At 28.8% G+C, this 72,089-nt stretch overlaps 2 protein-coding genes and 1 long non-coding RNA gene across 4 annotated transcripts; 2 read left to right on the plus strand and 1 right to left on the minus strand.

Moving 5' to 3' along the window:
- Positions 1–6,337: 6,337 nt before the first annotated feature.
- On the plus strand, positions 6,338–6,942 carry LOC136088428 (uncharacterized). Its single transcript, XR_010642168.1, has 2 exons — positions 6,338–6,463; positions 6,724–6,942. It is a non-coding gene; the product is annotated as an uncharacterized LOC136088428 (long non-coding RNA).
- Positions 6,943–16,004: 9,062 nt separating this feature from the next.
- On the plus strand, positions 16,005–34,683 carry LOC124806415 (ADP-ribosyl cyclase/cyclic ADP-ribose hydrolase). 2 transcript variants are annotated; one of them, XM_065814109.1, is made up of 8 exons: positions 16,005–16,498; positions 26,895–26,983; positions 27,093–27,213; positions 27,430–27,512; positions 33,718–33,813; positions 33,955–34,044; positions 34,189–34,272; positions 34,568–34,683. In XM_065814109.1, exons 1-8 carry the CDS (start codon positions 16,181–16,183, stop codon positions 34,629–34,631), a joined length of 945 nt encoding a protein of 314 aa, XP_065670181.1. In that variant the 5' UTR covers positions 16,005–16,180; the 3' UTR covers positions 34,632–34,683. The 2 variants fall into 2 exon arrangements, with proteins under 2 accessions (XP_065670181.1, XP_065670182.1); XM_065814110.1 differs by lacking the exon at positions 16,005–16,498 and adding an exon at positions 19,808–19,961.
- Positions 34,684–62,987: 28,304 nt separating this feature from the next.
- LOC101234712 (uncharacterized) lies at positions 62,988–69,241 on the minus strand. The gene is made up of 2 exons (XM_065814111.1): positions 68,510–69,241; positions 62,988–63,763 (listed from the first exon to the last, which is right to left on the minus strand). Exons 1-2 carry the CDS (start codon positions 69,188–69,190, stop codon positions 63,125–63,127), a joined length of 1,320 nt encoding a protein of 439 aa, XP_065670183.1. The 5' UTR covers positions 69,191–69,241; the 3' UTR covers positions 62,988–63,124.
- Between the last annotated feature and the right edge of the window lie 2,848 nt (positions 69,242–72,089).

A 72,089-nucleotide genomic window follows, 5' to 3' on the forward strand; every position in this document is an offset into this window, starting at 1 on the left:
AAGGTAAGAATATTTAATAAGGTGCTGTTATTAAATAAACGTAGTTATTTTATAATGAGCATGATTAATAGATAGTATTTTGTCTATATTATTATAAAATGAAAACACGGATTATTAGGGTTTAGTTTAGTGTTCAAAATTTTAAAGGTGAAATTTTCATCATGCATGTCAAAAGTTTTGTCTCCCCCCACCCTAAAATTAAATTTCAATTACAAGCGAAGTATTCTGGAAAACTTATGTTTTGTATTATTATTTTAGATGGGAAGAATAGCTGGTGTCACAAATACAGCTCCTGCTATAAGAAAAAGAATGGCGGAACTGCAGATAGCCGGCATGACGAAGACACAAATTGCCAAAGTGTTGGGGTGTCATCCACGAACGGTTCAGCGGTACTGGACAAAATCACCATCGTCAAAGTTTAACGACAAGTTTCGTTCTGGTCGTCCGAAGGCTTTGTCACCAGCGTCAAAAAAAATCATCACCGAAACTATAAAAAATAAGTGGGGTTCATCTCCAGGTGCTTGCGCAAGAAAGCTGAACATGTCGCATCGATATCGGGAAAAAAATAAAATCGTATCAGAGTCAACTGTACGAAGATTCGTTCGCGAACAACCGTGGGGTAAAATTGCTTATAAACAGCCAATAAAACCCCTACTAACTGCAAAAAATAAAGACGATCGCTTAAAGCTGTGCCAGTGGTTAGACAAAAATGGGTATCTGGACGATAACCATTTGGGGCGTATCAAGAGGAGTCACATTCTTTGGACGGATGAGTCGCTCATTGAACTTTTCCCGACTCCGAACCGACAAAATGTCTGCATTCGCACTGACGACAAAACTAAAATTATCCCGGCGCAGAAGCCAAAAAATGGACTTAAAATTATGGTTGCTGGTGGAATGTCAGGGTATGGTTTGACAAAATTAATAATTTTCCCAGAAAAAGTTACGATCGATGCTGATTATTACATAAATAATATTCTTCCAGTTTATAAAGAAGCTTGTGTAGGAAAACAAGCCGGTAATGATGCTAACTGTCGCCAACTTTTGTTTAGCCCTCAACATGTGTTATTTCAGCAAGATCGTGCTCCAGCACATTCTGCGAAGAAGACCAAGGAATTTTGTCGTAAAAATTTTGCCGCCTTTATCCCAAAAGGTCGGTGGCCAGGTAACAGCCCTGACATTACCTGTATCGAACACTTGTGTGCAAAACTTCAAGACAGTGTGCTGCTTGAACCACGGCCAAAAAATAGCGAAGAACTGGTACGCCGTGTTCAAAAAACTTGGAAATCGATGGATTGTGATTATCTGAAGGCTCTGGCGGATTCTCTGCCGAGTCGTGTTGCGGCTGTTCGAGCTGCAAATGGAGGACATACTAAGTACTAAGCATGAATTATATTTTTATTTTATTGGTTTATGTATTGCTGTGTTTAATAAATATGTATTTCTTGCAAATCATTACTTGTTTTTGTATTAAAGTTGAAATTGTTAGACCAGTGGGGGAGACAAAACTTTTGAGTAACCCTGTATATTTATATATATTTATATATATTTATATATATATATATATTTAAGAACAAATCTAACGTAAAAAAAACAGATTTTAAAAAGGATAAGGGAGATAAATTGTTTCTATAAAAAATACATTCTACAACTCTATTGGTTCTATATAAATCAAGCAAACTGCACCAGTCTTCTAAATCAATTTTGGCTGCAACTAATATGAGGTAAATACGCGGTAGTGGTGTAGTGGTAGAGCGCTTGCTTCATAAGCGAGAGGTTACGATTCCAATAACCACCAAGTCTCTGGTAGTACAGCGCTCAACTTGTTTCTAGGCGCAGCGGCCTTGTTTGTAAAGGTTCCTATTTCGGAGTTAAAGAGTTAGAAGAGGGATAAAACCACAAATAAGTATGCAATAAGCCTCCTCATCTGTAGTGACCTTCTCTACCTATAAAAATAAAATTAAAAAAAAGGTGGTAACGTTATAATTACCATTCCATTATTTTGGCAGAATCCATTAAACTCATGTTGTTTGTATGGGTTTTGTGCTTATCTAAATTTTATTTCTGTAGCACTTGTGTGTTTTGCAAAATGTTTTATAAACTCTATGAAAAGATCAGTATCTTATGCGTATTATTTAAGGAGAAGATTGTGTATATTAGATAAGAAGATAAATTGTTTTTATAATAAGTATGTTCAACAACTCTATTACATTAATCAAACATACTACCACCAGTCAAATTAATCACATATGACTGCAACTTATGTGCAGTATGAGACGGTAACGTTATTATTATTGTTCCCTTTTTTTAGCAAAATCTAATAAAATAATGTTCTTCATATTAGCTTCGCGTCCATATAACAATGATAATGGTAAGCTGCGGAAAGAAAATATTAAATAAGAACTAAACTAAATAAAAGTACTAAATTTAGCACAAAGTAAAAATGTTTAGAAAGGAGTAGCAATCTCTCTCAAGCTCCATGTCAGTAGACGATGAGCTGTCGCAGCATTTTGGTGGGTAATTATAATACTAGTACCTACCAAAGTGTTTGCCAATACGATTTTTACGAAAAAGAATTCCATTCGGGAGCAGCATACTTGAGATAAAGTCTGACCAGCGATGTGTAAAGTCTCTTCAAGACTTGTGAGATTTTATAGATAGAAACTTTCTTTAGTTGACAGAGGACAGAATTAGCATTTGATGATATTATTTTGACATTCATGCCCCATTTAAGGTTGTGTGAAATGCAAATGTCAATATCTCGTTTGTTGTAAAAGGAATTGAGAAGCTGCATCCCTTAAGGAGTCAAGATATAGTATTGGTAGTTCGAATTTTTGCTTTTGTTAAAGTGTAAGATAAGGTGTTGAAGTGTAAGATAAAGTGTTGAAGTGTAAAATAAGGTGTTGAAGTGTAAGATAAGGTGTTGAAGTGTAAGATAAGGTGTTGAAGTGTAAGATAAGGTGTTGAAGTGTAAGATAAGGTGTTGAAGTGTAAGATAAGGTGTTGAAGTGTAAGATAAGGTGTTGAAGTGTAAGATAAGGTGTTGAAGTGTAAGATAAGGTGTTAAAGTGTAAGATAAGGTGTTGAAGTGTAAGATAAGGTGTTGAAGTGTAAGATAAGGTGTTGAAGTGTAAGATAATTTTTATTGCTAAGACTATAAGAATATTGCTCCGCAATACGAGCATGAAGACAAATTTAAAAGTTCTCACTTTATTTACAATACATTTAGCTTCTGCCTGGTTTCACACTTTTGAGAGGGATCTTCAGCAATCTTATTCAATGCGATCAAAATTGCTTTAAAATAATTGAGAACTGTTTCGGTGGCATTTGCTTGAGCCTGCCAACGCGTTTTTGATAATGATTTGAGTATTTTTTTGTTTCTGATGTGTTATTTTAAGACATCCCAGCGATGCATCGAATTTGAAAAATATGTATGCAATAGTTGCACGATAGAAAAAAATTAGATGCAAACAAGCAGCATTGTACAGAAGTCCAATTAAGTTCAACAAATGCGTAGCACACATTATATATACCGCATGCTCATTGAAATTAGACATTATCGCTTGCATCCCTCTGTATAATCTCGACACATTTGTGGCATTGTCGTACGACTAAATTCAACAATATTTAAATCCTAAGCCATAAGTCTCGTCTAAATACTTTAAAACTTGTTCTACCATTACCGCACGGACGTGACTTTTTATAATTAATAATGTTGAAAATCGTTCAACTGACTTTCTGTACATGGCGAAACGTATCAAACAACTACACTCTGTTGGTTAAAGTGATCAATGTCTGGAGTTGAATTGACTAAAACACTAAAAAAGCGAGCGACTAAAATCTTATGTATAATGTGAAATCGCACTTTTTCTGCCATTCTATTATTCAACTCCTCGCATATTTTTTTTGATAAGCAAGATGGATTTCTTTTACCTTTATCCACATATGTTGCGATGTGATTTTTCAAAAATGGGTCAAACTGAGTCACAAGTTCTAGCAAACCCAAATAATTCCCATTATCTAGAACACCAAAATGCTCGTTTGTTCCGTGAAAAAGGAAATCATTATATCGTTCAGATAACGTTATAATGACTGGTATAAGATGTTTCAATATTTGTTTCTAGTAATTTTGCTCCGTTTAGAATTAAAGTTGAAGGGTGTCAAACACAACAGAGCTTTGTTTTCTCCGAATATATGTCAACATCCATTCTCTGTGAAGAGATTCATTTTCATGTTAATGTATTTGAAAAATATTCTTCCAATCATCAAACCCATCAATAGTGAGTTTGTTTGATTTTTCTTTAGACACAAAAAGTTTACAAGGGAAACTGTACACACAACCAGTTGTTGGGGGAATGAATGAGCCACTCTCGCAAAAACCTTTCGCCATTTGCTTTTTTCCCATAAATGTGCTCTCCAAAATGTGAACAATACCGTGTCCTAGACTCTGTTTTATAAAATCTACAAAAACACTTAAACTATCCAGAATGATTTTGACACTCATGTGAACCACGGTTAATCCAAAAACTGACGTCATCTTTATTAAAATTGCCCCACTTTCAAGGATCGGTTGAACGATAGTCCTTCTCAATAGTAGATTCAATCAGTAAAGCGGTTTGTATTAATAAAATTGGTATAGAATTCTTAACATCTTTCAAAAGATGTTAAGAATTCTATACCAACTTGAAAAATATATAAAATTTTATCAGAGGTGACCGGCTAAGGAAAATAAACCTTTTTAATGATACTATATAATTATTACGTTACATTACTTACGTTACCGAGCGATATTTATCGCGGATTTTTTAAATCTACTAGCAGAAAGCAACCCGTAATACGGGTTATGGTCGGTGTGTTACATAATTAATTTATTGTGGCTATTTTCCACAATCTAAAGTTGCGAAACTTTAACTAATACACTTTTAAAAAAACGCTTTCTAATTGAAAAAATTAGGCCATCTATAAAATTAACATAAAAAGTATGAGGATTTATTCTACCTCGCACTGATATGACCTATTTTAATTGTATATAACTCATTATTTGAGAAATTTACAACTGAAATAGGTCATATCAGTGAGGCAGAGCCATTTTCCTCGACATTCCTAAGTTCAACACAATACGTTTTTTGTTACTGACACAAAATAATAAGACTTCATCATGCTTTAAATTGACGAAAAATTAAACTAAGTTCTTGTTATATTTTTTATAACATGAAATTTAATTAATTATTAAAATTAATATGAAGTTAGCTTATATTATACAGGAGTTATTAATTTTTTGGTACCCCCTTGATTCATTTTCTTTAAAAAAGAAAATTGTCTTAAAAACGTTAAATGCACACAACTTAATAAATTTATTAAAAAATAACTAAGTTTATTATAATTAACTAAGCAATTGAGTACAAATACATTTCAAACAAAAAAAATTTAATTTACAATCAAACATGTGAATAACAGATTCAGAAAAATATGTAAACTTTGATCTTTTATATTAGATTAATGCGTCATATGACAAACCTAAAATAAAAATTGAAACAGATAAGTAAACATAAAAGAAAAAAAAAAACTGGAAAACCTGCTTTTCGGTAACCTGTTGTCATACTTCAGTTGCTCTCATGATGCAGATTGTCGGTGTGACGTTATTTCATGTTGGCTTTTAGTAAACTTTAGTTCAATTTAAAAGACATCACAATAGATTTACAATATTTTAATTAAAAAGCAAAAAAACAAATGCTTAATTTTATCTCTTTCAATTCTGCGACAATTATTTTTAATTCGCCTAACCAAGCTCTCCTCAATTGGGTTCGAACTATTTGCTGCTTGCCGAGCAGCATTTCTAGCATTTTGTCGATTATTAATTTCATCTCGCCTAAGATTATCTCTTTCATTTCTGCAACGATTAACTTGCCTATTAACATTTCCATTTTCTAAACTAATATCTGCTTCTAGCCTAATATCATCCATTTAAACTTCACTTTTAATTGAAAGTAGTTACAAAAAATCTTAAGCGAATCTCTAACATTGTGATCTTTTCTATATAGTTTTTTTTTCTTCTCTAAATAGCACACACAAATAAAAAAGAACAAAAATAGTTAATAGCATCACAGAAATTTCAAAGTAGTAATAACCAAAATTATGGCAATAGCATTAGTATATTATATATCTATCATTTTTCGAAAATTTGGATGTAATTGCGAATAAGATATCGAATTTCATAGAAAAATCTAATAATGATTATTGTTGGTATATGAGGAGCCTATTTGCAAAACGCACTAAGACTGAGTAAATTGATTTTGAAAAGTCAAAGAAAAACTGAACTTCTAATAGTTGCGCATCAACAGAAATTAAAATTCCTTTCGCCTATTTTAGGACAAAAAACTAAACATATAATAGAATTCAGTATATAGAATGTGGGAAAAACTTAAAATTTTGCAGATTCTTCAATATGATTTTAAATGATAAGGTTGGGTTTTTTTAAGTTTAAAAAATTGACTATAATATTAATTATTTATTGGTTTCACGGTTAAAATCAAACTATTATATTATACATAATAATAAGTTGTCTTTTTTTTGTTGTTGTTGATATATAATTACTTATTACATAATAATAATAATTCAGTTAGCTTTCACATATGTAAAAACTTAATTAAAACTTTCTTATATTCTTTATTGTACATTCTGTAAATCTTATTTATATTTTTTTGTTGTTGTTGTTTTTTGCAGAGACCATGTCCAAGTATGCCGAGAATAAACCAGAAAATTGCCTTGGAGTTATCCTGAAAAGAGCGCCGGATAGAAATGACGTTGGTGACCGCAAAAAACTAAACCACAATGAGAGTTTTTATGATATTTTTTAGATCTGTAATTTGAAATATGTTTTAATTTTGTGTCGTAATTCTTTTAATTAATAAGGCACACAGGTCGCCATTTCTGTTATGATTACTGAATGTTAAATTTTTGTCCATAAAACCCTACAAATTTTGCGATTGCTAAAATACGCTTATTGCATAACAAATGTCTTATAAATGTTCAGAAAACGTTCAGAACGTCTTTTGAGCGTTTAAAAGACGTCTTTTCAAGACCAACTTTGTATAACTGTATTTGAACGGAAAGTTCTATTTACACATAAATAAGTTATAAATAAAACTCAAAATAATTTGTAAAACTTCTTCAATACATGTTATATAAAAAAAACCGCTTGTTACATATGTTTTTATACAATATTTATCCTTTTTTGGTATTCGGTGTTATTACTGTAACTAGTTTTAAGTTATATTTTTTGTATTTTTTCTGGGGCATGAGTATACATTTGTAAAGGTTGTCTAAGATTGTTTTTTTATTGGCAATTTGCCCATGATGAAGAAGTTAAAGTGACAAGTTTTTTTTTTTGTTTTTTTTCCTTTTCTATTTTTGGATTTTTTGTTTAATTCTTTTTACCGTTAAATTGTACTTTTTTGTTGTCAAATTGTACATGCTAAAGGTATAACTAAAAACTAGTCGCTAATCTCCACTAACCTTGACAAAACATATTTCTATATATTTTTAAACTTTTAACAAATCACGATAATATAGAGCATTTATTGGAAAATTTTTATTTTACAAAAAATTTGTTAATAAACTCAATAGTAATGCAAAATTGAAAACGCCTTTTAAATAATGGATGGTATATAACTGAACCTAAATTTGTTATTACTAAAATAGCAGCATACGGCATTTTGAGTTAATCAAACGAAAACTTTGAACTTTTTATATTTACATCGATTTAAAGCATGAACTATAATTCTTTAACATTTAATTCGATTAATTGAATTTTTAATGTCCTGTAATTTTGATCGACAGAATTTTTTTGTCGACTTTGAAAACAACGTTTTTTACGGTATGTGTTTTGTTTATATTTTTTATGGCTTAAATTGCTAATTTTTGGAAGAGTCTTCGTTTAAATAAAAGAGTGTCCAAATCCTTTGCATGATTTTTAAAAAAATATTTAAAATACCTACAAGTTGGTTGAAACAAAAAACTTTAACTAAAAATTCAAATAAAAATTTCATTTTATGATTACTTGTAAATTAAATTTTCTGAAACCAATTTTTTTACCAGGCAGCTTACATTTATTAAATGGCAACTTACATGCATGACTTATTAACGTTTTCGTCAAACGTAGTTATAAAAGAGCAGGAGCCTCACTATTTTAGTTTGTTTATTAATATCCGTTCATTTACTGTTATAAATTATTCATTTTAGGCATTTAAAATGTTTAAAAAGTTAGACACATCAATAAATCATAAATGAAACTCAAAACAATTTTTAAAACTTCTTCAATACATGTTATATTTAAAAAATCGCTTATTGATATATATGTTCATTTATAATATTAATGCTTGTTTGGTATTCAGTGGTAATAGTGCAACTAATTTTAAATTATGTTTTTTATATATTAGTTGGACCATGGGTATACATTTGTAAAAATTGTATGAGTATTTTTTTGTTGTTTGCCCATAATAAAGAAAATAAAAAATAAAGAAAATAAAAAATAAAGAAAATAAAAAATAAAGAAGTTAAAGTTACTATTTCATTATTATTTTCTTTTTTTTGCTTTTTTGTTGTTTTTTTGATTTTTGTTCAATTCTTTTTATTGTTGTTAAATCGTACATAGGTGTAACTAAAAACTAGTCCCTAGTCCCCACTAACCTCGTCAAAACATCTTCTATTACAAAAGTTTTGTTAATAAATTCAATAATAATGCAAAATTGAAGTTGTCTTTTAAATAATCGATGGTCTTTAACTGAAACTAAATTTTTTTATTTCTAAAATAATAGAATATGATATTTTTAATTTATCAACCGAAAACTTTGAATTTTTGGTTGATAATAATTCATAAACATTTATTTCGATTAACTTAATATTTAACCTTGAGGTTAAAAATTCAGTTAATCGAAATAAATAAAGGACTTTTTTCTTTAAACCTTTACTTTTGATTGGCTAAATTTTTTTTTTTTTTTCGCTTTGAAAACTACATCTTTTCCAGCATGTGTTTCGGATATATTTAGGCCTCAATAGGGCATCTGAAAACTATTTTCACCTTATAAGTTGTTGTTTCTTTTTTTGTATGTCCAATACGCATTATTTACGTGTTTGTGCTGGTTGGATCAATTCTGTTCTAATTTGTGTCAATCAGATCAGTTCTCATAATGGCTACTACAAAAAATTGAAATTTTTCTGATGATATTTTGCTACGTATGTGGATATTATACTGATAAAAAGTAGGTATTGCATAAGATCACAAAAGATTACATATCGTGGATAGCGTACGCAATATTTTTTGAAATACCCATAGATGATCAAGATAAACAGTGTGTTGTAAGGAATCCTTTTTTTTTTTTTTTTGGTGCCCCAAGAAATTCTTACGGTCTTATCACCGAGCACCGCATTTAAAAGGAAGTTTACGCCTCTTTCCCAACCGATGTCGCAAAACTTGCCAAGAGGTGGGGTTTGAACACTGATCTTACGTTTCTGAGGCAAGTGCGTCACGGCTGCAAACTTTTAAATTACACTAGCAGAATGGTTACAAGGTAGAAGAAAAACAATCTCTTTTTCCGTTCCAGAGAGTATGGAGAGAGCCGAAGAACCATCACAATGATTTTTACTTCGTATGATTTATAATACAAAGTACAGAAAAGTTAAAATAAAGGGTAGCGAAACTACAGCCAGGGTTGTTAATTTTTCTCAAACAGTCTCTTGTAGATTCCCAAAAAGTCTAATTACGCCTAATTCATATTAAACTAAAATTGGTAAAACAGTTTGTAAAAGTACTTTTAAATGAGAAGTTTTACAAGAAATTTGTCTAATTTTTTCAAAGCTATTTGAGGAAAAGATAAAATTTGTATGTTTGATGAACCTAACAAAGCAATTTTAATGACAGAGAAACTCGAGCAATCACAAAGTTTTTTAAAAAATGCTTGGTGTTTATTTAATTACAGAACATCCGATACCTAAGCTTATTGAAAAGTTCAACAAACTGGGTTGTCTTATGTTCATAAATATTCGTCTGCTGCACACTAAAATTTCTTATCCATGCATGCACACTAAAATTTCTTATCCAAAACATGAGTAGCGTCAGTGAGGATCATGGTGAGAAATTAGGGTAATTCATAAGGGTATAGCAAAAACGGACTGTTGATATTAAATATTATGGGTATATTTAGAAAAGAGTTTATATAAAGTATTTTAATTATAAGTTTAAAAAAATTTATGGTAAAGAATATTATTATTTTATATTAGTTTTCACGTCGTACTTCCTAAATACTTTGATTGTATGAAAAAGTGCTAAATGCTATGTAATTATCTTTAAAACAGTAGATTGATTCAACATACTGTTATAAAATCAAGAAAATAATAATTTAGGCATAAAATGTTAGTTTTATTTTTGTGTATTAAATTTGTGTGTAAATACATATAACAAATTTATGTTTAAAATAACCTAGATAAATACTTTATCAATTAAATCTGACATACTAACAAAGCAATGAACAAATAAAAGTAAAATAGAAAAAACAAAGTAATTCTTTTCAGATAACAATTTTGTTGTAATTATAATATAACTTAATTTAGTCAGGACACTCAAAGTGTGTAGTGATCTTTAGAAATCATTTAATAAGGCGATTTTCTGTTACTAACATTTCAGATGACGTTTTGAAACTTCAAATTCTACATCTTCGGTAGTCTAGGGCTTTACCCGGCTCACAATGGGACATTGACATTATTACGGCCCACAATGAGGTAGAACAGCATAAAAACTATTTTAAAATGTCTGATTTTTTTAGTTTTGGGTGTTTAAGTTTAATATTTATTTTATTTTTATCTTTAACAAATTTTTGAAAACACTTATTTAATCGATTTAAACATGAACATTTTCTATTCATTTCATATTCCAATAATCCGCCTCTCTTTTTAATACACTTTCCAAAAGCGGGATATTTTTAATATATTTCCTTTTATATTACATTTGAATTGAGTCAGAAATGATTCATTTTAAATTAAATTATATGTTTGATTGGTTTTGTTTAACTAAATAAAACGACATATTATAAGTTTTTCTTTAAAGGAGTCTTGTTTTTATTCATTGTCTCAAGCTTTTATATTCAATTTACCAATGTCATTTTAAAAACCGTCAAATTTTTCATATTCATTCATGTGTGTGTGTGTCTGTGTGTGTGTGTGTGTGTGTGTGTGTATTTTTTTCACATACTTTTCTATTTTGCTTCCGCATTTTGGACAATTAGTAGATTCTTTCGTAGTTTTGAGACTTCTTCAGCTCTTAAATTTTTTTTTACCTTTTTAAAAGTTATCAACCTAATAATAAAAAATTCCTTAAAAATTTCAGATTTTAAAATTTTTTACAGACTAAAACACAATAAAAGCAGGAAAAAAAATTTCTTTGACACTACTTATGGTCCTAGAGTGAGCCCTAACAACACGCAATGAAACCTAAATCAAATTTAATCAAAAGCTGTTAAAAACGGAATCTTAACGGTTTTTATTAGTTATGGGTTTTAATATTTTATATCAGCTCAAAAAAAATTAAAGTAAAAAAAAGTTTTTTGTTTTTTAATTTAGTTTTCATACATTTTACCTCTTGGAAGTTTTTATAAAAAAAACTCGGTTTTTGTAGTTCGTAACATATCATACAGGAAATGCAGGTAAAACGGAACATAAGTTTAACCTAAACAACTTTCTTTTGTTTTGTATATGAATTTTTTTTTCAGATGTGTTTACAAATATTGTTAATTAAACATTTCCGAAAATATGTAAAAACATTTGAAAACAAATTTAAAAACTTTATAACATTTTTTAAAAGTTCAAATCATGGTATGATTTTTTAATAATGATAAATTTTTAAATAATTTTATAATTTTTTTGTGTTAATGCTTAAATACTGTCTCGTGGTCAGACAATATAAAGTTCTGGCTCTTTGAGATCTAGGTTAATATAGTTTTGAAGTAAATTTAATTTCTGTGATATATGGAATCCTTCGAGTTTACTAAGGTCACTGGGTTTGACTTTTCTTGGGTTACTTAAGTTCAACTATAATATAAATATAAATATATATATATACCAAATTTATATATATATAAATTATGTTAGTGAATTCTATAAAAAAAGCGCTAAATGTTCTTAAAGAACATAGCAATAAATTAGTAAAAAAACTTTTCTTGTTTTTTCTGCAACAGCTCTCCATCAGTAGCTTCATCAGGAAGTAAGTTAAACATATTTTCTGTTTAAAACAAATTCCGTGTTTACTTAAATGCATGTATGAAGAATAAGATATATAAAGAATAGAAATAAATGTATATAAATACACGCTTTATAAAAATTTATTAATTTAAATATTGGGAATATTCACTCAATAAGAGCATTTTGTATTGAGACTCCGATCGGGCTGAAATAAATTTTACCTGAAAGCTTAAACCCTAGAGTGAAAATGTCAGTCCAATTTCGACCGCCCGAGTTTAAAGACGTTTTTGTCCAAAATTTTAAACATGGCTGAGATTGTGTCAACGAAATCGTTTTTACGGGGAATTCCTTTATATTACTTTCACCGTAAACCAACAGCAACTGATATGATTAGAATATTAGCGGAAGCATACTGCGACAATGCTCTTTTAGAACAAACATGCACAAGATAATTTCAACAGTTCAAGGCTGGCGATTTTGATTTCGAAGATAAAGAATATCTTTGTGCAGAGAAAAAGTTTAAAGATACCAAATTGGAGGCATTATTTGATGAAGATCCATGCCAGACACAGGAAGAGTTTGCGTAAATATTAGGACTTGATCAATTAACAATTTCTAGGGGCTTGAAACAACTGGGAATAATTCAAAAGCAAGAAAGTTGGGTGCTGTATGATTTGAAACCGAGGGACGTCAAAAGATGATATTTTAACCGGTAAACAGCCTCTGGCGCAACAAAAAAGAAAATATTGTTTTCATCGAATTGTTACTGGTGATATAAAGTGAATACGTTACGAGAACCCTAAACGCAGAAAAGCAAAGATCAATTTTGGCAACCCATCAACATTGACAGAAAAACCAAATATTCACGTTACTCGGCTCTTTATCTCGCGGTACCAGCTCGGAGTAATACATTAAGAGCCGCTTAAACCAAACAAGACAATTACAGCAGACATTTAAGGACAACAATTGGTCAAGCTGAGCCAAGCATTGAAGGATGAAAGGCCGCAATATACTGAAAGACATGACAAGTTTATTCATTAACATGACAACGCACGATCCCATGTTGTAAATTTTTTGAAAATCTACCTGTAGAATCTCAAATGGGAAGTCTTACCCGATCATATTCATCAGACATTGCTCTCACTGACAACCATTTTTTCCGGTCGACGACCTATGGCCTGGCTGAGTAGCAATTTTTTTCTAATGACAAAACCAAAAAATGGGTCGATGACTTGATTGCTTCAACAGACCAAGGCTTTTTCTTTTTTCTTCTTTTTTTTTTTATGCTGTTAAACTCCCCAAGGTTGAAAGAGCTACGACAGTGGAGAAACAAGTTGAGCGCGGTACTACCAGAGACGTGATGGGAATTGAACTCGGAACTTTTTGCTTATTAAGCAGGCACTCTACCACTATACCGATACCGCATAAACCTGAAAGGTGGGAGAAAGTCGTAGCTGCCGATGGACAGTATTTTGCATGATCTGAGTCTGATAGCCTTCTCAAAATAAACAGCTGATTTTTAAAAAACGCTAATTTTCAATTCATACTCACAATACTTTTTTAAAATGTATAAAATCAGATACAAAAGGTAAAACATTATTTCCTATAAGTAAAAAGATAGCCCAGAAAAAGTGTAAACCATATAAAGTTATTTCGTACGTAAATATTGCTTGCTAAACCTGAGATAATTTATGATTTCCTTTTTAATATTACGCTATAATGATTCTTTTGGTTAAATCTATGGTTCTTGTCACTAGAATCAATCAACATTGTCAAAAAGTTGTCATTTTTAAAATGTCGATTTTTTAAAAACTTTTTAAATGTTTTGCTTTATTTGAGACCCAACCAGACATACTTTTGTATTTATATTAGGGATTGTAAAATGTTTAAAGATTCTAGAATAGTTGATAAAACTTGCTCAAATTTTTATATTGTACACAAATATTAGAATGGAAAAAAATCAGTTTTGGCGGTTTTGAAGATATTTTGCATAGTGGGTATCTCTATATTATTAGATACACACATACATAATGGGTACTTTTACATCAATAGATATACACATACATAATTTATAAAACTTTTTATCATACTTATTTCATATAAAGTATTTTTTTGTTAGTACTAACTTTTGTTAGTTATATTTATGTTAGTTAGTATTAACTTAGTTATAAATATTTAGTGTTAAATAAATATTTAATGAATAATTAGTATTTACTTAGTTATATATATTTAGTAATAACTAATAAATAATAAATAATTAGTATTTTTCTTTAGCTCGTTATTGCTGTCACTCTATTAAAATATTAGTATATTTTTATAGAGTGACGATTTTAACGAGCAATTGATCAGCATAAAGCTCACCTGTTTGTGAGTTAAAAGAAGAAACTAATGTTAAGGAAACATGTAGGTATAAAAATCCTAAATTTATAATTCAATGATCACTCTGATGAATGAACGTCTTTTGATTTTATACCCAGATCTGCTGAAAATACATTAAATATGAATAATTTCAAATATTATTATATATATTAATATTACAGCGTCTGTATGGTATTTTTCTGACCACTGCATATTTCTGTTAAATGATTAGGTCTGTGAAATATGAAAAAACGATATAAAATTTTGCTGTAACATAACGTCAGCCCAGCACCAGGAGGTTGTATGTTCCTTTTTTATGCTTCCGATAAAATTTAGTTTTAAAATTTATTTTGTAAAAACTTTTTGCCAGAATTCCGACTAATTTATTAAACTTTTTTAAAAGTTGCATCATTCTTGAAACTAGATTTATGGAACACATACGCCATTGATTGTTGAATATTTGTTGACAATAAACACAAAAAACACAAAATGTAGACACACCGCCTCTTGGTTCTCGGTTAACAATAAAATAAAAATGTTTGTAGCGAGAAAACCCAGACCAAAGATTCGTTTTTTCTTTTTATAATATTCAAATAAAATTTTCTTTGAACATTATAAAAACCTGAAACAAAATAAGTTATAATATCTGAAGCTCTTGTTTGGGCATAATTACATAATTACGTGGTTTTCCTTTTCATAGAAATTTAAATTGGTCAAAAAGTTATTGAAGAGCATGCTAAAACTAATTTTACCTAATATTGTTATTATTGTTATTGTTATGATTCTATTATTATTACTTTTTTTTTTTTTTTTATCATAACTATTACTATCGACCATTGAGAATATGAGAAAATTTTTATATATTAATTTTAATAAATTTTTACATACGAGAAAATTTTTCTGTTTAAGAAAAATCCTTTGACGTTTTTCTCAGTTATAACAAAAAAAAAAAAAAAAAGATTTTTTAAGCTCGTTATTTTTTCGCCATTACACTTTGTCGTGTTTTTGATTGTGTGATAAACTTTTAATATATTTTTAAATTTTGGGACAAGATATTAATCTTGTCCCAAAATTTAAAAATATATTAAAAGTTTATCACTCAATCAAAAACACGACAAAGTGTAATGGCGAAAAATTAGCGAGCTTAAAAATTTTTTTTTTTTTTTTTTTTTTTTATAACTGAGAAAAATGTCAAAGGATTTTTTTTTAAACAGAAAAATTTTCTCATAGATAAAAAGATAAAGCAGTCTTAAAAATTTATTAAGTCATAATAATAGATAAATAAATACACAATAATAGATAAATAAAGATCTTAACATATCATCAATTGAAACGGTGTTATAATGCCGTTCCGCCCAAATATAAAACATTGGGGCTATACATAACAATTTATCATAATCAAAAAGCTACCATTATATCATTAGAATATTAAATCTTTTTATTGAATCTGTTCTCTTTGGTTTTTTTAATTATACTAGAATGATATTTAAGAATGATTTTATAATATCAAGGTTATTACTGATTTATTAAAAGACTCAATGTAAAACTTATGTTTTCTCTCGGTTATACAAAATAAGTTGGTGAGCAAAAAATGATGAGAAGTTTTCAAATTGGTTTCCTTGCTTCGCTGTTAAAGTTTTCTTTAACATTTTCCTACGTGCCTCGGAATTTTAACGGTACAACTCCAAACATAAAAGAAATCATTATAGGACGTTGCAACCAATTCCAACAAGTGAGTTCTCAAAACAAAAACCCAGCATTGTTTGTTAACGTTGATTGTCAGCAATTTTGGAGTTTGTTTAACAGTAGTTTTGCATTTAAAGATTCTTGCAACAATGGTGTAATAAACGAAAGTAGTTACGATTTGTTATTCAATCTTACGAAAAGTGACAGTTTATTATATGACCAGGTATTCTCTACATATAATATATGTATTTTAAGTGTGTTTAATACAGAATTTTATTGTATATATATATATATATATATATATATATATATATATATATATATATATATATATATATATATATATATATATATATATATATATATATATATATATATATATATATATATATATATTATGTGTGTCATTACTTATTCTTCTTTATTTGATTTTTTTTTTTTTTTTGATTTTTTATTTTAAAGATGTAGGGATTTTGTTTTGGTTAAGAATTTTAAGAGGATTTCAAGTCTACAGATTAAAAAATAACTTAACAATGACTCACTGGGTGGGTCTGTTATACTTTAAACGAGAAAATGTCTAAAATATAAGAAACTCAAGGGAAAGGTATTTAAGATATAACTAATTAAAAAACTATTAAAATTTAAAAAAATGCTTTCTTTGCAAAAAATTTTCATAAAGTCATTATGTCAAATTTAAAGAAAATTTCATATTTTTTTAAGAAAGTTATAAATAAATGACAACATGAAGTTTTTTGATGTTTTTAAAAAAGATTAAACAAGATTTTCTTATTTTAACATGAATTGCGACCAGAGGGTGTGTTGTACTCTTCTTGTCGTTATCAGACTTTAAAAATAAGGAATTTTTAAGAGGATTTCAAATCTGAAAAAAAAAAGGGATAATCTTGAATGTCTGGTTTGAAAGATACGACTTTTTTAAAGAGAAAAGACTAAAATATAACTAATTGTAAGGAATAATAAACTTATTTATTTTAGTTTTTAATATTAGTTTTAGAATTTAATAAAGGTAGAAAAGAGTTAGCACCCTACAATCAAGTTTCTTGTTGATGGCCTAAATAGAAAATTGGCCTAATTTTTCTAAAATTAACTTTCACAAACTAACTTTATCTGAACATAATTATGACTTTTTTAACCAAATATAAAACTTTTTTAAAAATCGACATAAAATAAATAATGAATTTATCAAAAATTTAACAAAACTTTTTTTATGTATTGTAATGTTATCCTTTATTCAGTATAGTTTAATCATTTTAAAAAAACTCTTTAAAAAATGCAGACCCAATCAGCAAAACATAATATTTACTTAATTTTATTTTTTTTGCTGGTTCAAAATCTCTTACGTTTATGAAATTAAAAGTAGGGGAGACCGGGGCTAGTTGGCTCGGTTTTTACTTTATGAGCTCTGTAGCCCTAACAGTTCATTTTTTTAAAAATATTAAAGTGTATTCTTAAAGAGTATGGATTAGGGTATCTTATAAAATTTGCATCCATTTACAAAAAAAAATTCTTGGGGCCTTTCCGGACCCTCAAAAAAAAATAAAAATTTGCGCCAACTTACCCCACCACGGGATAAGTTGGCGCAAACTATAAATATGATTATTAATGCACTATTAAGTGCAAAATTAATAGAAATTTTTTTTAAATTAATTTTTGAAACAATTTTATCCCAAAATTTAATATTACTTTTAGCTGGTACCAAATATTAGTCCGTATAAAAGCCAAACAGTAACCCACCTTTTATCTGTGGAAAAAAAAACTAAACAAAATTTTTTTTTAATTTTTTTGTAAGAATAAATATTTTCAATATTGTTAAAAATAAAAAAAAATTAAAAAAATAATTTTATAAAAATAAATATTTTTTTCCATAGTAAATGCTATGAGCCAACTTACCCCGTGAAAAATTTGTCAACTTACCCCGAAAGCTTTTTTTTTAATAAACAGTTTATAGATCCTGAAAAACGGCAGCTTTGAAAAAAAAAGTCTGACTGATTATAGTAAACGAATTGTGACTGGAACGTTTACAAGAATTTTTTTTTCATACGACTAAATATTTTCTTTGTAAAGTAAAAAGGAAGCGATGTTCTAAAAGTTACGTTTTTGTCCAAAAAACGCATAAATCTCAATATCTCCCATGCGCATTCGCGAATCCTGACAATACTACAGTGAATGATGAAATGGTCAATAAGGAAGTTTCTGAGTAATTTTTGTCACTTTCTGATGGAAGGCTCTAAAGATAAACGCAGTTCGTCAACTTACCCCGGCGGCCAACTAGCCCCGGTCTCCCCTATATTATTTGACACACCCGTAATATATATATATATATATATATATTATATATATATATATATATATATATATATATATATATATATATATATATAATGAAATATTATTTTTTACTATTCTCAACTAAATTTATATTCATAGATAAGTTTTCAATTTCAGATAATACGCAGCGGGCATAGAATGTCCGACGGACGTCCATAAGACGCCGTATAGTTTTTGAACCCCAGTGGGCACAGACGTCTCAAGGACGTCTTTGCTCGCTGGGGTTCAAAAACTATGACCATACCCAGGGGATACCCATCGTCCGGAGGACGTTCGTCGGACGTTTAAAGGTTGCCCAGACGTCCATATGACATCCGACGGACGTTTCCTGGTCAACGTATGCCCACTGGGTATAAAATTAGTAACCCCCTCATACTAAGGGTGGTTCAAACTTTATATTGTCATACTTTTTGAACGCTAAGAGAATATACCATGAAATTTACTTAACTTTTCTACTCCTATGTTTGGTTTCTTTAGCATCATTGATATTTTTTATAAAAACTTTGTCTTTATTTATTTTGAAAATAATAATTTTAGTAAATGAATTTGTGTTCTTTTTCAAATAACAGCTGTCATTTCAAAAAGAACACAATTTAAACACATTTGTAGTCAGTTAAGGGGTGTACCGGTACACCCAGTGGGCACGCGTCGTCTGGGGGACGTCTGTTGGACATCTTCCAGTGGACGTACAAGAATCCGTAAGACGTTAGACGGACGTCTCCCTGAATTTTGCTCGTCCACTGAGCAGTGGGACAATATTATTTGTGCCAAAGTTATTTTGGTTGTTTTTGTTGTTAACATAGTTATAAATTAATTATATAAACCATAAAAGTTTATTAAAAAATAATATTATTGCTGAAACCTTAAGAATCTACATAGATCTATTTTTTAAAATTTAAATTAAAATAAGGAGGACTCCTACGTTATAGAATATAGAGTTCTCGCAAATAAAATTTTCAACAACACCAAGGGTCGATGTTATAAAACTTTTTACCGGCGTAAAATGCTATTGGCAGAAATTTTACTCAAGGAATTTTTACAGCCGTAAATTTAGAGTCGTAAAATGTTTTTCAATTCAATGTTATAAAACTTGTTTTTCAATTCAATGTTATAAATCTATGCTCTGAATTTATTCTTAGAAATCTATTGTCCGGATTAATAACATTCTTAAGACATAAAAGGTTGTCAAAAATAAAGTGTTTTTGAGTTGAAGATGTAGAAACATCAAAGTTAACAAATTAAAGGTTTTAAATCCAGTTTTTTCATGGACTTGGACCGAATCTAGTAAAGAATAGTTTGTTGCTTCAGAATATTTAGCAAATCAGAGACAACCAAGAGAGGTAAAACTGTTCAAATAGTATTTAAACTGTTAAGAATATAATTTAAAAGTAAAGAAATGAAGATGTTATTAATTTTTTACCCTGCCCCATAACAAAATTTTATAGACTTTTTGTAGTTGGAATTCTAAGACCATTTGCTTCAAAAATCTATAGAAAATTATGTTCATTTAAATAAGGAAAATCTATACAAATTGTGTATATTTGTTATTGGATGAAAAAATAAATTGCATAAACTATAAACTTTTTAAAAAAATGAGTTTAAATTTTAAATAACTAAAAGAATTATTCAAAAATTCGTTATGTAAATTCTTACAATATAAATTCATTTAGACACAAAAAAGTATTTAAACATAAAACTCTTATGATGCTTTCTGCTCAGAATTTTATCCTTAATATGTTTTGACGTGCTTCCTTACCATAAACAATATGAGAAACCTTGGAAGCAAGTTGTACATGATCTCTAAACACTTTCTGAATAAGAAGAAAAACATTTGATGGATTTTGTTGCTGCTACATCTGACTTTATCAAAAACATTTAAGTTCATACCATATTCGAGCATCGATGTTAACTTCTTGAACTTTATTAATTCTGTTTATATATAGACCACTTTTTTTACAATTTCAAATCTCAAATAATCTCTCCCATAAATTTTATTGGTGGAATTTTAAATTGCCTGTCCATTTTGAGTTCTTCTAAAACTAGAGTTGATCTGAAGTTGATATGGATCAATAAACAGTCCTGATAAATCAAGCAGAAGTACGTTTTCCCATCCAATAGAATTTTCCTATATCGTTTCTAATCAACTCAATAACAAACTTTGGAAATTTTTTAAAATTTTAAATTCCTGATGGTTTTTTTTTCAGGCTCCAATGTCTAAAAGAAAATTTATAAATTTAATATAAAAAGTTATATTTGTTTAAGTACTAATATGAAGTAGACAATCAAGTAAATATAATATAAATAAAATGATGATAATAAAAATTATAACACAAATAAAAAAATTGTTGTAATAACAGCGATTAAAAGCAATAGCAAAGATTATAAAAAATATGCACTATACTATATTAATAATAATAACAATAAAAATAACAACAACAATAATAATAACAAAAATAACAACAACAATAATAATGACAATAATAACAGCAACAACAATAATATTTAAAAAAAACAGTAATATACAAAAAATTATGAGAATATTAACAACAGTAAGAATAATAATATTTATAATGATAAAATAACAACAATTACAATAATAGTATTCTTGTTATTGTCATTATTAACATCGGGGATTTATTGTCATTAATAACATCGGGGATTTTCTCAATATCGGGATATACTCAATAACATCGGGGATTTTCCCTGATGTACTTAAATTAGCAAAAGTAACACCTATTTTTAAATGTAATGAACATTCAGACATAACCAATATCTATATCAATACTTATCGTATTTTCAAAACTTTTTGAACGTGTAATTTATAATAGAATCTATAACCATGTCACTAAAAACAAATTATTTTACCCAAACCAGTTTGGATTTCAAAATAACCTCTCAACAGAGCATGCAATCATTGAATTAGTTAATTAAATAACTGATGGTTTTAAGCAAATTTACTTTAGGATACTTATTGACTTATTAAAAGTTTTTGACACAGTTGACTATTGCATCCTATTAGATGAACTAAAGCACTATGGTATAATTAATAAAACTTACAATTGGATTAAAAGTTATCTTACCATTAGAAAACAATACGTGTGTAATATACAATCTGGAGTTTTAAATTTTTTATGTGGAGTCCTACAAGGATCTATCCTCGGTCCATTCCTGTTTTTAATTTATGAAAATGATTTTTGCAATGCATCTTTAAAACTTAATTCAGTCATGTTCGCTGATGATACAAATATATTTCTTACTAACAATGATATCAAGAAATTATACTTAGATATGAATATTAAACTAAATAAAGTAAATAATTGGTTTAGGGCTATCAAACTCTCACTTAATTCAGAGAAAAAATTATATATTATTCCATAAAAAACACAAGAAGAAAACCTTCCTCTTAAGTTGCCTGACCTTATCTTAAATGATAACTTAATTAAAAAACAAGCCAGTATTAGATTTTTAGGGGTTTTTGATGATGAAAATTTATCCTGGCTTCCTCAAATAAGATATATTCAATCTAAAATCACTAATATAATTGGTATGATGCATCGAGCTTGCTCATATAAATAAATAAAGTCTCAAACTAATATATTTTGGACTATTTCATTGCTTCATCAGCTTTCCAAACATAACATGGGTGAGTACGTAACTATCAAAGCTTAAAAAAATTTATAGTCCCCAAAAACATGCTAGCAGAATCATCTACTCTAAAAATAAGCGTGAACACGCCAAACCTATAATGAAAGATATGAAAATTATGGATGTTTTTGAAATAAATATTTACAAGCATTAAATTTTTATGTATCGTTTCAATAATAATCTCTCTCCTGCAAACTTTAATAACAAGTTTGAAATAAACATAAATGAAAACTATTATCTAAGACTCAAAAATTTAATAAATATGCTGAATATAGCATTGCATATCGAGGACCAAATATATGGAATAGTTATCAAAAAGGATTCATATGTATGACAAAGTTTTTAAGTTCATTTAAGTTTCTAATAAACAAGAAAATTTTTAAAATTTGAGAATCATTTGTGCTTAAAAGGATCACCAAGTAATTTTAATTATTTTAGTATTTATTTTATTTGATCTTTTTTTGATTTACTGATTAGCGCAGCAGTTTTATGCCCATTAGGGTTTTTAATTTAATATCTATATTCTATTGAAAATGTATAAAGGGGCTCTATGAAAAGATTGTGATGACGTATTGTCATTTTTATCTTCTTTGATAAACAGCCCCTGTCTGTTTAACTCTTTATTTTATAAAGATCATTGTAAAAAGAAAAGTGTATATTTTTTATTGAATATACAAAAACGGTGCTTGTTGACAAGATTTTACTGTCTTCTTTGTTCTACGGACATATATTTTCTTTCTTGTATATATATGTTGATTATTTATTGTTAAACAGCAAAATAAATGTAAAAAAAATAAAATATATATAGTAATTTATTTAAGTTTCAATTTTAATTTTATATTTACTTCTGCTACTGCAGAAAATTTGATCATTGATCATTCATCTGTATAATACATCTTTAGCTGTATAATAATTTGAATTGTATTTAATTGCAGCAGGAGTTACACAAGACTTAGAAAAAAAAAGGCGTTAATGTTACATTTAGCATAAAAAAATGTAAAAATACACAAAATTCTTTAAAAAAACAATAACGATCAATACAACATCATGTGAAAAACACGTTTAATCGTGGTTTTTAAACCACTTAATATGCCTCTTTTTAATAGGTGATTTGATACCAGATAGTTAGCACATTGCGATGATGTAAACTCCCTCAAGGTTAGCTATACACAAGTGAAATCTACTGGAAATATGTCAAGATATGTCTCAATAGCCACAAACATGGCTTAAAGCGGCAAGATTAAAGTATATAAAGAGCTATCGTGAAACAGGTGTCCTAGTTCAAATTTTCAAGGTCAAAAATTTTGAATATGTTTAGTTTAAAAAGACATTTTGTTCATTTTTTTCGGGGCCAATTTACAGCAATTGAAAAGGAAAGAAGTTTGTAGATGAAGGAAAGCGATTGCGCAAGAGGAACCATTTATGGTATTATGGTGACTCAGAAGATATAAAGTTATTGCCTTCTGATAAGTTTAAAATTAATTGTTTTTTGCCTATAAACAAAGAGCTAATGCATATGACACAATCAGGAAAAGGTTTAGTTTTCTTAAACATATACGATCGTTGTCCCATGATAGTATAAAAGATCATGTTTCATTTGTATGCGAAGCATATTTTGAAGATTTTCCAGATGCTAACTGTAATGATGAATTTATTCACTTCAATTCACTGTTGTCCAAAATGTCATCGCCCAATGAAACTGATTGTGTTGAACTGCAATTGTTTACTTTTCTAGTTAAGAATAGTTTGACAGATACTTTTCCGATTGTCTTCACTGTGTAAAGAATTTATTTGTCTCTTATGGTCACAGACTATACTAGAAAAAGAAGTTTTTCTGTCCTTAAAAGAAATAAGAATGAACTTAGATCAACATTGGGACAACATCGCTTAAATAATTTATAATTCATTAAAAGTGACGTAGTTAGATCAAGAGATTTCACAGCAGTGACCAAAAAGTTTGTTTCAGAAAAGGCCATAAAAAACAAAGTATAAAAACTATTTTATAGTTAATTGATTAACTTAATAGTACATTAGTTATCGTACTATTTATTTTTTTTTTAATTTCATATTTTCAAAAAAAAACGTATAAAAATTCTAGCTTCAGCTAAATTCCTATCATATTCCAATATAAAATAAATATTGGTAATAGTTCTTTAGTAATGTTAGACTGTACTTAGCGCATATATCTACTTCACTTCTCTGTTTCCCAAATTGTTTTCGTCCAGTTATTTTCATTCTGAAAAATATATGCAAAAATATTCAAATGATGAAACAAAAATGCCTTAGAAATTTGTCAGTGCACAGTAATAAATATTAAGAATTAGTGCTTAACATAAAGAAGTAGTGTTTTTAAAGTAGTGTTTAAGAAATAAATTTTTTATTATTTTTTCACTTGGTAATATATTCTTCATTTATTAGGAGTGAACACGTTATCAATCCGATACAAATGCTAAAATTCATGAATCTAGACCGGTTTACATTTCTATGGGTGTCTAGACTAAAGGAGTGTAACCGTACCTAATCAGTTGGTAAAAAATGATTTAAAAAAATGCTCTCCAAGCTTACCTAATAGAGTCCTTTTAATTGCGCGACTTAAAAATTTTTTCCAAAGCTCCCCAATATAGCTTTGTTTCCGCTCAGCGTTTTTTAGTTAACCGCCGCATTAAACTCTCCTATATTTACAAGGCCTTAAAATATCTTAATTTGGTTCTATAAACGTATAACATTTAAAAAATCTTAGCACATGAACGAAGTGTATAACATTAGATATACTGAAAAGGCTAGAAATAAAAAAAAAGTTTTGTGGCAGGAGGGGGGCAGAGGGGAGAGGGGGAAAATCAGTAACGATCTCTATATAAACAATAAAAATTTTAATTTAAATTTAAACTATTGGTCAAAAAATAACATTTAAATATTTGTATTTACACAATTTGTTCAACAGATAAATAGTTGAAAGTTATTCTGAAATATTCTAGTTTAAACAACTTATAAACACTTTTTTTTGCAATACCGATAACGAACCAAACATCAATTATTTGTTACAATTTTATTTATGAAAAAAAGTGGCATAATATTTATGATATTGGAGAATGGCTTACCTGATACCTAATAGTACAGGTTAACAGAAAAAGAATATTAAAAACTGTGTGTTACTGATGCATAAAAAACTAGGAAAAAAAAAATAAAAACTAAGGTTTACACTTACATTCAACAGTTTTGAAAAGTCTAAAAGAAAAAAACAAAGTATGTTCAAACAATATAATTTAAAATAATACTCAGTAAAAATAAAACAACAGTAGCGTCAGAAAGTTAATAATTAAAAAATGCAAAATTGCATTTTGAAACGTTTTTTAAGTTATTGAGTACGTGACAATAACCGAATAAAAGAACATTTTAATTAATATTTTATATTTATTTGAATAAATGTTTCCTCTAATAAACAAGTCATCATTTTGACAAATTTTCCGATTGTAATGTTGACTATGATTTCTTGGCATTTAAACACTCTGAGCCATTGTGCGGTGTTAAATAAAGATAAGAGGAGCTTGTTGTAGTGACTGCATTTTGAAATCAACTTATTTTTTGTTTTTAATTAGTAAGTTTTCATCTTTATTTTTTAAAATACGAAATTCTTCATGTAAGCAAAGATTTATTTTTTGACGAAGACTTGCAATGTTTCACAACTTTACATTAGCTTGAAAGTGTAAATTTTTTATCATTTATGTCCTTAATTTCTTTAGACAACTCAGTTTCATTTCTATATTTAATAATGTTGAAAGACTATAGATAATTAGCAAATCAAGATTTAAATGGAGTTTTACATTAGCTAAAATATGTTTTTTTCTTTATAATCCGGTTTATTTGATGTTTTCAACTTATGCAACTTAATGATAGACTTAACGTTTCGCATACACTTAACTTATTTTAGTTGTCTATTAAGTATCTTGCATAATTGCATAGCCATCTTTCAAAGTTTGTAAACAACGGAAAAGTGCAGGTCAATTATAGCCTTGATAAAAAGGAGTGAATTTTATGAAAATGCTTTTATTTAAAGAATTGAAAAAAAAATTGAACAAATTCACAAGTTTTCGCCCCATTAAAGGCGTAAAAAAACGTTAGCATAAACCAATTGCAAAATATGCATAAGACTGTACATTGGTTTTATTGTATAGCCAAAAAACCTCAATACAAATTCTTGATTTAAATATAACTGATTTTTATCCTTCAATCAATAAAAGGTAGCCCCATAATTCTACAGCCATTGATGAAAAACACTTTAGAAGCAAGACCATCATCACGTCATTTACGAAAAATTGCATATTTCAACATGTAAAGATGAAAATCTATTAAATAAAAGAAACGAGTTGATTTCAAAATGCAGTCAGAAGAATAAATTCCTTCTATTCGTGATTAGCTAATCTTATGCTTTTTTTTGTTGTAGGTTACCATATTTGTCTTCTCAGCGACGTTAAGACCTCACTACAATCAAGTTTTTTAACCTTTAGCGCTTGTTTTGTTTTTAATTTTGTATTTCATGGCTAATGACTGCCGTATAAACATGAAGTTTAAAGTACCATAGAATAAATTATTTTTTATACATTCAAATATATATATACAAATTTTTTTAGGCAATGTTTTGGTCAGGAACTCGTCAAATTGTGCACGAATATACCTATATTAAAAATTCATTTTTCACTCTTGAAGATACCTTTAATGGGTATATTAATTTATCTTTATTTTAATTAGATTTATACTAAACGGGTAAAAGTATAACAATTGTATTTATAAACTATATTTATTAAGTTGAATATATTTGGTTATTTTAGGTATGTTGCTAACGATCTTAATTGGTGTGGATGTAAAACCTGTCCTGATGGAATCAATTATAATAGTTGTATGGGTTGCACAAAAGCAACTGACTCGTTTTGGGCGCGTGCTTCACGAACGGTAAACACTATTTTACTGCGTTTAAATATATATTATTTTACTGCATTTACTTATATTCTGTTTTTCTGCGTCTTCATATACTAACTTATACTATAATATTATGTTTTTAACTATACTATACTCCTATATTAAATAAAAACAAAATTTAATGTGTTATTGAAATTTATTTTTAAATGTTTTTAATGCTCAATAATAAGTGAGATATAAAAAATTAAGTTCGCTGAAAATGCTGGTGGCAAAGTATATGTGATGGTAAATGGTACAACTGAGAAGAATTATACTGCATATTATAATGGAAGGTATTTTATTTTTAAAGATATTAAAAACTGAATTAAGTTAACAGTCTGTGCAATAAATTTTATTGTCTATTAAATCTAAAATGAAAATCACAAATTTAATGGTTTTGAGAAGAAATCTTGACAATAGTTTAGCGGTTTAAGTTATTTTACTGAGTGTATTTGCTGCATTTCTGTTTAGTAAAATTTATTTTATATTATATGGGGAAATACATATAAAACTCAACTAAAATCTCTTTATCGGCATCAGAGATAATAAATCGCATAATAATTTTTAAAAATCGTTTTTCAAACTCAGAACCGCTTTATAAAGAAATGAACGCCTTAAATGTTTATCAACTAAATGCATTTAATGTTTTGTGCTTTACGTACAAATGTAAAGAACTTACGTCCCCCGATGTTTTTGTAAACCTTTACAAAATTAAACCTCAAAATAAATATAACCTACGTAATAATACCATTCTAGAAAAACTGATTTGCAAAATTAAACAAGCTCAATTTTGTATATCTCATCGTGGACCTTTCCTCTGGAATGAAACAGTTCAGCCTGATTTTTTTTTCTTCTAAATTGACTTATTCTATTTTAAAACAATTTATAAAAAACTTAATTTTTCAAAAAAAAATATTTTTGGTGGATATAGATGTTTTTAATGTAGATGAAAATAGAGTTTTATATTGTTAAGGACTTCGTGATAAGGTCATTACAATCTTCTTGATGTCATGCCCGTATGCTATTATAAATCTTATAGTAAATAATATTATAGTAAATAATATTATACGGCAAATAAAATAGATAAAATAAAAAAATATATTTATAAATAGATATATGAATATATATATATATATATATATATATATATATATATATATATATATATATATACATATATATATATATATGTATATATATATATATATATATATATATATATATATATATATATATATATATATATATATATGTATATATATATATATATAAGTATATATATATATATATATACATACCTGCACATCGCACTGAATAAAATAAATTCTATATTAAGTAGCTAGAATCTGTTTAAGTACAACAATGTATTGCAACAAAAATATTTTTTTCCTAAATAACTTTCTTTATTAAGCTTACTCTCCTGCTTCTATAACTATTATAAACCTAATTCTCTAATATAAACTTTTCCCGAAAGACTAAAAGGATGTTTCTATTAAATATTGGTTTAATTAATTTTAACAAAACATGTTCTAGTCCATTTGTAAAGTATTTACTTGTAATTATATAGAATCATACGAGGACACAAAAAGCCAGTTAATAAACCAAATTATTTTATGAATATTTGACTTTAAAAATTTAATTTTTAATTAAGATTTTACTTTATGTGACCACACAATATTACGTTAATATCTTTTAATCTAACTAACAATTTTAAGGATGTTGGTTTGCAAAAACAAAACAAATAATTAGCTAATTCATTTTTTAAAACAAAGTGAATTATTTGGTTTAGCCATTTCACTCCTTTCCACTTCTCATATAAAAGTCCTCATACAAAAGAACTTATGATATTAGTTTCTCTGTTGTTTGGTTTTTAACACTCAAATACATTTAAAGATATTTTAAGTTTTTAAACACTTTGAGTATAATTGTTTGCCAGGTTCATGAACAAATACATCTTCCAAACAGCTGCTTTATTTAACAGCATTATTAAACAAGAAATGCTGATCTTTACTTAAAATTGTGTGGTCGATTTGATATTTCTCACAAACAACACAGAGAGGTTTTACCTCTTGCTATTTCTCACTTTTGTTATGTTGTGTGTTACGTTAGGTCCACTAATCTGTAAGATTTTTCCAAATCGCTTCTCCACCTAACGCTTGAAACAAATTCTGGAATGGTACCGTAAAATGAGGTAACTTTGGCCTGGTAGATGACTTTGGCTAATTGATAAAAAATAGTTTTAATTTTAAAAAACTACTTTGTACTTTTGCGACTTCTTCCAATTTTAAGTTTATAACAAAATTAAAGTTGTTCTGCTTAATTATTACTTAGATTAATTGTAGTTTGCGGAACTATTGATATATTTTTTTCTTTGTTTATTAGTCTATAAAAATTGTTAAATTTATATGCTGCAAAATTGTGAGTTCCAACCAATAAACTGCTGTTAATATTTGAGTGGGATGTGATGTTATAGCTAATAGTAAATTTAAACATGACGAGTTTTGTATAATAGTTGTCAAATTTATAACTCTTCTAATTAAAAATAACTTTAAGTAAAATTTATGAGTTGGCTTTGGCCACAATTTAGGGTGACTTTAACCTGAGAGAAAAAATTTAATAATTTGATTTTCAATATTATATTTTTCAGAAAATGTTGTCTGTAGATATAATTTTATTATATCTATAGACAACATATAGAAAGGTATGCATAATAAAAAACCAGGCGGTTGCACAATATTTAGTGAAGTTGAAGAAGAAATTTTTGCAAACATATAACTGGGAATCCAAAAGAAGATATATGTCATAACTATGTCTTCTTTTGGATTCCCAGTTGACTGTTATGATTTACATAGTATTGTGAAGTCTTATGCAGACCGTAAAGGATTGTTTATTAGGCAATTTGCAGGAAATATGTCTGGTGTTGAATGGGTAAAATCATTCCTTAAGAGATATAAACAATAAGTGTTAGATCTGCAAGTAACATTAAAAGAAAGAGGGCAGAAGTAGGTACTGTTATTAATAATAACTTTTTTGATAACATCACTCCTGAACTGGCAGGGGTTCCTCCATCAAACATTTGGAATTATGATGAAACTAATTTAACCGATGACCCTGTTAATAAACTATTAATAACAAAGCGAGGATCAAAATATCCTGAGAGGATAATTAGTTCAACAAAGTCTGCTTCATTTTTGATGCATTTTGGTAATGCAGAAGAGCCTATCCTTTCGCCATATATTGTATATAAAGCAGATTTAATGTATACACTTAGACAAAAATGGACCGAAAGGACCACGTTATAACCGCTCAAAGAGTTGATGGTTTGATTCCAGTTGTTTTACAGATCAGTTTGAATCTTTATTGTTATATGAACTAAAAAAAACCTCTGGAAAACATGTTCTAATTGGAGACAATTTGTCGTCACATACAAATACATATGTACTGACTTTGTATGAAGAAAACAACACCAAGTTTATTGCACTTTCTCCTAAGTCAACGCATTTAATGTTGCCATTAGATGTTGCATATTTTTGACCGATGAAAGCTCAGTGGAGAAAAATATTAACAACTTGGAAGGAAAGTGGCAAAGGACGTAAAGCTCTTCCCTTCCAAAAGACCACTTTCGAGCATTGCTTAAATGTCTCATGAAAAAAATTGAAGAACCTGATTGCGAAAGTATAAAGACAGGCTTCAGAAAAATTGGATTATGCCCACTTGTTTGAAAACAGATGCTTGATAGACTTCCTAAACAAACATTTTCAAATGAAGATGTCACTGTAAAAATAGTTACTCAGACTTACTCAGAGCCTGGTTGTTTTAAATTTAAAAAAATGCAACTTATAGCAAAATCCTGTTGAATCAAGTTTTACAACAGAAAACAGATTTTTATCCTTTTACTCATCAAAATATAGCCATTAAAGTTGATTGTTCTTGTTCTTGCTCTGCATTCGAAGGTGTGAATGGTTATTTACGCTTTTTGTTTTTGCTTATTCTTGCTTTCCATTTGAAAGTGTGAAGTGCGGCTTTTCATATTTTATCAACTTTTAACTTTATTTTTGTAATTATATTTGGTCACAATACCAAAACCTTGCAAAACACTTAGGACAATGACTCTTGTTGCTCTGTCTGATAATCAACGGTGAGCACTAGTTAAAGCCGTTATACAATTTCAATTAAAGTTTTAATTTTAGGATTTTTTTTTCATTTCTTGTTTGGATACTGATAATTTTGATTATAAAAAAAGGAAGAAAATTACTACGTTTTTAATAACTTTCAAAAATTCGATTGCGATGCGATAGATCCAGACCTAAAATATTAGTAGTTTTATTATATGCATCTTTTTGCAATTTTAACCGAGCAGAAAGATTTTTTACTTATTAATTATTTTTTTAATTTATTTACCATTTCAACACTTCGTTTATTTTAAATAGTCACTAGCTACTTGTCATATTAATTATTATATTCCATTTATCGAAAAAACAATAAAAAGCGTATATTTATTTAAGTATTCAAGTGTGATGCGCTAACCCCAAACGTAAAATATATTTAAATATATCATAAAATTTTACAAACAAGTTTTCTTCTATCAATCGCTACTGATCTTAATAAGATATAATTTATATGCTGCTCTCTGGTGAATTTTTTACCACCACTTATGGCTGATAATGATAATGCAATGGTGGTGCGGTTATGAAGAAAATTGCTAGATTATCGCCTGCCTTGCAGCAATTTATGATGCAATCATGCCATACATCTATCAGTTTTGACAACATTTTACGCTGAACCGAAAATGAAATAAATAAATCCGTAGACGAGCATGAGACTGTAGATAGCGACGATGATGCATTAGAAGTATAGAAGAAGATGATTTTAATTTGAAATTGACGTGTTACGTAGCAAAAACTTTCAAATTAAATCCCAAATTAAAGATGCAATTGTAGGAATACGAAAAATTGTAAAACTCTTTAAAAATTCTCCAGTGAAAAATGGTGTTCTACAAAAATATGTAAAAGACCAAGTACAAAAAGAATTGGCTTTGCTACTAGACTGTAAAACACGCTGGAATACTATTGAAATAATGGTGAAACGGTTCTTAAAATCAAAAAATGTGTGCAAATGGCATTAAATGAATTAAATTTAAACCACTTGTGGAAAGATAATTAAATACAAATGGCCGAAATTCTATTATCTGTATTAGAACCAACACGAATAACTGTAGAAGCTTTAAGTCGAGCAGAACATTATTAACGGCCGAAGGAGTCTTAAAATTTTTACTTAATAAATTAGAAGAAGAATGTAGAAAGAACAAATAAGTAGAGAATTCTTAAAAAATATTAAAGAAGAAATAAGTAAAAAGAGAAATGGTAATGTTGTATCTTCATACAAATTTTTACATAACTCAATAAATGATGAAAAATATGCTTCTTCTTTTTTAAAATCTTCCTCAAAAAATGATATTTATAAAATTGCGAGAAAATATTTGATTGATTGTATGGGTCATCTGATTCCGAAGAAGATCTAACTGAAGAAACGTCCACTAGCAGCAATGTCAACACTGAGCTATCACTTGAAGAACAACTAAATTTAGCTATAACAAATACAACAACAGAAATTATGCCAACGTTGCGATAATGATAACCAGAATCTTTATCAGACACTTAAAAAAGAATGCAGAATATTCTAAACAACTAGAATAAGGTCACAAAATCTAAAAGATGCATTATCTGCAATAAAACCAACTTCAACGCAAAACGAACGTAAATTCTCGACTGTTAAGGATTTTGTTACAAAAAAAAGGAAATTGATTATTAAACACGTCATTGAATGCGTTGTGTTTATTAAAGTATTACTTCAAAAACAATAAATAAAAATTATTACTTATGTGTTATAATTTGACTAATTGCTATTTTCGTTTCACATTTTTATATTAGTTTTTTTTAACTAATAAATTACAATTAAAAATTTGTTACACTTGTATATTTTAGAGTACATCTTTTTTTTGTCATACCATACCATTTTTTTCTTATATTAATTGACTTTCATATTCGTTACTCTGCTGTTTTTTTAATCCAATGTTTATCCTTATACATTTTATGAACATAAATTATATTAAAATTTTAAAAAAATTACATTTTGACATTTCTCAAAATTTGATTTATCCGAGTTTGGAATCTTCATAACGTTCTGCACAAAAAGGAACGCATAATTTAAAAGTTTCATCAATTAACATACTTAACAATCTAATGTGCAACTAGTCTGTTCTTTTTATTCCAATGGTTTTATGTACTCGCTAAATTAATATGAAGAATATTTAACAACCAATAAAAAATAAATAAATAATGAAGAGTATTTTTAAAAAAAATCTATTAAATAATCCTTCACATAATACATTTTTTCTTACTTAGAAAAAGCTATATAAATAGCTTATATAGAATAAATAATATATCCACATAATTCTTTAAAACATTTTTATAAACGAGTGTTTTTATGGTTATATAGCTATTTTGGGAGAATAGAACTTCCAACACTGGGAAAAATGAAGCAAATTACAAGTATGGTCATTCTTGTGGTAAATAATCTCGATACACCACCCACGTAATTTTCTATATTATTTTTTTATGAAATATAATTAAAAAAAAATTTTTAATAACTTTTTAAAAAGTATGTATTTATACACAATTAAATAATTAGATTTTTTATAAATAATACTTTTTATTTTAAATAATTTAATTTAAGAGAATTGTGTGGCCAAGGTTCATTAGCAAAACTTGTTCAAGATGCTAACAAATTGGGGATTTCTAATATAAATTGTATTGACGATCCAAGGTAGTTATTCTTTAAAATAATAATTTCTTTATTTATTGAAAAAAAGTTAATTTCTATTTTTGTTGAAGCACTTGTTGTAAATGTAATTTTTAATAATAAAAATTTTTTTAATATAAGTAAATTTTTTATTTGTTTATGTTTAAGGGACACATATTTTTTACAATGTGCAAAGTACCCTGACGCCGAAGAATGTCAAGCAACAAGTAGCTCGTTATTAAACAATGTATCGTAAGTATTTTATTTAAAAGAAGTTCATTCAAACCTGTAGAATAGCAAATGAAGGACAAAATAATTTTAGTTTAAATAAAATATATCATAATATGTAAAATTAGCTAAAAATAATCATATAACATAGAAAAATAACAGAAAAAAATAACAGAAAAATAACATAGAAAAATTTTTGAAACATTAATTTGAACAGTTATATTGAAGACAAAAATAGTAAAACACGAATAAATAATAATAAATAATAAATAATAATAATAAATAAGCTTTCAATGTTCTTTAACTCATTTTTCTTTAGGTGGAAGAATTTTACCGCTTCATTTCTAGCTTGGTCAATAATTTTATATTTTCAGATTGTTTAAATATATATATATATATATATATATATATATATATATATATATATATATATATACATATATATATATATATATATATATATATATATATATATATATATATATATATATATATATATATATATTTATGTATATATATATATATATATATATATATATATATATATATATATATACATATATATATATATGTATATATATATATATATATATATATATATATATATATATATATATATATATATATATATATATATATATATATATATATATGTATATATATATATATATATATTTATTTATTTATAAAATAAAAACATGTAAATTTATTTAAATGTTATTGATACTATTTATAAATTGTTATACCATAATGCAATGCAACTGTACTTCACATTTGTTTAAATGCAACAAATAAAAAATCTTTGTTTTGTTTTAATAAAACCCAATATATATGTTAATACTAGGGAAGACCGGGGCTAGTTGGCTCGGTTTTTACTCTATGAGCTCTGTAGCCCTAACAGTACATTTTTTTAAAAATATTAAAGTGTAGTCTTAAAGAGTATGGATTAGGGTAACTTATAAAATTTGCATTCATTTACAAAATAAATTCTTGGGGCCTTTCTGGGCCCTCAAAAAAAAAAAAAAAGTGCGCCAACTTACCCCACCACGGGGTAAGTTGGCGCAAACTATAAAAATGATTATTAATGCACTATTAAGTGCAAAATTGATAGCCATTTTTTTACCCTTAATTTTTGCAGCAATTTTATCCCAAAATTTAGTATTACTTTTAGTTGGTAGCAAATATTAGTTCGTATAAAAACCAAACAGTTGCCCAACAAAAGAGTTGCCCAACCAAACAGTTGCCCAACCAAACAGTTGCCCACTTTTTATCTGTGAAAAATAAAACTAAAAAAAATTTTTTTTTAATTTTTTTGTAAGAATAAATTTTTTCGATATTGTTAAAAACTAGAAAAAAAATAAATAATAATTTTATAAAAATATAATTTTTTTTCCATAGCAAATGCTATGAGCTAACTTACCCTGTGAAAAGTTTGTCAACTTACCCCGAAAGCTTTTTTTTAATAAACAGTTTATAGATCCTGAAAAACGGCAGCTTTGAAAAAAAAGTCTGACTGGATATAGTAAACCAATTGTGACTGGAGCTTTTACAATAATTTTTTTTTCATAAGACTAACTATTTTCTTTGTAAAGTAAAAAGAAAGTAATTTTCTAAAAGTTACGTTTTTGTCCAAAAAACGCATAAATCTCAATATCTCCCATGCACAAGCGCGAATCCTGACAATACTACAGTGAATATTGAAATGGTCAATAAGGAAGTTTCTGTGTAATTTTTGTCACTGTCTGATGAAAGGCTCTGAAGATAAACGTAGTTTGTCAACTTACCCCTGCGGCCAACTAGCCCCGGTCTCCCCTACTGGTTTTTATTTTTGTGTTTTTTAAATAGGTCTCGTGTTGTACAGGTTTTTAAAATAAATTACAATTTTTAAATTGATGTTAAAATTATTTTTTGAATGTTAAATTTGATGAAAAAAACAAACTTTGTATTTTGCATTAAATTTGATAAAAATTTTACGTTAAATTCAGTAAATTTTGCTTTACATTTAGTAAACATTGCTTTATATTTGATAAAACAATAGATAACTGACATCTTCTAATCATCTTCTAAAAGATTTTTTTATCTCTGTTTTTAAAAGAGATAAAAGAGAGCGAAAGAGTCGATTTTTAAAAACATTTTTGTCAACTCAAACGTTATTTATTTCAACTTAAAGTTTTATTTATCTCTACAAAAAGTTTTTTTTTCTTTTAACTCCAATGTTTTTCAAATCTCTAAAAAAAATTTTTTTACACAGTTTTTTATTTTTAACCCAAACTACCAATAAATTGCATAATTTATGATATAAGTTACCTTAGTCCAAAAAAATTAGTCTTATCATTTGATTATATTCAATAATAATTTCCATCAATCTTTTATGTCGTACATCCCGTTGACTTTAATGTTTATTCTTTATTTAACTTTAAATTTGTATCTAGCACATAATGCTAAAAACATTATACAAGTTTTATCAAAATATACTTCAAAGAAAAGCAATCAAACAATAACATCAAATGTTAATAAACATCAACTTTTCACCGTGAACATCATTAGTATTCACATTAATGATAGTTTCATATCCAAGCGCAAACAAATTTTTTAAAGAACTGTTGAGCACAAAGAACTTATTAAATATGTTAGTATAATTAATCCTGGATACTCTTCACTAAAATAAATAAAACTAACGCACACACAAAAAAAGGCGGTATTTTTTACGATGTATTTCCTTTCATGATTTCTTTAACCGTTTCTTCCGAAGAAAGTCAAAACCCGCGGTACATTAAATGTAAAAGTTGGCACGTTTTTACAGCACCAAGAAATTGTCAATCTACCAATACTAAGTACCGGTACTTTAAAACAGCACTAAGAAGAAAAGAAAACTAGATGCAAGAGTAAAAACTTAAAAAAATTTTAGTAAAACCTATAAGAACTTTTTTTAATAATGTGAAGTGTTTAAAACTCTAGATATAATATAAAATATATAAATAAAAAATATTAATCTTAATTTTCATTACTATTGACCAGAGTGACCGCCGAGGTTAGTTATTCCTCAGGTCTGATTTTTCTTTTTCAATAGATAGGTATACATTAGCAGTCTCCATTTATGACGTTTAAAACTTTTAAAGGGTTGGAATTTATTCAAAATAAGAAAAATAAAAACCCCGCAAAAAGCAACTCTATTCTGCTTCTTATCTGTTGGAGTGTCAAGAGCAACATTAAATACGTTCACCTAAACCCTTTGATTCGTTTTCTTGGAAGTGGACTGTGTTTATAGACTTGCAGTAAAATGTTTTCCTTTTTCTTGTATTTAATGAAATCATTTTGGAACCCAAACGAAGCTAACCAAGATGAATCCACTTTTTGAGCGCCTTAACTAAAGTTAGTTGATGATCTTCTAAATCAAGCTCTTGAAAAGATTGCAATGACTTAAGTGTTTTTTTTGGTCGTTTCAACAACGGTCGCACAGTTCCTATGCCCACACTTCCATTTTATTTGAGACGTTTGGTGAAGCCCTGTTGCTTCAGCCAAAATTTTCTAGCGAATGGGGCTTATACTAAAAAGAATATACAGCGATTGGATTTTGCCGAAATAGTTCTTGACCACATGTGATGATTCTGCAAAATGAACGCCTGCTATGCTGAGACAATGCGCACTGCAAGGCATGTACAAAACTTTATGATTTTTCTCAAGAATGATAGCCTACACTCCTTTATATACATTGGGCATGTTAGTCCCGTTATTATAGCCCTGGCCTCTATTATTCTTTAAATTAATTTGGTTTTTATCCAAAACGTCTATAATCAGAAAACGCTTTTTTAATATCCATTGGTTGTCAGCTCCTTGGCGGACAATTCGAAGAACAAAAGTGGTTTGTTCCTTATTAGACACATCCAAAGTTCCATTAACAATTACGGAAAAATAAATGGCTATGTAGATCTCTTCGGCAATAGCAGCAAAAACAATTTCTCCGAATACCATAATGAACTCATTATGAGTTCTCGATAAAGTACCGGTGTTGTAAAGTGAGGTGGTTCATTTAATATAACTAGATTGCATTTGATTCTGAATAAAACTTTCTTCCACAAAGCGGGGTCGTTTCCAAGTTGAATTGCCTCTTGATCCTAAATTAAAACAGCATTTAAGAATTATGGCATGCTTATAGTATTTACAGGTATTTCAAGAAATAAGAAAGTGTCCCAAACTCACACAATTCTTCTTCTTCAGAGACCGTTGAAAATTATGTAGGGGAAGATGGCTTTTTTGGACTCAAGGGTTCATCTATTAGCATGGCCCATTTTAAAAAAATTTAAGTAAGATTTTAATAAAAAATTGTTTTAACAGTTTTGGAATGAAGTATAATGGAATATACGATTGTTAATAAGAGCAGCCGTGGCCCAGTGTTAGCGCACTTGCCTCAGAAACAAAGGATCCCTGGTTCAAACTCCACTTCTGGGCAAGTTTTGCGACATCGGTTAGGAAGGAGGCGTGAAATTCCAACTAAATGCTCATCCGCGGTGCTCTGTGATAAGACCGTAAGAACTTCTTGAGGCACCTAAATAAAATTAAAAAAATTAAAAAATTAAAAAAAATAAAGCTTTTAATCTATACCTTGACCACTTGGTCTGGCGTAGAGTTATAAAACGCTTTCTTTTTTTTTGTTGAACATTATTGAAGCCACCTTAATCCAGTGTACGTTTGTTATTTATTAATTTTTTATAATTATTTCTGCAGCTTTTTGTTTGCCTTTGGACCATGAATCATGCTTTCGAAAACTGGACATGACATTTTTACTCTAAGATGTGTAATTGATAAACAATTGTACTGGGGAAGTATTACATTTCTATTGGAAAAACAAAAATTATTAATTACACGTCTAACTATTCAATTGTCTTATCACTAACTATTATATTAACACTTTTCATTGACAAAGGACCGTTCCGGTGAAATAAGTGTCCTTTGAACTGACTTTAAAAAACAAGATTATCTTAATTTGCTAGATAGAATAGTTGATTGATGATTGTTGATAGAATAGTTGATTGATGATTGCTGATAGAATAGTTGATTGATGATTGTTGATAGAATAGTTATCTTAAGTTGCTAGAATAGTTGATTGATGATTGTTGAAGGTCTTGACTATTTTTATTTTATCAGAATTCAGAAAAAAAAATTAAAATTTCAAAATATCAAATAAATCGGAATCAATGTATCGAGAAAGAATATTTGAAAAGTATTGGAATGAGACTAATTAAACTGATTTATGTTACATAAAATTAATAGTGTTTTAAAACAAGTAAAATTTAAATTGGAGCCATTGCAATCTGTCCTTTCACCCTGAAAAAATGGAAATTGTGAAACTTTTTTCACAGTTGTGAAATTTAATTTAACCTAAATTTTAAGTTTATCATTTTATAAAATTTTAAAAATCTTACAAAATATCTTACAAAAAAAAAAAAAACTTCTATTTTGTTTTAAATTGTATGTTTTTTCCTTAAAATCATGCAAAAAATCTTTTTTACCCGCACTGCAGGTGGGGTCGATGGATGCGATCAACGCCTCTTTTCGTACCAGTTACCCTTTGTTTCGCATTCACTTTGCTATAAAAGTCAAACAATATATTTATTTACTATAATAAACTACCTCTATTTACTATAATAAACTACCTTTTTCAAAAACAACTCCCCTTAGCAATTCCAAGGTATGTATGTCCAAGGACCTGTATTAGATATACAAGTGCAGCCGTTGAAGACAATGAGCCAATGGAACTTTCCGATTATTCTGATAATATTGATGGTCTACCACCGCTTGAAAGTGATGACAGTGAAAATGATCTTGACATGATCTTCTCAACAGATAGTTGAATCATCAGACCTGAACTTTGACTTTGATGCACTGAATGTGGAGGATTTTGTTCTCGTTAAATTTGATACAAAAATGAAAACGATTCATTATGTTGGACAAATCTGTGAAGAAGAAAATGTGAGAATGCTCAAATATTTGAAAACGGAAAATTTAAAATCATACAAATTCATCTCTGTCAGTGAGCAATTATACGAGTTTATCAGAGATGATATCGTCTGCAAGCTTCCCGATCCAATGCAGCATGGTGACACGGCTCGTGTCGGTCGACATTTGATTTTCGACTTTGATTTTTCAGTTTTTGCATACATTTCTTAAGATTTCTGATGAAAAAACTGTTGCTCTAAACTTTAGATGTGAACCTCTCAGCAGAAATGTGCGGAACTATGTTTTTAATTATGCTTTATTGCCAACATTTTATTGATTTTGTAAAAAACTGTTTATAGGATCAAAGTGCCCCATAGTGCAGATCAATGTGCCCCATATACGGGGCACCTTGATTCTTTGTAGGTGATGTTATAAAGTTGAGTTTTAGCTTACTAAATATTATTTGTACCAAAATTAGCTTGTTGATTTGAATAAAGAAATAAATATTCTTTTTAAAATATTGAAAATAGTAGTGTTGTCTGCAATGGTTTTCAAATAACCAACCATAAACCCTGAAAAGGATCAAGGTGCCCCCATCTCCTCTAATCTTTTGAACAATCTTTCTGAAGACAACTTAAATAAATTTTTTTAGAAACTCAAATAAATTTAATGAAAACCCCATATTTTGATCTTTATGAATTTAAAATCAAAAAAGATTTAAATTCCATTTCTATATTACACTTAAACATAAGAAGCATACGTCAAAGTTTTGAAAATTTAAAGAATTTTTATTTATTATTAGTTACACGTTCGACGTCATATCTCTGTTAGAGACTGGGCACTGCCCAGTGGGCAGGATTGAAAAGTCTCGATTTTTAAAAGGAATGACCTTTGTAAACTAAATTGGAAGTTCAAAAAATAATAAAAACGTTTAGAAGGGGGCAAACATAACTAACATACTACCTATAAATATCTATTTAATATTAAGAAAAGACATTGTTATTAGTATTCCAAATTTTTAGTTATAGGCATTTAAAACTGCCTATAACAAAAAAATTAATATTCCACATGCAATATCCTTATCTGAAACTAAATAGGTCTTTATAGGTAGCATTTTAGGTATTATTGTCCCTTTCTGATTGATTTTTTTTTTTTTTTTTTGAATTTCCAATTTAGTTTACAAAGGTCATTCCTCTTGAAAAAAAATACTTTTCAATCCTGCCTGACTTGGCATGATTCAGAAAGTCCACTAGAGTCGAGTTCTAATTATTGTTTGTCAAATTACAAACTAATTTACCTACCACGAAGAAGCAATAAAAAAAGACTAGGCATTTATGTACTTAAAAAGTATCGATTTAATATAAAAAAGCAATTTAGTGTGGCAAATAACAGTTATAAAAGTTAATTTATTGAAGTAATTTATGCAAAACCTTAATTTATGCAAAAAGCAAAAAACATTATAATAGGATGCATGTACCGACCACCTAGTGTTAAAATTAGATCATTTGAAGATTTTATCAAAAAAAGTATTTTAAAAACAAGCAAAGGAAAAAAAGATTATGTATCCTTGGTGAAAAACTTGAACGCACTGACATATCAGAAATTTCCGAAAACGAAATCTTTTTTTGACATGTTATGTAATATACAATGTTTTGTCAGTAAATAATAAACCAACTAGGATAGAACTTCTGCAACTGCAATAGATAATATTTTTATTAACAATTATTTAGAAAACATCATTTGAGGCAGGAATATTTAAGACTGTAATTAGTGATCATTTCCCAATATACATAAATATAAAAAATATAAAAGTTATTCCAAATGATCTAACCAAAATTTTAAATAAAAAATAAACGCAACCTTTCAACTTTTAGTAAAAATAATCTAACGAACAAATTATAGAGAACTAGAGTGATGTTTATAAAAGTCAAAATGCAAATGAAGCATGTCATTTATTTTTTAAACAAATTTCAAGAGTTTTTAATGAAGCTTGTCCTAATGAAGTATTAAAAATAAAAACAAAATAACTTGCTAATACACAGTGGTCCAGTACCATGCCATAAATACAAAAAAAAATTTTGTTTTATAATAAAACCAATTAAAAAATTAAATTATATATGTTATGTGGAAACCAGATTTAAATTTTTAAGGTCCGTAATTTTAAAAAAAATTTGTTTAGGGTTTGAAGTTCAAAAATTGAAGAAATTTACATTTTTTCAGGCGAAAATCGGTCTACTAACTTTCATACTAGCTCACTCCTGCTGATGTCATAGATAAATCATTTTTTTAAATTATTCTTATAAAATATGGATAATCAAAATAAAATAATTCAAAATATACAACTTTATAAAAAAGGTACAAATAACCGTATGTTTACTACTTTTTTTATTATAAATTGTTTGAAAATAAAACTTTGATCAACCAGGAAAATTTTCGCCCAGGTTTGCCCACCTTAAAATTTTTTGCGTTTGAAAATGTCTTGTTTATAAAAAAGTTTTGGAAAAGTTTTGGCCATTCCAAACATGACGTAATTAAATTAAAATGCAGGTCCCCCTCTCACTCCCGATGTTTTTTAATGAGTTTCAACCGTGATAATAAATAGCGGAATATAAAAGTATAAAAGCGGACCAAACAAAACATAAATAAAACAAAACAAATAAACAAAATCGAATAAACAAAATAATCAAAATATAATATTAAATACTTATTTAGCGGTGAAACTAATTTTAAATATGAGAAATAAGGACATTTTCGAATACTTAATTAAAGGAAATTATGAAAATAAATATTAAAAGTTTAATTAGTAAGGAAGCAGAAACCAAAGTTTGTATATTGATTGCTCAATGTTATCCGAACTACAATCAAATGAGGTTAACCGAAAAATTTATGAAAAACTTTAAAAAGAAATGGAATGAGACAGGTAGACAAAAAGGAAGGTTTATAAATTGTTACGAGAAATGGTTAAATATGGAATTTTTTGTAAACGAACTTCAACAGCAAGTTATAATAAAAAGTGTACAACGAGGTGCACCTTCAAAATCATTTGAAGATCTCTCAACAAGGTCTAAGAAAAGAAGATCTTCAAAGATAACTGAAAAGTTAGATGTTACCACTGAAAGTCTGTTTCATGTCCTTATTCTTAATCTCAATAAAGAAGGCCGATTTAAAGATGCCAAAGTTATCAAACATTTGATGGAAAGTAAAACTGATGGATCCTGTAATATACCATGCTCTAAAAGCTATTCAGCAGAAGAAGCTTTAGCTTTAATGTTAGACTGTAGAATGAGTAGGACTGACTATCAAACTATCCGTCAAGGGGCCTTAGATAAAGGTTGCATGTTATACCCTGCCTACAATTTTATTGTGAAAGCTAAAAGTAATTGCATTCCAGATTCCGGAATTGTCACATAAAACTACAGTGCTTCTGTGAATCTTCAAGGAATAATGGACCATACTTCAAGCAGAATTTGGAAAGTTATGGATAAATCAAAACTACCTGAGCCTTGCAATACTCTTCTTCTTATAAGCAAAGTTGAATTCGATTGTTCATCTGGACAGCCTGTTTATAAACAGAGAACCGTAGATGAAAAGGACAGATTGCCAGTTGCAGTTAAAGAATCTCAGTTTCTTTCGTGTACAGTACCTGTGCAACTTGAAATACATGAGACTAATGTTATTCTATGGACTAACCCTAAAACATCCTCAACCCAATATTGTCGTCCTGTTTAAATACAATACATTAAAGAAAATCAGCAAGTTGTTAAAGCAGAATATGATTTTTTGTCAACTGAACTCAGATCAACAACCATAGACTTATTTTAAGTCAAGCACAAGTTAGAATGTACTATGATTGATGGGAAAGTTTCCACTCTTCTTTCTCCATTAAGTGATTCTTATCAAGTTTGCAATATATGTGGATTAAATTAAGGTCCGTAATTTTAAAAAAAATTTGTCTAGGGTTTGAAGTTCAAAAATTGAAGAAATTTACATGGCTTACAATAGACAACCAAATCAAATGTCTTTGGACCTTGGAATTCACACTCTCCATCTCTGGATTCATTGTTTTGAATTTCTGTTACATATAGGACAGAGAAGAAGACCAGGATACAATGATTGCGGATTTTTTCATGCAAACACTCCTGAAAAAAAAAATAGTTGCAAATCGAAAAAAAGAAATTCAGGGAAAAATAAAAGATACACTCGAACTTATTGTTGATGTACAAAAAAGTGGTGGCTTTGGTACATCCAATGATGTAAACACAGCAAGAAGGGCATTTAGAAGCTATGAAACGTTTGCTGAAATACTTGGAATTGATAAGGATCTTGTTAAAAGATTTTTCATTATTCTTTGTGTATTGTCCCAATTGATCCAGATAAACTAGAAATATATTGCAAAGATACATTTAAGACATATGTAGCACATTTTAAATGGTATTCTATGCCTACTGGAGTGCACAAGATGATTGTCCATTCACACCAGGTTGTAAGAGACAAGCCAGTTCCAATTGGCCTCTTATCTGAAGAAGCCCAGGAAAGTAGAAACAAAGATGTTAAAAATTTTCGAAAACATTTTACAAGAAAATTTTCTAGAAAAATTACAAATGAAGATGTAATGCAAAGATTACTCTGCTCATCAGATCCCTTTATTACTTCTATGAGGCGAAGTTCTGAATCAAAGGAGGAACTTGCTCTTCCAGCAGAATGTTTAGACCTTCTTTTTTAATTTTCTTAATACAATTATATTCTTTATTGTATTCTTAACTGTAGTATTGATAATTAGGGTCCTAAATAGATTTACTTTATTTAAAGGATTTATTTTTTAAGTAGGGATTTGACACCTGTTTTATTTTTGTTTTTTAAAAAATCAAACCTTTTATAACTATGTATTTTTAAATAGCTCAGTTTAGTAAAAAAAAAAAAATTATAAATATTAAAGACAATACATTTTTATTTATAATCTCAGTGTAAAACCAAAGTTGTGCGTTCTTTTTAAGTAGTCGTATATTCTTTTTGTGCTCCCATATGCATAAAATATTCATGTCTGGGTAATTATAAAATATGTGTCCTTGATGATTTTGTTTATTAATCGACCAGAAAGTCAAACTATTAAAATCAGTATTATGGAAATAAGTTTTATCACATAGATCTAAAAATAAATGTAAATGCAAAAAGTCACATGTTATGTCGTGTGTTCTTGGAGTGTTATTTTAGAGTTTGTTTTTTCTACACAATATTATTCGTAATACCATAAATCATAAAAATTATTAAATTAATTTAAATATTGTCATGTATCTACCTTTTCTCCTTGGTGTTGTCATTGTGTCAAATGGTTTGTCTACTTTTTGTCCTTGGTGTGCTACTCTACATGTTTATGCAATCTATCAAGATGTAATAAATGTGTAATTTATCCTCCAGAGAATATTTAGCTAAAAGGTATTTCAAAAATGATTATGTTAAAATAAGCACGTTAAATGTAAGCTATTACGCTATGTGTTCATGGTGTTCTGCACATGTATGATATTTATTCATTCAATAAAAATGTTTCATACATGCTGGTGACTATTTATAGTTAATAGAAAGTTGAAAATTAAATATGAAAGACGTATCACATGTTTATTATTCGTTATTTCCTTTGTCCTTGGTTTCGCGCTATTGGTGTGTACTTTAGAGATATGACAACTAACATTACAATGATAGTGATAATGATAGTTACTGTTGGCCAGAGTATAATGAACATTCACCGAAAATTTTAGCTTTTTAGCTTCAAAATCGGCGAAGATATGATTTTTGCCTCAAAAGTGACATTTCTGAACAACTGTGTAATCCCTGGATGGCTAATCACTTATAAAATGCCCTAAAACCAAACAAAATCGATAATAAATTTCTTAAGAATAAAAGCATAACTAATAAAAAAAATTATAAAACATACAAATACTTCTATATGGATTTTCAAAAAAAAAAAAGTATTACAGTAAAACAATTTACTATATGTAAGCTGGATATCAAAAAAACAAGAGCAGTAATCAATGCTATATTAGAAACAAATAAAAATAAAACTTCTTCACTACCAAAACGAATTAATATAAATAATAATGATATATTATACCCTAAAGAAATATCTAAAGAGTTTTATACATATATATATATATTTCACAAATGTTGGACTTGATCTAGCTAACAAAATTATGCCATCCTCGAATTCTTATAAAATCTATCAAACACCGTCAATTTAAAAAAATTTGTATGATTTTGACTTGACATTAAAAGAATTTTTTCTTCCATAAAAAATAAATCATCAGGATTTGACGATATACCAAATAATATACTAACTTCAAATAAAAAAAGCATTAGTAGACCGTTGTTCTATATAGTCAAACTTTTCTTGGACCAAGGAATATTTCCAGATGTACTAAAACTTGCAAAAGTAATTCCAATTTACAAAAATAGTTATCATTCAAATGTTTCCAATTACAAGGCTATATCATTGCTTTCTGTATTTTCAAAGATATTCGAACGTGTAATTTATAATAGAATCTTTGACCATTAAACAAAAAACAATTTTTTATCCAAAACAGTTTGGATTTCAGAAAAATCATTCAACTGAACATGCGAGTATTGAATTAGTTGATCAAATAAGTAATGGCTTTAATGAAAACAAGCTTACATGAGATACCTTTATTGATCTAACTAAAGCATTTGACACCGTTGATCATTGCATCTTGTTAAAAAAGTTAAAGTATTATGGGGTAATTAATAAGGACTATAATTGGATTAAAGTTACCTTACTGATATAACACAATTTGTTCAAGACAAGGAATGCGGAATTTCCCATGTGGAGTACCATAAGGATCAATGCTTCTATTCGCAGCGATAAATGTAGTCTTCCAGGGTGGAATAGTTGTTATGTCACATGTGGTATAATAACTATTCCACCCTGTTCAACTCAGTCAAGCCAACATATAAATGACAACTTTATAGTTAAACACTGTAATCTTCTTAAAGATGATGCCTATCTTGTCACTCCTGATGAAGTCCAATCTATCATAAATCGTATGTCCTGTGGAAAAGCAGCTGACCATTTTGAACTTCAGTTGGAGCATTACCTCTATGCTAGCCCAAATTACTTTAATATTTTGTCTTTATGTTTTTCCTCCATGCTTTGCCATGGATACATGCCTATTGGTGCTTCACACTCTGTTATTTCTCCTGTGGTTAAAGATAAGAATGGTGACATCTCCAATTCTGCTAATTATTGTCCAATTGCTTTGGTGACAATTTTCTCCAAGATTTTGGAACATATATTTGTCTCACGCATTAATGAAAGTTTCACTGGGACTCCAAACCCATTCGGATTTAAGAAAAACCATAGCACTTTTATGCCAGTTCTTATTTTAAAAGATATTTTAAATTTTTACCTATCACATGGCTCAAATATGCATGTGGCATTTATTAAAATCAGTAAAGCCTAAAATTATCTCTGGTGTAACTTTACGCTTACTTAATGTCTGGTATGTTGGTCAAACAGTTCAGATCCTTTGGGGTGGAATATTATCCAAAACATTTAAATCAGTAATGAAGTGCGACAAGGAGGTGTACTGTCTCCCCTTCTATTTAATATATTAATACTCTTAGTGTTTTACTCAATAAAACTAACGTAGGCTGTTGCTTGGGTTCTTCTCTTCTTAACCATCTTCTTTTTGCTGATAATATTGTCCTGTGTGCACTCTCAGCCAAAGGTCTCCAGATCTTACTTAACTTATGCTCCAGTTATGCTGAAAACATGATATAGTTTATAACAATATCAAGTCTCAAATAATGTTTTTTTAAAATTATAGACTTCTTATAAATAGCCCTAGTTTCACATTATCTCGCATGGTTCTCGCATACACTAGTCATTATAAATATCTGGGTCACTTGATCCTAAACGATATGCAGGATGACAAAGATATTTTAAAACACGTCCGCTCTATCTATGCTAAAGCTAACCTCATCCGTAGAAATTTCAGCTCTACATAGATACAAACAAAGATCATGTTATTTAAAGCCTTTTGCAGACCAATCTATGGATGTCAGTTGTGGTATCTTTGGAGAAAAGACTCATTCCATCGCCTATGTGTTGCATATAATAATGCACTTCGCTTGATATTAAACAAGCCTAGATGGAACAGTGCAAGTGAATTATTTGTGAAACATGGTGCCCATTCACTTAATGTTGTAATTCGCAAGAAACAATACTCCTCACTGTTACTGCTGCAGAAAAGTGAAAACCTCGTCATAAAACTTTTGTTAACTCAGACAGGTTCTTGTTGTCTCCACTGATGTTTAAATGGAGAGCTGAGTTATATTTATAACACTTTAATTTCTTATCTTTGTTTTATTTATTTCTTCTTGGGTTTTGTTTATATTCAAGTGCGTTAGTCTTTTTTTATTCTAATCCACTTTATTTTACCCATTGTATATTTATTATATTGGGCCTTGAGCCTGTCAATAAATTTTTTGATTGAATACTAGGCCCTCTTTTATTCTTAATTATAATAAACGACTTAAGTAACGCACCAGTCAAATTAAAACCAATAATGTTTGCAGATGATACAAATCTCTTTCTTTCCAATTATATTATCAAGCAACTTAATACTGATATGAACTTTGAATTAAATAAGATAAATGATTGGTTTACAGCAAATAAACTCTCATTAGGCGTCAAAAAAACAAAGTATACATTATTTTATAAAAAGTCTTTAAATTACCAGATCTATTTTTGAATAATAAAGAAATAAAACAGGAAGACTCTAAAAAGTTATCAGGAGTACTTGTTGACAGGTATTTATTTTGGCTTCCCTATATTAAATATATTCAATCAAGAGTTAGTAAAACTATGGTACCGAATTCGTCCTAATTATTTATAAATTATGCTAATATAACATGTTAATATGCTATGTCTTAAATTAATTTACTTCTCTTTAGTTCATTGCTTTATTAGTTATGCCAATATTACATGGGGTAGTAAGCAACCTTCAAAACTTAAAAAAATAAAAGGTACTCAAAAACATGGATGTAGAACTATATACGGGAAAAAACGAGGGTGCACACTACACCCTTAATGAGAAACATGAAAATTATGAATGTTTATGAAATAAACATTTTTCAACAACTAATTTTCGTGTATAAATATACAGATAACTTCACTCTAACTAATTTTATTTATAAGTTTGAAATGGATGAATTTCTTCGATTGCTGAATGAATTGCTGAATTTCGAATGAATTGCTGCAATGTCAAATGCACTAAAAAGTACATCAAAAAGCACAAATAAATATAACTTAGCATAAATAAGTATAATTTAGCATAAATAAGTATAACCTAGCATAAATAAGTATAACTTAGCATAAATAAGTAGGGGAGACCGGGGCTAGTTGGCTCGGATTTTACCCTATGAGCTCTGTAGCCCTAACAGTACATTTTTTTAAAAATATTAAAGTGTAGTCTTAAAGAGTATGGATTAGGGTATCTTATAAAATTTGCATTCATTACAAAAAAAAAATTCTTGGGGCCTTTCCGGACCCTAAAAAAAAAAAAAAAATTGCGCCAACTTACCCCACCACGGGGTATGTTGCCGCAAACTATAAAAATGATTATTAAAGCACTATTAAGTGCAAAATTAATAGAAACTTTTTTAAAATGAATTTTTGAAACAATTTTATCCCAAAATTTAATATTACTTTTAGCTGGTACCAAATATTAGTCCGTATAAAAGCCAAACAGTAACCCACCTTTTATCTGTGGAAAAAAAAACTAAACAAAATTTTTTTTTAATTTTTTTGTAAGAATAAATATTTTCAATATTGTTAAAAATAAAAAAAATAAAAAAAAACAATTTTATATAAATAAATATTTTTTTCCATAGTAAATGCTATGAGCCAACTTACCCCGTAAAAAATTTGTCAACTTACCCCGAAAGCTTTTTTTTTAATAAACAGTCTATAGATCCTGAAAAACGGCAGCTTTGAAAAAAAAGTCTGACTGGATATAGTAAAGCAATTGTGACTGGAACGTTTAAAATTATTTTTTTTTCATACGACTAAATATTTTCTTTGTAGAGTAAAAAGGAAGCGATGTTCTAAAAAGTTACGTTTTTGTCCAAAAAACGCATAAATCTCAATATTTCCCATGCGCATACGCGAATCCTGACAATACTACAGTGAATGATGAAATGGTCAATGAGGAAGTTTCTGAGTAACTTTTGTCACTTTCTGATGAAAGGCTCTAAAGATAAACGCAGTTCGTCAACTTACCCCTGCGGCCAACTAGCCCCGGTCTCCCCTATAACTCAGCATAAAGTAATTTTTAAACCTTATACTGATAATTTAGATTAATATTTTTACTGGCTAAAAAACATTTTTAAAATGGATTGTTTATGACCAAATCTTTAGCCACCACTTTCTTCAGCAGCTCCTACACGTTTTCAATTGTACTTGTTTACGTTCGTGTATTAGTTGGTTAACATTGATGTTCTACATAAAAAAATGATGCCCTAAATAAAAAAAAAGCATAACAAAGGTGCCCTACATAAAAAAAACTACAATCAATAAGTATATATAAGATCTTCTGAACCCAATACACGTACGTGTGACCGAAAAAGTACTGTAAATAGACTTGTGCAAAACGTATTGAAAAGATAAAAGCAGTAATTCACTAATACAGCTACAGAAGTTAGCAAATTTTCTAGATTTGCGAGTGTATTGTAAATCATTAATAAGAAGTAGACTCCAAACGTATTTCCCCATTGTATTTTGTCGTGGATATGGAGTGATGTTCTGCATCCCATTTTGACATATTTCTTTAAAAAATTTAAATCAAGTTAATAAAGTTTTCAGCCTTGTGATTATCCAGAAAGCCATAAACAGTTGCAAAAAAGTTTTTTGGAAGTCGCTTTCTTTGTTCTATATAAGAACTAAGCAATCACATTCTATGATCTTCTGTGATCCAACAGAGACACCAGCTCTAATCTTTGCCTCGGACTTCTTGTGAAAGAAACTTTTTTGAACTTCTGTAAAAGATTTTAAAGGTACTAAGTGTGAAAACTGTTCCGGAGGAAAAATTTAATAAGGATAGTTTGTAAACCGTTTAGTAGACCGATGAGGAATGACACCATTTTTTAAATCTCTGATAACTTTCTAGCCTTAGTCTTAATACTTCAATGCATTCATGAAATTTCCCACATCACTTTATAGAAGGATTTATTGTATGTGAAACTTCTTTAGGACAGTTTGAAAATGTTCTCAAAGTTTCATAGGTTTTTTGAAAGCTCTTTAATATTCTGGAAATTCTCTTAAACTATCCGGACATTTTTACCAGTTTAGGAATTCAAAAACAATGCTCAGCATTCTATACAAATTGAAATTCGTATTAAATGCTGAATCGTAAAAACACAAACATTTTAAATTTCGTCGTCTTGGTCATTTAAGCAATTAAAACTATTTTCAACCTGGTTTCGGAAAAAATGGATTAGGAAAACAGACGTTCGACCCAAAGATAAAACAAAAAGTAAAAAAAAAATTATATAGTGCAGTTTGGTCAGAAACTGTAAATATACAAATTTAGTTTTAAAAAGAAACGTTTGATTTGTTTTAAACTGAAGAGCTCAGTAAACAATGTTTACAGCCAGTGTAATGCTTGACTATAACATTGTTTTTAGAAATGTATTAGTGAAAGAACTTTTGGAAGCAGTCTATAATTGAGTAAAAAAGATATTATTGTCATATGTTATTGATTTGCAATTTGACACTATTTACTAAAAAACTAAATACTTATATAAGCTTACACTCTTAGAAATATGAAGTATATCATTATGTAACAAAAACAATGCTATAAATCTTAAGTTAAGCAGGTGTAGTTTTAACCAATTATGTAGTTATTAAAGTTTATAGTTATAAAAAGAGCTGGTATGTAGTTGGTAACCAGTTTGGTAAGTATTATTAGCACTGTCTGCAATTATAAGACTGATGTGGGCAAAGTGTCTCTATCTCTGATAACTAGAATCACCTGCTGGATTTAACGGCTATATATATGCTTAATTATTCCGGTGGTATAAAACATTGTATATCTGATAATAGGCAAAATAGTTTTATGCCCAGAAATAATAAACTCAGATAATACATACTTAAAAATAATTTCTTTATAATAAAACAGTTAAAGTTATCAGTAAAATGTGAAACTTTGATCTAGAGTCCAGGATAGTTACACTCCTGATTACTATTGAAAATTAAATTGTGAACATTTATGTTTATGGAATATTTAAACGTACAAAATTTGTTTACGTTTGCAGAAATTTTTCATATATATCATATTATTGTAAAATTTGTGTCTTGTATCAAGCACGAAAATGCAAATTTCAAACGCCTAGAGTATGCAATGCGTCCTGCATTGCATACTATAAGTTTTTGTATCTCATGGCAGTTAATGAAAGACCTATACTCACAATTAAGTTTGACTTTTTAATAACAAACTTCTTCTTGGATATTTCTCATTTATTGTTATTTATTGTTATTCTATATTGCTAGAATAATGGTGTTGTTAATTTTGATATAAATAAATAATATACAGTATCGGACAAAACGAGTGCAACAAAATAATGCTAATTTAGTTTCTTTTTATGAAAGTGCTGCATTTTTTCAATTTAGACAAATAACTATGTAACTGTTTGGAGACAAAGTTCTTCAAGTTTTATTCCTCACAAAGTTCATTATTTGTACACGAAAATTAATAAATTAATCAAAAGTATTAAAAAAAATTGATTTCCTTCTGGACAAAACAAGTGCAACTCGACAAAATGTTGACCAAGCTGTATTTCGCTATCAATATTTCGTGACGAATGCTTTGTTGTCGATTACAGCCTTGCATCTTCGAGGCATAGATTCGATCAGGTGATCAATGAAACTTTGTGGAATTGGTGGGTTTGTTCAAACAGTTGATCCTTATTAAGAACATCTTCATGATTAATTCTGCGGTTGACGATCAACCACAGGTTCTCGATAGGGATGAGATCCGGAGATTGAGGCGGCCAATCCATCACCGATAGGTGGTTGTCTTGAAACCACTGCTTGACTACTTTTGCAGTGTGTTTCGGATCGTTGTCTTGCTGAAAAACCCATTTTATTGGCATATTCCACTCAGCATGAGGTAACATAACATCTTTCAGGATATTTTTATACATGAAACGGTCCATTATTCCATCTTTTCGATGTATTGGACCTAGAACGTTAGCAGAAAAACACCCCAAGACCATTACATTGCCTCCACCATGCTTCACGGTCTTATGGCAGTAACGTAAATCGACGCGTTTTTCGGCCGGTCGACGTACACGGCAAATGCTATCTCTCCCAATGATGTTGAGCTTCGATTCATCACTAAATAGGACAGTTCGCCATTTCTGCACATTCCATTCAATATGAGATGTAGCAAACAGGAGTCTTTTCTTCTGGTTTTTTAGTGAAATCAGCGGTTTCTTTGCAGGGCGTCGAGAAAACAATCCGGCTTCAACAGCACGTCGTCTGATTGTTCGGTCCGATACAGGCAGCTCTAATTGCTTTTGTATCTCGACTGATGATATCCAGGGATCCTTCTTGACGGATCTGACGATCATAGAATCCTCTCTAGAAGTGGTGGAACGCGGTCTTCCACCTTTGTTATCTGCTGCCATCTTCCCCGTAGAACGATATTTGGAACATAGTCTTGATACGGTCCATTTTTTCACGCGATATTTATCACAAATACTTTTTTGTGACATTCCACTTACGTAATCGCCAATAATTTTCTTTCTTAGTTCCAATCCAAGACTGTCGGGAGCCATTTTTGCTCTTGAAGTCATACAAATAATAAAAATAAATAATCAAGCTTCTCAAGGCTTACCGTGTTACATTTACCTTGTGATGATATAATAATGCTCTGTGAAACACAACGTCTCGGTTGGATGTGGACTGTATTGATGCAATGAAACACTTGTTGTATTTCACTTCTTGTATTGATGTTCTTCGATAAAACACTTTGATAAAACTCACTTCGATAAACTGTCTTGATAATACTGACTGATTGACTTCCATATACTGACTGAATTACATGTCGATTTACATGTCTCTTATATAGTAAAATGAACCTGTGTGAACCTGTTCTGGAAGATTCTAGATGCTTCTTTTCGATGCTTCTGGAAGCTTCTGGATGCGTCTGGATGCTTCTGAATGTTTCTGGATATTTCTGGATGCTACTGGATGCTTCCAGATGCTTCTTCTGAAAACTTCTGGATACTGTCTTTAATTATTAAAAAACTTCCGTGACGTTGACACGGACCAGACTTAAGAAAATGAAACAAACCAAAAAAGTTGCACTTGTTTTGCCCGCTGCAAAATGGCACTTGTCAACGAAGTTCTGCCTGTGTGCTGTCACTTGTCAGCTGATTGCTCATGTCATGGCATGCAATGACTCCAGACTCCTGAACTGTTTGCTGTGGTAGTATAGTTCGTTTCGTTTTTGAGACATGTAAAATTAGGAACACTTTTTAGCATTGTTCGATGTTGGTTGCAAATGTTTTGTCCAACACTGTAGTTCTTTGGATTTTGCTTATATAGCTACTGGCGACATTATATACTTTTAATGAAGTGAAGATTAAAAATCTTTTCCATTGCCGTTAATTTTATTTATCAATTGTAAAAAAATTTAATCCAATGAAATAATCAGATGCGTAAAAAATTATGATTAAAAACCTGTAATTATCAATTTAAATAAATTTTGACAGTTTTTTATTTACCTGTTTTTAATGCTCAAAAAACCCATGTTGCCTTAAAAATATAAAAATTTTGATCAGTATATATATTTTTATATATGGATAACGGGGCAAGATCCCCACTTTTTTGTAGCGAAATAATGCAACTGATTTTTCACTGCCTTTCAGACTAGCTGGAGCTCTGGAGCTTTTGGCAAGTGTCCAGCTTTTTTGTAGTGGAATCTTGTGGTTTTTCACTACTTCCGGACAAACTGAAGCTCTGAAGCTTTGAGCATTCGTGTAGTTCTGATGAATGCGTTTTTAAGTTGTTTCCAGAGCAGACGACCAGAGACTCCATGGCCGGGGGCACTGGGGTCATGCCCCACTTATCTATACATTATTCAAAATAAAAAATAATTTTTTATTTTGAATAACTTTTTATTTTGAATAACCGAGTATATAAATGCTTTATATACTCGGTTGATGCCAAAACGGAGCAAACTGTTTAAAGGAAGTAGACACATTCACACAATTGGGTCATTGTCCCAAAGAACAAGCTTATCCCGTCTCTCTACGCAGACATTGATATCAAACCAGATGAACTTGGAAAATCTAATGTAGTTTCCTGTTTCGGTCCCACTTAAGTTGGTCTTCGATCTGGAAAGCATTCATCATTGGCAGTGCATGCTTAGCGTATGCTATGTTTTATCCCTCTGTGCATCAAGTTTATCTCAGTGAATCTGTAAGCATTGTAACTTCTACTTTGCCTCCCAAGTCATTTTAAAAAAGCATGTCAACATTACTCATTCCAATTTTTAATTAACCAAATTGCTATTACCCTTTCGTGAGTTAGATTTGTTTGCATTGCAGCCGTGCGAAAAAAAGAGTTAATGGCTATAATTGTGGTAAAAGAGAACGCGGCCTTTGCTAAATGGTTCGATGAGGACAAAATTAAAGGGTCTTAAAGTTCTAAATGGTGGCTTTAATATTCTTATATAAAGGGCCTTTATACTTTAAATTTAGGCCTTAATAATTAATATAGAGAGCCCTAATATTCTAAATGATGCAGTTATTTCAGATAAATTTAGCGGCCCTATTCCGACCATATCAATTGACAATTATTTAAAAAATCCTTGGATGGACAAAAAGAAAGACATGTTTTCATAACTTTGATTAAATTCAATATATAGAATAAGAGTAATATAACATAATTTTATTTTTTAGGGAGGCCTACAATAAAAACTCAAACAACAAAATGAAACAAACGTGGAAATACCCAACGTGCAACTGAATGATATTAAAACACAGAAAAGTGTAATTCATGTGAAAAATTTCAAAAAAAATGCTTAAACTAAGAACGGATTTTGTTTTAATAATTAAGGAAGGGTGGTTCTAATTAATGACATCCTTTTTAAAGGGTATAAAAAAGAGTAAAGGGTATTTTAAAGGGTATTTTAAAGGGTTTTTTAAAGGGTATAAAAGTTTTTAAAGGGTATGAAAAAGGACAACCGGTGACCATTTTTAAGACAATTTTTTTCCCCAAAGGGTGAGGACAAGGTCAAAAATTGTCTTAAAAATGATGACGTCCTTTATGAAATTCCTCTCTTGATATAAATAAATTTAAATTTTTAATACAGGAAAAACCAAATGATATTTCGATGCCATTTGATATTTCGTTAAATAAATTTTATTAGATTACGCGTTCATAATATAAATAAGATAGTATGGAAACAAAACTTTAGAATTTTTTTATTTTCAAAAATTTTCATACTTCTAGAAAAGAAAAAGAATTAGTATTGTGAATGCTCTGTTAGTGTTGCCACTATTCCCAAAAAAAACTAAAGGCATGTTCGGCAAAGGTTATGACTTGATTTTAACATTTCTCAATATTATGTAGGACATCTAATTATATACATTAAAATAGAAAACATGAATTCTTTTTTTATTTTGAACAAATAAATATCCTAATATAATAAAGTATTTTGTCTTTAGTTATATAGATGTTCAAAGAAGTCCTTACTGTCTAATCACAAATCACCTTGGAATAGCATTTATCCAGCAAGTTAAATGCTATTCCTTGTTCGTTTTTAATGTTGCATACGTGGCCATAGTCGGCTTTGAACCACGGTTCTCGAGTTCTGAAGCCAGAACTCTAACCACTACATTACATCTGCTAATTTTTAATTTAAATATTTATTCTTTATAATTTTTTTTTTTTCCTGGAATTTATGATAATTATTTTAGGAAACGGGATATGTATAACATCAAAAATTTCTGTGAATTCTTGGGCAAGAAATCCCGGAAAGAAACTTTTACTAATACTTTTTTTACCTTCAGTATATCTGGTAAACAGATCTTCATTTTTACTTATAACTGTTTAATGACATTTTCTGCATTTCGTGGTGATTTAGGAAAGGACAAACTTAAACGTTAGACATCTTTCATTTCAATAAAAGTAGAAAAAGAAATATCAACCGTTGAGATTTTTTAGACAGCCCTAATTTAGCAATCTTTATGTATTTGTAAATATTTTAATTTTAGTGATACTAATTTTAATATCTTTTGATATAAATTTTTATTTTTTTGTTTTCGTTTTTGTTTTTATTACAACATTTTCTGGTAAAATGCCATTGAACATAGAATTTAAAAACACGGAAACTCAAAGAGGATCGTTATATCCAGTCACCGAGAACCGTTTAAAAATACAGTAGTAATATAACAAAACACAATACAAATTTAATTAGGCCTCTTAAATAATAAAAAATACAATTAAATACTTTCAATTACATTTAGGAAACACTTATAAAAGAAGATCAAGATCAAAAGAACTCAATGCATATTATCTATTGAAAAAATAACTTTTTTCAGTTTATTTTTGAAAGTCGGAAAGTTTCGAGTTTAGGAAAAATCAAAGGTTTTCTTAACTATTCGGTTCTAAAGAAAGCTTCTCGATATGATATAAGAGATTTTCCTAATTTTTTAATGTGAAGAAGATTGTCGTTTTTTTATTATTATTATTATTATTTTTATTTTAGGTGCTCAAAGAAGTCCTTATGGACTTATCACCGAGCACAGCGGAAGAGCAATTGAAATAAAGTTCACGCCTCCTTCCTTACCGTTGTTACAAAACTTTCCCAGAGGTGGCATTGAACCACGGATCTCTAGCTTCTGAGGCAAGCGCGATAATAACTGCGCTACGGCTGCTCTTAAATCGTATTTGATTTTTGGCTTTACTACGTATAAATTTTGAAAAGATGTAGAGTTTTACATTTTAATATAAAGCAAAATAAGTTCAAACATTTAGTTGATATATATTAAGAATATTTACTTCGAATAAAAAAGGTTTGATGACGGGAGGTTGAATAAGTGCAACTTTAATTGGTGCGAACTTGCATAAGTGCAAATTAGCATAAGTCCACTAAAAGAATTTTCAAAAGTTGACATAAGTGCGATAAAAGAATTTGCAAAATTTGGCATAAGTGCGAACTAACGTAAGTGCAAAGCAGTTGCAAAAACTAGCATAAGTGTGATGTGTCATTAGTGCACCGAAAGAATTTGAAAATATTGGCATAAGTGCGAACTAATATCAGTGCAAAGCAGTTGCAAAAACTGACATAAGTGTGAACTGGTATAAGCGTGTTCATATAATTTGAAAACATCGGCGTAAGTGCAAACTGGCAGTAAAGATCTTTTTTTCAGACCTATAAAAGTCTCTCCTAATTTAATTTTTAAAAACCCCCATCTAATATTCAAACAAAATATTTTTGAAAAATGACAACCTTTTTCGAAATGGCCCTGTCAGTATTAGGTAAAAACAAAACAAAAAATTAATTTGAAAAAATTTGTTGTTAAAGTGCTCCAAGAAGCTTTACGGTCTTATCACAGAGCACTGCGAAATTGCAATAAGTAGGATGTTCGCCCTTTACCAATGTTGCTTATCGGCTAGAGCAGGCATTGAACCTTAGACTAAGCGAAAACTCTTCCTACCAAAAGCCACTCACGCGCATAAGTAACTTGAGCATGCGCAAAGAGCGTTAAATATAATGTAAAAAATGCTAATAAAATGGTAATAAAATGTAAAAAATGCTTTACAAACTATTTAAGTTTTGTGACTACATTGCGCTTTGACTATAACAGCCTTTTAAATGTAAGATTTCGTTAATAAAATAGTTCGTAAATATAGTTTGGTATCAAAGGTTCAGAACTTCATCTATTATATTTTTGAACGAGTGAAAACCATAACCATAAAGTCTGCAACATAATTTAGATAAAGGAAATCTTTTGCAAATTTAAAGATATTATATCAATATTATTTAGCAACATTGTTTAGGGTGTATTTCAAATTCAAAAAAATTTGTTTTTCGATACACCCTAACATGGGTTTCTCCTGTAACAAAAACAAAAGTCTTTAATAAATAATAATTTTTACTATCAATAAATTCGAGCTGTTTACTTACTATTACTTTATTTAAAGTCAAATGGTTCATAATAACATTACGAAAAATTTTCTCTACAATTTTTCAAACTATTGATGTTAATGGTATATGATTGTTTGAACTTCAATTGTATATAAATATATTTGATTGTTTAAACTTCGCTTTAGAACAAATTTCTGTCAACGAAAAGTGCTACGCGCATTTGTTAATTGCAAGTAATCGAAACTTGCTTATAAATAAAATAATAAATAAGTTAAAATAAAATTAGGAAATAAGTTAGGTCTTTTATTTGTATGCAAGTTTCTTCCATTTTTAGCATATTCGCGTAGCACTCTTCGTTGGCGGAAATTTGTTCTAATGCGGAAAAAAATCTGTATCGAGATTCGGCTTTATTGGTTCTCAATTGCAAAGGCTTCATTACGCTATGTAACATAATTTTTGTTCCTGAATTTTAAGTGTTGTATTTAAACTGCTTATGTCTAAAGTATGTGAAAAAATGACTTCATTAAGCACAAACTTTACTTTCAACAGCACGAAATCGGAAGAGAAATTGGAACTGGTAGATTAGAGCTGCGTAGTACTAGGACGATGAATGAATATCTGGATAAACGTCTGAGGGGTATGGCGATGGAAGAATGTCTGGTAAACGATCTGAGGGGTATTTTTGCTGGTGCGACAATTTTTTGGGTTTACTATAAGTAGCAGTTGCTTGAGTGGTCCGTCGGCTCTTGCCGAATTCGCAGTAGGGTAAAGGAAGGTATGTTCGTGATAAATTAACTAGATGTGTAATTACAAAGTCAATTTCAGTAATTTTACTTAATTACTTTAATTGTTTGATGTACATAGAGTAAAGTTACTAGAATCTATGCAGTTTTGGGATTTTAAGTCCTTTGATAAGTTTTTATAAAAGCTCAAAAGTCATTGAGAAAAGTTAGGTAATTTTGTGATATGATATTTAATTTCGTGATAGTGGTTAGGTAATTTCGTGAATACACAATAATATTTAAATTTTTCTTTATTAATTAAGTATAACATCTGGTATAATATAAAAAAAAATATCAACACTTGTTTTGAATTCATAACTATTCAATCAGACTTTAAGTTCATAAAATATAAATATAGTCAGGCTTATAAGTTAACAAAATTATAATAATACTTTCATTACTTTATATTTATATATAAAAAAAATATACTTTTAACATAGGTAGCTTAGAAAATAAAATAACAGACCTACAAAAAACTCTTAATATAATAACTATAATATTAACCATACTTATATCTGATTAACTTATTTTTCTAAATCACATTCTTGTTGACAACATGTATCACACATAAATACTTCACCAATGTCCTCATATGTTTGACAACTCTCATGATAAGGTACTAAACAATAGGAACACTGCACCCATTTTTTTTAATGCCACTTTTTTTAAATGCATTTTCTATATTTTTTTTAGAAAAGCTTTTAATAAATGCTGGATTCAATATTGTATGAAAAGTTGTCCGATTTGGTTTTTCTCCAGGATTTTCCCTCATAAAGTCATTTAAGCTAGTGGCCCAGTTTGACTTAAGTGGCTTGTATATTCCTACATCTAGTGGTTGCAAAAATATTTGCAGATTCGTATAGAGAAAGATGTTATTATCATTTAACTATATAGTTATATCGTGCTTAAAACAATTTTTAATGTCATTATATTTAATAAAAGAAACATGATTAAAAATGTAAATTCATTTGAGGTGAAAACGTTAAGAAAATGTGTAACTGCGATAAGGAATCATAAGTTATAGGAAGTTAATAAAAAAACAAAAGTTTTACCATTAAATCAAGCATCTTTTCTAGTTTAATATTTAATAAAAATAATTTACTTACCTTAAAACACAAGTCTGGAAATAAAAATGTTGGACAAGTACTCCAAACAAATGTGCTGAACGCACGTTAAATAATGCTAAAGAATGTACAAACTGATAGTAAACAATTGATGTATCACACGCACCCAACGACTATTTGTGAATCGACAGTAGTACCCCGGGGTACCATTTGACGCAATTTCGATGTTTTTGACTAATAGGTATGTTCGCTACAAATGCCGAGCGAAATATCACGAAATTACATATATCACGAACATACCTTCCTTTACCCTATATCAAATTTCATGGCTCGCTTCTCTCCTCTGTACCAACGTGTAGCATAGCACTTAATAGTACATAAGAATTACAATAATATGACGACAGGAAACTTCAAAATATGAAACTATTTCAAGATGGAACGTATTTGTCCTCAGTACGCGATTTATTACAAAACTTTGTTAATTATAACTGCTTGAAATGAACTTGATCTAAAGCATTGAAATTTTATAAAAATAAATTAAAACGCATCGGTTACCTTCAACCACTGTTCGGTTTACCTTCAACCGTTTTCATGCAATATTCGCATGAGAAATGCGGTGCCCAAGATTTTTCCTGGTCCCTGACTGGCACACCGAAGTACGTCTTGTAGGCCTAGCACATTATACGACTTGCTTCTACAAAGAACTTTTTCGCTCTTGTCTTTACAAATTGTCCGCACATGTAGCATAATGAATCAGCTGAATGCAAACAACCTCTTTATGCCATAGCAAATAAATAACTACTCTTTAACTACGAATCGTCATTCTTTCAGTCTCCAACAACACGAGTTGGAATCTTGGTTTGATACACCTGTGCTTTTATACTTTTTGCCCGCACTTAACCCTTTAGGACTCTCTCCCATCTTCATGTTTTCCTGACTCATACAACCTTTAACTTTTCAAGTCTTCTGTCAACCGTCTCCTTGCTCTATAACTCTACTCTATTTTTTTTCTAGTTACTCCCAACTCAATAGAGGTTGCTTGCAGCCTTGTTAGGGGCGTATCAGAATTAAATAATAATAACAATAAGTCGCAACCATGTTTTTTGAAAAGTTTAATTTACATTAGTACATTTAATTATATGACTTTTATGTAAAACTACTTCCCAGCAAGCACACAACGTTGAAACAACGTTGAAATAACGTTGATCAACGTCGATCAACGTTATTTCAACGTTGTTTCAACGTTGTGTGCTTGCTGGGTTATTTTTACAGAACCCAAGCAGGTCTAAAAAATTATAAAATAAATTATTTACGTTTCATTACACATAAAAATACACAGAAAAATGTTTTACAACATTCATTTAAAAAAATCATTAATAATAACTCAATTTAGTTAATGTTTCATAATAAATTAAATTTAAAAAATTTAAATTAAAATTATGTTTTAAAATAAGAATTAGAAAGACTTGCAACTTTCAAGTTTTGCATATTATAGTTTTTTTTTTAAAGTTGAAAATCGCTTGTGCCTATTATGCAAAGTCTTTGTTAATTTTTTTTTTTTTTTTTTATTATTTTAATTTTTTGTTCTTTATTACGCACTTATTATTTATTACTTATGTATATCCAGTTGCTCCAATTCTGCTAACCGCAAGAAACAAAAAGAAAAACAGAGAAAAACAGAGAGAAAAAAAGGAGAAACAAAAAAAAAAGTGCAATAGTTATTTTTATTATTGGCTGTTCCCGTTGGGTGGGGGAACCAGTTATCTAATTACTAATAAACAATGGAACAATAGTATTAATATTATTTGGAAATACTCAATAAACAGAAAACAATTTTTTTTTAACAATTAGTTTAAAATAAAAAAATATATTTACAAAGCTTTAATGAATATACCATTAAACGAGCATGCTTTACATGGTTTCAAAGAAACGGTCGTGGGGTCTGTAACCAGTTTTTATATATTTCTATTGGGGGAATCGATGTTGGTCGAACAATGTCGTATTGTTTCTTAATTTCTTCTTCATCAGCAACCCCTGATGTTACTATCAATTCTTTTTGCGTTTCTTCTTTCTTCATAAAATTTATTTTAGCCCATTCTGACATTTCCAATCTTGGCTGTTCACTAAAAACTCGTTTATTGGACTGTCCAAAATAAATCTCTTGCATATCCGCAAAGTTTGCAGCCATGGTATAATTAGATTCCTCGACGTTACGTGAACTATTATCGTTAATATTACTATTAGCATAAACGTCTTCCCTTAACATAAAAGCATCATGGGCTACATTAAGATTTAAACGAGACATATCATTTCTATACTCTGATTCTCTGTGCGACCAAAGGTTGTAACTCATTTGATTAGTTGAAATGCCCGGATAAATTATATTTGAATCATTACTTTGCATATTTAAAGTATATTCAGTTGGGTAAAGTGGAAGATTTCCCATCACATGAGAAAACTGAGGGTTTGAAAATGTTGGCAAAGCACAGTTAGACCACTGAGAATTGTTTACAGGTACACATGTTGGTTGTCCTCCGTATGAAGAACTGCTTTGATTAAACTATAATAAAGCAAGACTTTTTCTTATGAAAACTTTACCAAAAAAATAACAGAGCTTTTTCAAAAAAAAAATATTTAACAGTATTACAATTTAATGAAAAGGTAAATTTAACAAAAGTAAAGTGGAGTTTTTAAAGGATTTTTACCCATTTTTAAAAAATATACATACAACTTTTAGCTTGAACATGGAAAAAATGGTATTATTAAAAGGGTTTAAACGTTTTAAAATATAAGTATTTAATTATAATAATAAAAATAAATTATTTTTGCGCACTTTAAGTAGTTAATTAATTAGTTTTGACATCATCTGGTGACATCATCTGGTGACATCATCTGGTAAAACATTTTAATATCAGTTTAGACATAATTAAAAAAAATCAAAATTTTTACTTCAAGTAAATAATTATTTATCTGATAACAAATATATAATAAACAATGAGTTTGTATGATTTTGAGTAAATATGATCTTAGTACTAAATAAATTATTTTTCTAAACAACTATTGTGTTTATTGTTTCAACGTACATTCTATTAAAAAAAATATTATTTTATTTAATAGAATGTACGTTATAATGTTATTTTTATTAGATAATCTACATGATTCAATACAAAAATTTGCACTAAAATCAACTAAATATTTATAAAATGAAACAATAATAAGTGAAATCTTCTGAATTTTTTGCATTTAATCACCTATCTGATACCACTGCAAGCAGTAACCATTCTAATAAAAGTCCTTGCATCAACTCATTATCCATACTCTTTGCTTCTAACCGTCAACACAGCTTAATCACTAAGCATTGATGACCCATAGAATTGTGTTGATAGTTTTTAATAAACTTAAATTTTGAAAATAACTTTTTGGCTGTATCAAATGTTTTGACATAAAGTTGTTGAATAAAGAAAGACACCTTGATACAGTTAGGCAGATGACAGACTCGTGCAATACACATGTATTATATCTTTATATTATTATAAACGATAATGCAATATAAAATGTTTAAATTAGTTTATATTGTGTACGGTTATTAAGGTGCTTCCAAAAGTCCTTACGGTATTATAGTTTATATTGTGTACGGTTATTAAGGTGCTCGCAAAAGTCCTTCAGAGTACCGCGGAAGATATATCGTCACGATCATTTCACAATTGCCTAAGTCAGGAAGGTTTTGAATTATTAGCTGAAATGTATAGTCACAGATATAAGGCCGGGTGAATAAAAAAAGAAACTGGTTTAACTCAGATTTTTTGGAGTAATTGTTTAGCTTTACCTGAATAAGAATTTAACCAATATTAGTTTTTTATTTACGTAAAGTGACCAATTACTGAGTAAAAGCAATTACCTTTTTTTTTATTCACCCGCCCATAATATAGCCGGAGAGAGAATGAAGTCAAAACACGTCACTTTTCAAGGAACCTTTGTAATAATATAATTTTTAATAAAAAACCGTGTAGTTTTTATAATTTAATGTAAACCAATCACATTCCACGTTTAAAAAATCTAATGAGATTAATTAAACAATATCATTAATGATGTTTAAAACTATAGTTTGTAGGTTTTTTTTGTTTTATTTCTTGAAACGACTATTGTTAATATTCTAGATTAGAAGTAAATTAATAAATTTTGATTAAAATTGGTAATACTTTTGCCGGATTTACACAAAGGTACTTTTTATTCAATGAATAAATAATAAATAATTTAAATATATGAATATTATTCATATATTTAAATTATTTATTTTTAAATTTGGCAAAAATACTACAACACAAAGTAAGACCCTGGAGAGATTTGATAAGTTCCATGCCTAAAAAACGTTCTTTAGGAACGTAACTAACCTATAGCTAAACGGGGAAGCAAATGTAATTGTTTTTTGAATACCTCTATCGAGGTATTACATTAGGTCGTGATTTTTGTTGTGATTGTTTCTAGATTTTGAACAATTGTTAAAAACTTACGCCAACTTTTAAATGAGTAACTTCGATTTGACTTGCTGCTGGAATAATTATATTACTAAGGCTAAACCAGATTTTGAACAATTTTTGGATTCGCTTTTCCGATTGGCGTACCAAGCACAACTCCACAAGATAGAGAGTCTGGAGCTCATAGGTTCCCGCAAAAATTTACGAGTCTTACTCATATTATTCACATTTTTCAATCTTTTGAATAGGAATGCGACTAATCTCGGTTTTATCAACCCTCGGAATCAGGAAAAATGAGGTCGGCAATAATTTGCCAACCACAATCTTTTAAAGGTCTGCATCAGGTCGGCAAAAAAAAAATTTTATGCAAAGGTCTTACCATAAAACATAGAATCGAGGTCAGCAAAAATTGCCGATGTTGGTTTTATAAAATACATTTTTTGATTTATTATTTTTCACGTATTCTTAAATAAAAAAATAATTTCTCAAATTAATTAACTAATTAATTAATCAAATTAATTAACTAATATTTATTCATCTCAAATGTGCTGAGATGACAAACAATATCACCATAATTTAGGAATGTGACAATAAAAAAACCTAAACAAGATGGATCTCAAGAAATAATTACTAGCTATAAAGTTACGCTTTTTAGATATAGTTAAAGCTTTAAACTAAAATTTCGAAAAAAAAAGAACAAACTGAGGATCGAACATTATAGGACAAAATATCAAACTTTGAATTTGTTTTTATTTGCGTAATTCTGTATCACATAATAAAGAGTGTAAATTGTGCTTCAAATTATTTACAAAAAAAGTTCTTAGATCTAAACGAAGCGGCCACGTTATCTAATATAAAATCTTTTAACCTTATTTTCAGAATACTTAAATCTGAAAGTCTAGTTAAAAGAATTTAGATCAAATTACGATTTATTTAAGTTATAGGCTATTTTTATTTGCAGTAAGTGGCAAATAAAACCAATTTTTAAGTTTAAAAGGCAATCCAAATATTAAAGACGTTTTGATAAGTTAAGTCACTTAACTTTATAAATAAATTATTCGTAATAAATAAACAACACTTAACTTAAGTGTTATTGATATAAATGCGTTAAAGAAAGATTTCAAATTAATGTATATTATAAAAAAATAGATATTTTCTACTATTATAAAAGGTTTAGCCATTAAACTGCTCAACTAATACAGTTTTACGGAGTGCAATTTTTCAGATGTGAACACAACAATATTGTTTATGATGACAGTACACAGGTATTGTCAGTTGCTAATGCAGCAAATTAAAGTTAATCAAAACATATTTAAGAAATAGTAGTCTCAGAAACGTCTCAAACATTGTGCAAATTTGGCAATAATGCAGTGCAAGCCGTGGCTTAATGGTTAAAGTTCAGGCTCAAAACCGAGTAGTCCGAGATTCGACGCTGACTCTAGCCTAACAGGCGACATTCTTCAGTAAAGACGCGCGAATCCCCTAATTAAATCCTATTCCGCAATGTTATTTGATAAGACCGTAAGGACTTCTGGGTCAAAACAAAAGTAAAACATTAGAGTTAAATATAGTAACTGCTGAATTTGCGAATAAGAAGACAATAAAAATTTCAACAACATCGTACTCTTTAGTAACAAATCACAAAACCACTAACCCTTCCCCCCCCCCCTCCTAATACGTAATGTAATTTATGGTGAAGTAAACTTAGTTTACTAAGTGAAGTAAAGTTAGTTTTTGATATTAAGCATGTTTACCTTAAGCATAATTTCAATGTTTGTTCTTTTTTATAATTATTTGGAGCAGAGATTCTAAGATATTTATCCAATTTATAAAATAATTACTTTTTATATACTTAATCGTGTTTTATTAACTATATATAAAAAGCAAGTACTGCATATTTTAATTTTAAATTTAATTTTAAAATTTTTAGGGAGAGGACCCCAAGTGTCTCTTTTGTGCGGGCGGGGGGGAGGGAGAGGGTGTAGGGCAAAATTTATAGTTACGCCTCTGGCTTTCCCTCCAGTCTATTATACCTCATTGGTATAGTTTGTTATAATGTTACACGACAAATCACCTAATTTTGAACCGATCAAAAAATAGTTTTTTTCATTTTTACTTTTTTCCAATTTTATTTGGTTTTCTCAAAACATGAAATAAGGACAAAAGCAATTGCGAAATGATCGTGAATATATATATTTTTACAATACGTTTATTACATCCGTATTATATTCCCAATCGAATTTAAATCAAAACAATCGAATCAAAAAACTAAAGAAAAAAAACGGACGACAACATTTTCAACGAGTATTTAATTAGCACGTGCAATTAAATATTCATTTAAATTGTTTTTTCCTTTGTTTTTGTTATCATAATTTAATCTTAACAACAGTTAAAATTAAATTAAGATGTTAAAAAGAAAAAATATAAATACATAAATAACAAAAAATGTATAATAATATAATAGTATAATGTAATATATAATAGTAATGTATAATAATAAAACAGAAATAATATTTTTAAAAGTACAGTAAAAACATAAAAAAATAAAAAGATCTTTGTTTGGTTACTACAGATCCAGTTTAGAAAAACATAAAAAAAAAACAAGAAACATAACTAAAAACATAACACTTTATTAAAAGAAATTAATTTTTTTCTAGTGTTTGTTTTTTTAAAAATTACACCATACCTGGAAATATCTGAAACACTAAATTATACTAGATCCGCCTCTTACTGAGGCAAAAAAAAACTATTATTATCATTATTATATTTATGCAATGATTTGAAGATAATTTTAAATAAGTTTACGGAAAATTTAATATTCATAAACTTACCGTTTCTACAGGAGAGACGCCAATATCTCTACATAGCTCAATATCGCAAGGTTGATTAACACAAGTGTTTTGATGAAACTCGCATAGCTTAAGAACAAACTGCTTTGTTTTGCATATGTAATTGTTATTTTTGCAAAATCGCACATGCTGTAAAATAGATTTCATATTTTTGCACAACAAAAAGTCGCATTTAATTTCGCAGATATCGGCATGTATCAGTCCTCTAAAAAGGAAATTTTTTGCTACTGTGCACTTGTTTACACCACATTGATCAGAGTTAGAAGCAGGGCATTTTAAAGCGTGTCTAAGAGCGTTAAAAAGTATTGGATCAACACTATTCACAGTTAGGGGTACTTTTTCTGGAAAGTTGTGAATAAATAAAGGGTTTGGTGTTATATCCTTTGGCTTGCTGACACTGATTGACACTTCAGCCAGAGTTTCATCAACTTCTTCTTTTGTTTTCTTTTTAAGCTTTTGATTTTCAATATTGCTAGATTTTGATAAAAAAAATTTCTTTTCACTACTGTGATTTAAAGGACTATATTTTTCCTCTTCGTTGTTATCTGTCTTCACATCGGCATAATTTTCTATTCTGCATTCTTCTGATGTGTCTTCTAGTCCACGCAATGCAAACCGCTTTCTTTCTCGAGTTTTTGACCTCGTTTCTAATTTTACGTCCATTTTTTTAAAGCTTTAATCAAAGCGTTCATAAATTTAATTAAAACAAGTAATTTGTTAAATTAAATTAGAAATGAAAAGCTCGATCGAACAAAGGCATTCGAAATAAGAATAGAACGTATTTATAAAGATTGTTTGGACACCCGTAAATGGACCGAATAAACTAAAGCGAACCAATGTCACAACAAACGTTTTTAAAACATGCTTTTTACTAAAGAAACATCAAGCAAATATTTATATATAATATATTTATAACAATTAAATTAAGAACATTTTTGAAGACAACTTTTTGCAAAGTTTTTTCCGCATATTAAATTCGTAATAAAATTGAGTAACTATTTCATGTAATTAGGGATCGTCCATAAATTACGCAACGCAAAATATATTTAAAATACAGAAGTTACTTATTTCAAATTAATCATTTTATGCTTATTTCATATAAAATCTCATTAATAAATATACTTAAAATATATTTAAAATACAGAAGTAATTTATTTCATTTTAATCATATTAAACTTATTTCATATTAAATCATATTAAGCTCTTTTACGCGGGGATTTTCGTTAAACTTAAAGGGCCAATTCAATTTTTTATTTAAATTAGACTCTGCGAGGGAAAACTTTCGATCTTTTTTGTTTTGTTAATTGTGAAAGTTTGCGTTACGTAATTTATGAACAATCCCTTAAAAAAATGTTTTGTATATTTCGTCTTAAGCATTTTTTTAGTCCAAATGCTAAACACAATTCAAAATAATTGTTTTTTCTTAAAACAAGTTGGCGCCATTTAAGGGAAAAAATTGTAAATAAATTTCGTAGCAAATAATAAAATGATTTTGTATTGTACAAAATGATTTTGATATTGTACAAAATGATTTTGATATTGATATTGATATTGATTTTGATATAGATATTTGATATTTTGATATGATTTTGATATGATTTTGATATGATTTTGATATGATTTTGATATGATTTTGATATTGTACAAAATATCAAACGGTACAAGCTAGAAATAGTTTAAACGTACAGGTTTCTTCTACAAAGTTTTTCTTTCTTAAAAGAAAAAAATAATGAATGGTTCTTGAGAAAAATAAGTCGGGGGAGGGTAAGGACACGTGCCCGACAGCCCGCTAACGTGTCAGCCATGGGAACAGCTTTAAAATGCACTGCTATCAGGATCACACAAATGCTGAAATTTTCAGAGCTCTAGCTACCCAGCAAATATGTCGTGATGGTGTCACCCGGTGCGGCACGCATCTCCCTAGTAAAGCCACCGGTAATGAATAGTTCGATATTTAGGTAGAGATAAATTAAAGTTGAGATTGCAGAATACAATATAATTAAAAAAGTTGATAAATGTAAGAGGTAGGTTGTTATGATTTTTGCTCCAAACAAACAGGCAATTTGATGTTTAAATTTAAGGACTTTAGAATTTAAAAATAGAGTATGATACTGTTCGAATTAGTATGTTAAATAAACTATTTTTAGAGCTTTATATTGGAGATAGTTAGTCTTGAAGCAAGCTGCGTAGATTGTCTCCAAACATGACAAGCGTATCTAAGATAAGAGTGAAAAATAGCATGATACATGTTAAGTGAAGTTTCATCATTAAAATAATGGCGAATTTCAGCTAATACGCTATTTGATCTGCTAATTTCAATGTTAAGTCTTGAAGATATGGTGCAAAAGATCAATCAACCGTTCCCTCTATAGAAAAAAACTGCAGTGCATTTTCGTCTTTGCATTCACCGAAAATAAACAAATTATCAAAGCATATTATGTCAGAAATAAACAAAGTTGATAACTATGAAATTAGTTTTGAACATGATTCAAATGATATTGATATTGATTTATGTTTTTTTTAAAATATTTCAATCGCTACTCAACCAGTATTTCGAGAAATATCTAGTCAGTCTAATCAAACAGATGCTGAAGAAGTTGTGCAGGAACAAATAAGCTCTTGGTCAAGATGTCTTTCCTTACTACCTAATATAAGCCAAAAAAAAATACACATATACTTAATTATAGACGATAGTTTGACTGATTTCGGAGCCAGAGGTGCTTCAAAGCATAAAATCTCTGGGTATCAGCTGTTTAAAGAGACCTTTGTTAAAAAATTAGTTGTTAAACCTAATGTCAACATTGAAATAAATTCTTTTCTTATTAGAGCTAACGTTTCAGCTTCAATAAAAAAAAAATCAGTACTTTATTTATGTACATCTTTGTCAAAAAGAAGGAGATATTTTGTACGCTAAATGTAATTGTAAAGCTGGTATGGAAGGATGCTGCAAGCATGTTGCTGCAGTATTATTTCAATTAAATTAATATAAACAATCAAATTAAAACTCTGTACCATTCGATAAAACATCCACAGAAGTGTTACAGCAATGGCATGTTCTTGCTGAAGAAAAAAAATAGAACCAATTGAGCTTTCTAAAGTTTCCTTTGAAAAGAGTGATTTAGAAAAGTATCTAAACAACTCACGAAAGCGTCCTTTTGTATCAGGAAATAGAAACTTTTGTGCAACCCCAATATTTGCACATAATCCAAGCGATGGAAAAATTAAAAACTGTCTGATAGTTTATATAATCTGGGAGAAGAAATAGCATTTGCAAATCTTTTAAAAGGAAACAATTATTATTCCACGTCCTACTATGAAACATCAATATCGGAATACCAGCTAAAAGTAAAAGAACTCGATTTAAATTCTGATATTATATTTAACCTTGTTGATACCTTGATTAAAAGATTTGAAGTAGAATTCAGTGACTCATTTGAATTTGATGAAACTCAATTAACGTTTATTTCAAAATATTTAGTTCTATCAAAAGAGAAAATAAAGACTTTGGAAAGAGCTACTTTATCACAATCTACAAGTTTATAGCTTGAAGAAAGAAAAAAAC

Source organism: Hydra vulgaris, chromosome 12 (assembly GCF_038396675.1).
Source record: "Hydra vulgaris chromosome 12, alternate assembly HydraT2T_AEP".
In the NCBI taxonomy this organism is placed as follows: Eukaryota; Metazoa; Cnidaria; class Hydrozoa; order Anthoathecata; family Hydridae; genus Hydra; species Hydra vulgaris.

Coding starts and splice junctions, on each gene's coding strand:
- LOC124806415 (XM_065814109.1), top strand. CDS start 16,181: ATGATGAGAAGTTTTCAAATTGGTTTCCTTGCTTCGCTGTTAAAGTTT. Junction 16,499..26,894: donor ACAGTTTATTATATGACCAG/GTATTCTCTACA, acceptor AAATTTTTTTAG/GCAATGTTTTGGTCAGGAAC. Junction 27,513..33,717: donor ACTGCATATTATAATGGAAG/GTATTTTATTTT, acceptor ATGGTTATATAG/CTATTTTGGGAGAATAGAAC.
- LOC101234712 (XM_065814111.1), bottom strand. CDS start 69,190: ATGGACGTAAAATTAGAAACGAGGTCAAAAACTCGAGAAAGAAAGCGG. Junction 63,764..68,509: donor GCGTCTCTCCTGTAGAAACG/GTAAGTTTATGA, acceptor GCTTTATTATAG/TTTAATCAAAGCAGTTCTTC.